At 46.0% G+C, this 67,848-nt stretch overlaps 7 protein-coding genes across 24 annotated transcripts in view; 2 read left to right on the top strand and 5 right to left on the bottom strand.

Annotated features, from left to right (window-relative positions):
- cast (calpastatin) overlaps positions 1–12,100 on the top strand; it is a 37,986-nt gene extending 25,886 nt beyond the window's left edge. For 13 of the 15 annotated variants that reach the window (XM_056436889.1, XM_056436888.1, XM_056436890.1 and 10 more), the window contains 22 exons: positions 12–104; positions 199–303; positions 1,033–1,134; positions 1,214–1,318; positions 1,395–1,511; positions 1,987–2,079; positions 2,174–2,278; positions 2,998–3,099; positions 3,179–3,283; positions 3,360–3,476; positions 3,967–4,059; positions 4,154–4,255; positions 4,970–5,071; positions 5,151–5,255; positions 5,332–5,448; positions 6,838–6,930; positions 7,025–7,129; positions 7,849–7,950; positions 8,030–8,133; positions 8,210–8,326; positions 8,416–8,514; positions 8,773–8,858. In XM_056436889.1, coding sequence (XP_056292864.1) covers positions 12–104; positions 199–303; positions 1,033–1,134; positions 1,214–1,318; positions 1,395–1,511; positions 1,987–2,079; positions 2,174–2,278; positions 2,998–3,099; positions 3,179–3,283; positions 3,360–3,476; positions 3,967–4,059; positions 4,154–4,255; positions 4,970–5,071; positions 5,151–5,255; positions 5,332–5,448; positions 6,838–6,930; positions 7,025–7,129; positions 7,849–7,950; positions 8,030–8,133; positions 8,210–8,326; positions 8,416–8,467 — 2,136 coding nt within the window. In that variant the 3' untranslated portion in view covers positions 8,468–8,514; positions 8,773–8,858. Of the gene's footprint in view, positions 1–11; positions 105–198; positions 304–1,032; positions 1,135–1,213; positions 1,319–1,394; positions 1,512–1,986; positions 2,080–2,173; positions 2,279–2,997; positions 3,100–3,178; positions 3,284–3,359; positions 3,477–3,966; positions 4,060–4,153; positions 4,256–4,969; positions 5,072–5,150; positions 5,256–5,331; positions 5,449–6,837; positions 6,931–7,024; positions 7,130–7,848; positions 7,951–8,029; positions 8,134–8,209; positions 8,327–8,415; positions 8,515–8,772; positions 8,881–8,990; positions 9,099–9,194; positions 9,288–9,540; positions 9,586–9,661; positions 9,782–10,394; positions 10,476–10,748; positions 10,773–10,894; positions 11,006–11,088 lie in introns of those variants that run through there. The other 2 variants (XM_056436898.1, XM_056436897.1) reach the window with 2 other exon arrangements.
- A 143-nt stretch (positions 12,101–12,243) lies between these two features.
- On the bottom strand, positions 12,244–15,700 carry cd8a (CD8a molecule). The gene is made up of 6 exons (XM_056437362.1): positions 15,416–15,700; positions 15,002–15,322; positions 14,213–14,317; positions 13,626–13,733; positions 13,425–13,464; positions 12,244–12,955 (listed from the first exon to the last, which is right to left on the bottom strand). The coding sequence occupies exons 1-6, from the start codon at positions 15,459–15,461 to the stop codon at positions 12,907–12,909; spliced, it is 669 nt and encodes a 222-aa protein (XP_056293337.1). The 5' UTR covers positions 15,462–15,700; the 3' UTR covers positions 12,244–12,906.
- Positions 15,701–20,633: 4,933 nt separating this feature from the next.
- zmat1 (zinc finger matrin-type 1) lies at positions 20,634–27,223 on the bottom strand. The gene is made up of 7 exons (XM_056438500.1): positions 27,078–27,223; positions 25,004–25,110; positions 24,842–24,925; positions 23,699–23,834; positions 23,357–23,605; positions 22,974–23,064; positions 20,634–22,006 (listed from the first exon to the last, which is right to left on the bottom strand). Exons 1-7 carry the CDS (start codon positions 27,214–27,216, stop codon positions 21,040–21,042), a joined length of 1,773 nt encoding a protein of 590 aa, XP_056294475.1. The 5' UTR covers positions 27,217–27,223; the 3' UTR covers positions 20,634–21,039.
- A 562-nt stretch (positions 27,224–27,785) lies between these two features.
- On the bottom strand, positions 27,786–28,388 carry gnrh2 (gonadotropin-releasing hormone 2). The gene is made up of 3 exons (XM_056437625.1): positions 28,254–28,388; positions 28,094–28,177; positions 27,786–27,824 (listed from the first exon to the last, which is right to left on the bottom strand). Exons 1-3 carry the CDS (start codon positions 28,386–28,388, stop codon positions 27,786–27,788), a joined length of 258 nt encoding a protein of 85 aa, XP_056293600.1.
- Positions 28,389–32,321: 3,933 nt separating this feature from the next.
- On the bottom strand, positions 32,322–55,256 carry ptpra (protein tyrosine phosphatase receptor type A). Of its 4 annotated transcripts, none has more exons than XM_056437269.1 (23): positions 54,821–55,256; positions 49,173–49,219; positions 48,872–48,953; positions 48,381–48,776; positions 45,400–45,499; positions 45,185–45,258; positions 44,678–44,814; positions 43,480–43,570; positions 43,316–43,392; positions 43,194–43,230; positions 42,957–43,054; positions 42,463–42,582; positions 41,752–41,918; positions 41,530–41,665; positions 40,436–40,585; positions 40,272–40,365; positions 40,048–40,124; positions 39,810–39,944; positions 39,289–39,414; positions 39,049–39,200; positions 35,338–35,473; positions 35,185–35,255; positions 32,322–34,576 (listed from the first exon to the last, which is right to left on the bottom strand). In XM_056437269.1, the coding sequence occupies exons 2-23, from the start codon at positions 49,191–49,193 to the stop codon at positions 34,528–34,530; spliced, it is 2,526 nt and encodes an 841-aa protein (XP_056293244.1). In that variant the 5' UTR covers positions 49,194–49,219; positions 54,821–55,256; the 3' UTR covers positions 32,322–34,527. The 4 variants fall into 4 exon arrangements, with proteins under 4 accessions (XP_056293244.1, XP_056293246.1, XP_056293248.1 ...); XM_056437271.1 differs by having other exon boundaries at positions 40,272–40,362; XM_056437273.1 differs by having other exon boundaries at positions 32,322–35,255.
- Positions 55,257–56,066: 810 nt separating this feature from the next.
- Positions 56,067–62,776, bottom strand: idh3b (isocitrate dehydrogenase (NAD(+)) 3 non-catalytic subunit beta). Its single transcript, XM_056438107.1, has 11 exons — positions 62,678–62,776; positions 61,703–61,876; positions 61,333–61,453; positions 61,172–61,232; positions 60,942–61,074; positions 60,352–60,485; positions 60,152–60,254; positions 59,921–60,067; positions 59,400–59,494; positions 56,814–56,874; positions 56,067–56,575 (listed from the first exon to the last, which is right to left on the bottom strand). Exons 1-11 carry the CDS (start codon positions 62,717–62,719, stop codon positions 56,498–56,500), a joined length of 1,149 nt encoding a protein of 382 aa, XP_056294082.1. The 5' UTR covers positions 62,720–62,776; the 3' UTR covers positions 56,067–56,497.
- Positions 62,777–65,230: 2,454 nt separating this feature from the next.
- Positions 65,231–67,848, top strand: part of wdr1 (WD repeat domain 1) — a 9,377-nt gene continuing 6,759 nt past the window's right edge. The window contains exons 1-2 of the mRNA XM_056438286.1: positions 65,231–65,344; positions 67,659–67,780. Coding sequence (XP_056294261.1) covers positions 65,329–65,344; positions 67,659–67,780 — 138 coding nt within the window. The 5' untranslated portion in view covers positions 65,231–65,328. The remainder of the gene's footprint in view (positions 65,345–67,658; positions 67,781–67,848) is intronic.

Here is a 67,848-nt window from a genome sequence, read left to right as displayed (position 1 = left end):
CCACCTTGCAGCCCACCATGGGTACCGGGGAGGCTCTGGGCCTCTTGTCCAGTGACCTCATGACCCCTTCAGTGGCGCCTGCTGTCCAGGCTCCTCCTGTAAAGGTAAACAGGCTGTAGATCTGTTGCAGGTCACAAACAGACTCCATCCTCTGTGTACCGTCTCTTTAAATGCTGCCTCTCTGTTGGGCGGTTGCAGAAAGCCCCCGTGGCCGTGTGCCCCCCCGCCGGTAAGAAAGCCAAGGTGACCAAAAAGGAAGATGACTTCTCTCTGGAGGCCGGCCTGGACATCCCGACCATCACGGTAGAGCTCTCACCTCCTCTCTGGGTCCAGTGTTACATTTGGAAATCACGGACACTTCCATGACTTCAGATCTCGGCACGTTCAGATTTCTTCAGAGGGAATCCGGCTGCGGACAGAAACGCTCGCCGTAAAGCAGGAGGCCGATTTGTAAAAAACCCAAATACGAGTAATTATCATTATTATCAAGAATACAAGATTATTGCCGACTCGCCAAAAGCAAAAACTCTCGTGAGATCTTCTGTTCTGTTGTTGCCCTTCAAAACAAAAGCTTGAATTGAGAGTGGCCGTATCAAGCCCGTTTTAAAAAGATTTAACACTTGACACGCATATCTGCACTAATTTAGTTTTGCACAAATTGCACATTTATTGTTTTTAAAATGTATGTAAAACTTTTTATTGCTAAATATTTGAATTTGATTTCTTTAGTCGCACTTTTTGTTATTATCTTGAAAAGATATCCAGCTTAATTGCAGCCACAATATTTTATTTATTGTGTGCTTTTTATGCACGTATATAACTTTATTTGCATCGTTCTACAAAGTGATTGCACATTTTGATTTTACTTGAAAGTGAATGCAATTTTCTTTATTCTGTTATTTGAAAAAGCCCAGATGGGAGGCGTCACAGCAAGTTATTTCAATAAAAAGTCAGAATATACCTTTTTTGGGGGGCGGTGGGGCCTGAAGCCGTTAACGTGCCGCGTCGTGCCCTTTCTGTTGTCTGCTGCAGAAAGTGGAGCCCGCTCTATCCTCGTGTCTCGCCTCTCCGGTCCAAACGGGGAAAGCCGCCGCGGGAAAGGACGCCGCTGACGGCCGGCGGGAGCCGGAGAAGGTGAGCTGCAGGAGAACGTCTCCACGTGTTTACAGAGCCACCGAGAAACAGTCCCAACATGTCGCGCTCCGTCTCCCAGGGCGACGCCATGTCTCTGGACGCTCTCAGCGCGCTCTGTGACACGCTGCCGGAGGACACGCCCAGACCAGAACTCCCCGAGCTCAGACCCGAGGACGTGGTGTCGGTAGGTCCTCCTCCTCGCCGCCTCCCGTGGCTCTGGGTGGATGTAATGTATCCACCTCCTTCTCATCCATCCGCAGGAGGACAAACACACGAAGGAGAAAGGAGTGTTGGTGGGAGAGAGGGAGGACTCCATCGCTCCAGAATACAGGTCCAAAGAGGAGGAACTCAAGAAGCTGCCTGCTCAAAAACCCGAGGTGAGGCTGGGACATTCACTGCAATGTAAATACAGTAAAACAATATTTATTTATTTATATATATATACGAGAGGCCCATCTCCAGTGTTCTAATGGTATATTGTGTTATCGCCTTAGAAGACTAGCGGAGGGGTAGAAAACCCTTTAAACCCTTTTTATGTGAGCGCAGCTGAAAACAGTTATTTTGGTGAGAGAAGCTATAAAACTGGCCTTTGAGCCACAAGAAGAACAAAATTAATATTTACAATAAAAATCATTATTTATAACCTCTTGTCTTGACTAGATTTTATATTCATTTTGAAATTAATTTGATACATAAAAGTGTGAGTTTACATGGAAAACACCAAACTTTTGAACGTAAGTATATATATAATATATATATATATAATACATGCATATTTATATATAATATATTTATATGTGTATATATATAATACATTTATATATATTGACCCTCTCTGTGTCCACCTTGCAGCCCACCATGGGTACCGGGGAGGCTCTGGGCCTCTTGTCCAGTGACCTCATGACCCCTTCAGTGGCGCCTGCTGTCCAGGCTCCTCCTGTAAAGGTAAACAGGCTGTAGATCTGTTGCAGGTCACAAACAGACTCCATCCTCTGTGTACCGTCTCTTTAAATGCTGCCTCTCTGTTGGGCGGTTGCAGAAAGCCCCCGTGGCCGTGTGCCCCCCCGCCGGTAAGAAAGCCAAGGTGACCAAAAAGGAAGATGACTTCTCTCTGGAGGCCGGCCTGGACTTCCCGACCGTCACGGTAGAGCTCTCACCTCCTCTCTGGGTCCAGTGTTACATTTGGAAATCACGGACACTCCCATGACTTCAGATCTCGGCACGTTCAGATTTCGTCAGAGGGAATCCGGCTGCGGACAGAAACGCTCGCCGTAAAGCGGGAGGCCGATTTGTAAAAAACCCAAATACGAGTAATTATCATTATTATCATGAATACAAGATTATTGCCGACTCGCCAAAAGCAAAAACTCTCGTGAGATCTTCTGTTCTGTTGTTGCCCTTCAAAACAAAAGCTTGAATTGAGAGTGGCCGTATCAAGCCCGTTTTTAAAAGATTTAACACTTGGCACGCATATCTGCACTAATTTAGTTTTGCACAAATTGCACATTTATTGTTTTTAAAATGTATGTAAAACTCTTTATTGCTAAATATTTGATTTCTTTAGTTGCACTTTTTGTTATCTTGAAAAGATATCCAGCTTAATTGCAGCCACAATATTTTATTTATTGTGTGCTTTTATGCACGTATATAACTTTATTTGCATCGTTCTACAAAGTGATTGCACATTTTGATTTTACTTGAAAGTGAATGCAATTTTCTTTATTCTGTTATTTGAAAAAGCCCAGATGGGAGGCGTCACAGCAAGTTATTTCAATAAAAAGTCAGAATATACCTTTTTTGGGGGGCGGTGGGGCCTGAAGCCGTTAACGTGCCGCGTCGTGCCCTTTCTGTTGTCTGCTGCAGAAAGTGGAGCCCGCTCTATCCTCGTGTCTCGCCTCTCCGGTCCAAACGGGGAAAGCCGCCGCGGGAAAGGACGCCGCTGACGGCCGGCGGGAGCCGGAGCAGGTGAGCTGCAGGAGAACGTCTCCACGTGTTTACAGAGCCACCGAGAAACGGTCCCAACATGTCGCGCTCCGTCTCCCAGGGCGACGCCATGTCTCTGGACGCTCTCAGCGCGCTCTGTGACACGCTGCCGGAGGACACGCCCAGACCAGAACTCCCCGAGCTCAGACCCGAGGACGTGGTGTCGGTAGGTCCTCCTCCTCGCCGCCTCCCGTGGCTCTGGGTGGATGTAATGTATCCACCTCCTTCTCATCCATCCGCAGGAGGACAAACACACGAAGGAGAAAGGAGTGTTGGTGGGAGAGAGGGAGGACTCCATCGCTCCAGAATACAGGTCCAAAGAGGAGGAACTCAAGAAGCTGCCTGCTCCAGAACCCGAGGTGAGGCCGGGACATTCACTGCAATGTAAATACAGTAAAACAATATTTATTTATATATATATATATACGAGAGGCCCATCTCCAGTGTTCTAATGGTATATTGTGTTATCGCCTTAGAAGACTAGCGGAGGGGTAGAAAACCCTTTAAACCCTTTTTATGTGAGCGCAGCTGAAAACAGTTATTTTGGTGAGAGAAGCTATAAAACTGGCCTTTGAGCCACAAGAAGAACAAAATTAATATTTACAATAAAAATCATTATGTATAACCTCTTGTCTTGACTAGATTTTATATTCATTTTGAAATTAATTTGATACATAAAAGTGTGAGTTTACATGGAAAACGCCAAACTTTTGAACGTAAGTATATAATATATATATATAATACATGCATATTAATATATAATATATTTATATGTGTATATATATATAATATATTTATATATATATAATACATTTATATATATTGACCCTCTCTGTGTCCACCTTGCAGCCCACCATGGGTACCGGGGAGGCTCTGGGCCTCTTGTCCAGTGACCTCATGACCCCTTCAGTGGCGCCTGCTGTCCAGGCTCCTCCTGTAAAGGTAAACAGGCTGTAGATCTGTTGCAGGTCACAAACAGACTCCATCCTCTGTGTACCGTCTCTTTAAATGCTGCCTCTCTGTTGGGCGGTTGCAGAAAGCCCCCGTGGCCGTGTGCCCCCGCCGTAAGAAAGCCAAGGTGACCAAAAAGGAAGATGACTTCTCTCTGGAGGCCGGCCTGGACTTCCCGACCGTCACGGTAGAGCTCTCACCTCCTCTCTGGGTCCAGTGTTACATTTGGAAATCACGGACACTCCCATGACTTCAGATCTCGGCACGTTCAGATTTCGTCAGAGGGAATCCGCTGCGGACAGAAACGCCGTAAAGCGGGAGGCCGATTTGTAAAAAACCCAAATACGAGTAATTATCATTATTATCAAGAATACAAGATTATTGCCGACTCGCCAAAAGCAAAAACTCTCGTGAGATCTTCTGTTCTGTTGTTGCCCTTCAAAACAAAAGCTTGAATTGAGAGTGGCCGTATCAAGCCCGTTTTAAAAAGATTTAACACTTGGCACGCATATCTGCACGAATTTAGTTTTGCACAAATTGCACATTTATTGTTTTTAAAATGTATGTAAAACTCTTTATTGCTAAATATTTGATTTCTTTAGTTGCACTTTTTGTTATCTTGAAAAGATATCCAGCTTAATTGCAGCCACAATATTTTATTTATTGTGTGCTTTTATGCACGTATATAACTTTATTTGCATCGTTCTACAAAGTGATTGCACATTTTGATTTTACTTGAAAGTGAATGCAATTTTCTTTATTCTGTTATTTGAAAAAGCCCAGATGGGAGGCGTCACAGCAAGTTATTTCAATAAAAAGTCAGAATATACCTTTTTTGGGGGGCGGTGGGGCCTGAAGCCGTTAACGTGCCGCGTCGTGCCCTTTCTGTTGTCTGCTGCAGAAAGTGGAGCCCGCTCTATCCTCGTGTCTCGCCTCTCCGGTCCAAACGGGGAAAGCCGCCACGGGAAAGGACGCCGCTGACGGCCGCCGGGAGCCGGAGCAGGTGAGCTGCAGGAGAACGTCTCCACGTGTTTACAGAGCCACCGAGAAACGGTCCCAACATGTCGCGCTCCGTCTCCCAGGGCGACGCCATGTCTCTGGACGCTCTCAGCGCGCTCTGTGACACGCTGCCGGAGGACACGCCCAGACCAGAACTCCCCGAGCTCAGACCCGAGGACGTGGTGTCGGTAGGTCCTCCTCCTCGCCGCCTCCCGTGGCTCTGGGTGGATGTAATGTATCCACCTCCTTCTCATCCATCCACAGGAGGACAAACACACGAAGGAGAAAGGAGTGTTGGTGGGAGAGAGGGAGGACTCCATCCCTCCAGAATACAGGTCCAAAGAGGAGGAACTCAAGAAGCTGCCTGCTCAAAAACCCGAGGTGAGGCCGGGACATTCACTGCAATGTAAATACAGTAAAACAATATTTATTTATTTATATATATATACGAGAGGCCCATCTCCAGTGTTCTAATGGTATATTGTGTTATCGCCTTAGAAGACTAGCGGAGGGGTAGAAAACCCTTTAAACCCTTTTTATGTGAGCGCAGCTGAAAACAGTTATTTTGGTGAGAGAAGCTATAAAACTGGCCTTTGAGCCACAAGAAGAACAAAATTAATATTTACAATAAAAATTAGGGCTGTCAATCGATTTAAAAAAATTAACTAATTAATCGCACATTTTGAAATTGCGATTAATTAATCGCGATTAATCGCGCTTAAGTGTTTTCCTTCTTTTTAAAGACAAAACTTCACACAGAGCTGTGTTTTCAAAGAGGCTCCTACATATACAGTGCCAGCGAGGTATTTAATATCGTGGATGATAAATTGTTTCTTCAGTGAAACATCAGATTAGTAAAAAATATATATATATTGAGACCCCATTGGTCCTGTCATCTTTAACACTGAACACAGCAGAACCAGTGGCCTTGGTAACTGACTGACATTCACATATGTCACGTTAACCCTCTGGAGGCTGGGGGCATTTTATACATTTTACAAAATAAATTAAATTCACCGTTTAAAGTCTTTTGCATGTGACACACCCCCACGTGTTATACATCAAACATTCCAGAACAATCTCAGCTCTGAAATAAGGCTCATTGTCCTCATGCCGTGTTCTCTGGTTCTCTGACTGACAGGCTGCTAAATGAGCCTAACCTGTGAGGTGGGAGGTCCTTTGTGATTTACTGAGTGTTCATTGGTTGTTTTACGAACGGATTGACAAATCATGGTGAAGGTTTCGTGTGACGAGTTCTTTCCGCGCCGCGTCACCCGACACGTCGCCCCTCCGTTCCTCTGTGTATCAGAGGGGGAGACGGGAGGAAGGAGGAGCAGGAGGAAACCCGACTGATTCATCCACGAGTTAAACTGATTTATGCTCCTTATTTTCGCGGAGAAATAATTGTTTTAAAAACGGAAAGTGTCAAACCGTACTGCCGCGGTTAAAAAAAAAAAAAATTTGCGTTAATTGCGTTAAAATATTTTAGTGCGTTAGGCCAAATTAATCGCATAGATTAACGCGTTAACGCTGACAGCCCTAATAAAAATCATTATGTATAACCTCTTGTCTTGACTAGATTTTATATTCATTTTGAAATTAATTTGATACATAAAAGTGTGAGTTTACATGGAAAACACCAAACTTTTGAACGTAAGTGTATATATAATATATATAATACATGCATATTAATATATTTATATGTGTATATATATATATAATACATTTATATATATATATATATTGACCCTCTCTGTGTCCACCTTGCAGCCCACCATGGGTACCGGGGAGGCTCTGGGCCTCTTGTCCAGTGACCTCATGACCCCTTCAGTGGCGCCTGCTGTCCAGGCTCCTCCTGTAAAGGTAAACAGGCTGTAGATCTGTTGCAGGTCACAAACAGACTCCATCCTCTGTGTACCGTCTCTTTAAATGCTGCCTCTCTGTTGGGCGGTTGCAGAAAGCCCCCGTGGCCGTGTGCCCCCCCGCCGGTAAGAAAGCCAAGGTGACCAAAAAGGAAGATGACTTCTCTCTGGAGGCCGGCCTGGACTTCCCGACCGTCACGGTAGAGCTCTCACCTCCTCTCTGGGTCCAGTGTTACATTTGGAAATCACGGATACTCCCATGACTTCAGATCTCGGCACGTTCAGATTTCGTCAGAGGGAATCCGGCTGCGGACAGAAACGCTCGCCGTAAAGCGGGAGGCCGATTTGTAAAAAACCCAAATACGAGTAATTATCATTATTATCAAGAATACAAGATTATTGCCGACTCGCCAAAAGCAAAAACTCTCGTGAGATCTTCTGTTCTGTTGTTGCCCTTCAAAACAAAAGCTTGAATTGAGAGTGGCCGTATCAAGCCCGTTTAAAAAAGATTTAACACTTGGCACGCATATCTGCACGAATTTAGTTTTGCACAAATTGCACATTTATTGTTTTTAAAATGTATGTAAAACTCTTTATTGCTAAATATTTGATTTCTTTAGTTGCACTTTTTGTTATCTTGAAAAGATATCCAGCTTAATTGCAGCCACAATATTTTATTTATTGTGTGCTTTTATGCACGTATATAACTTTATTTGCATCGTTCTACAAAGTGATTGCACATTTTGATTTTACTTGAAAGTGAATGCAATTTTCTTTATTCTGTTATTTGTAAAAGCCCAGATGGGAGGCGTCACAGCAAGTTATTTCAATAAAAAGTCAGAATATACCTTTTTTGGGGGGCGGTGGGGACTGAAGCCGTTAACGTGCCGCGTCGTGCCCTTTCTGTTGTCTGCTGCAGAAAGTGGAGCCCGCTCTATCCTCGTGTCTCGCCTCTCCGGTCCAAACGGGGAAAGCCGCCGCGGGAAAGGACGCCGCTGACGGCCGGCGGGAGCCGGAGCAGGTGAGCTGCAGGAGAACGTCTCCACGTGTTTACAGAGCCACCGAGAAACGGTCCCAACATGTCGCGCTCCGTCTCCCAGGGCGACGCCATGTCTCTGGACGCCTCAGCGCGCTCTGTGACACGCTGCCGGAGGACACGCCCAGACCAGAACTCCCCGAGCTCAGACCCGAGGACGTGGTGTCGGTAGGTCCTCCTCCTCGCCGCCTCCCGTGGCTCTGGGTGGATGTAATGTATCCACCTCCTTCTCATCCATCCGCAGGAGGACAAACATACGAAGGAGAAAGGAGTGTTGGTGGGAGAGAGGGAGGACTCCATCGCTCCAGAATACAGGTCCAAAGAGGAGGAACTCAAGAAGCTGCCTGCTCCAGAACCCGAGGTGAGGCCGGGACCAGGGAGGTGACGTGTTCTGGGTTTCCTCCAGATGATGCTCAGGTGTGACTCCTCCTCCTCCTCCTCCTCCTGCAGCCCACCATGTGTCCCGGTGAAGCTCTGGACATCTTGTCCGGAGGCTTCGTGACGTCTTCCTCGGCTCCGGCCGCCTCCCCCTCCGCTCCTCCTGCTCAGGTAGGACCTGCTCCTCCTGGGAGACGTGGCCGGGGGGGGAGGGGCTTTGTTGAGGACGCTCAGTCTGACGAGGACATTGGTCCATGAAGCTGCAGCTAGCCGCCGGTTAGCTTAGCATCAAGGATGGGGAACGGCTAAATAACAAAGTGAAGCAGATAGATTAAAAACTTTTGAAAAAGTCCTGCAGTGATTTGACACACTCTGTTCTCTCCCTCCCTCCCCCCCCCCTCCCTCCCTCCCATCCTCTCTCCCCCTCAGCCTTCTACAAACTTCGTTCTGAACGCCTTGGCTCCGGACTTTGTTTGTTCCTCCAAAGCGTCGACGGTGAAGTCCTCCGTTAACGTTCCCTCACAATGTTCCCCGGAGGTAAACGCTGGAGAGCAGCTGGAGCTTCTTCTTCTCTTCTTCTCTTCTTTTAAAGACTCTCTCTCTTTAAAAACCCTGAACGTCACATCGGTGTCCGTCTGTGCGCTCAGCTTTCAGCCAGCGGCGCCCTGGACGCTCTGGACCTCCTGTCGGACACCTTGAACGACATCAGCCCCGCCCCCCAGCCCGCCCCGCCCGCCGCCAAGGACATGGTCAAGGTGAGCCCGGAGATCGTCGCCGGAGAACGTCGCCGGAGAACCTCGTGAAATGTGAAAAGATGCTTCAACTGGACCCGCTCGGTCTTGTTTCCGCAGGAGAAGAAGGCCGTAGAGGAGCGGCTCATTAAAATGGGCGAGAGAGACGACTCGCTGCCGGCCGAGTATCGACCCACCGAGGAGGACCTGAAGGTAACACGGAACCGCCCGGAACCGCCCGGCGGTTCTGCAGACAGGTTCTGCGTAAAGATTCGCGATGCTTGTGGATTTTGAGCTCCGCGCTCATTTGCATAAGCAGCTGCTCTATAGAATAGAATGATTCCTGGATCTTAGTTTTAATGTTGATGGAACAGAAAAACAAAATGAAACGAGAGGACGGAGTTCCACACGCGATGAAGGCGTCTTTAACCGGCGTGTCTCGTGTTCGTCGACTTCTTTTGAACAGAAAATGGCCGAAGCGAAGGCCGAAGCAGCCGCGGCGCCCAAGGAGGTAAACGTGCGCTCGCACCACGTGACGGGCGGAGCAGCGGGAGGCGGGACTCACGCGCCGCTTTCTTTTTACGTAGAAGTCGATGGACGATAAAACCGCCCTCGACCTGCTGTCCAGTGACTTCGGTGCTGCACCCGCCGCTGCACCTGCCGCCACGAAGCTGCAGCCTCCCGTGCTGGACTCCGAGCCCCTGAAGGTAGCACACCTCCGACCCTCTGACCTCATCTTTTAAAGCGCACGGTGACCTTTAAAAAAAAGAAGGGTCACCTACAGGGTTCGTACGGTCGTGGAAAAGTCATGGGATTTTAAAATGGTCATGGAAGAAAAAAAACTTTCATCATAAAGGTTTGGGAAAAGTCCTGGAAATTTGTTCTAATCACATGTTTCTTTACGGCGAGTTTGAAATAATGTTTTTTTTTTAAAGAAAGACGCGCAACATTTTCTAAATTTTTCATGTTTATACCGAGAATTCAGTTTGGTCATGGACATTTGGTTTAAAGTCCTGGAAATCCACTGGTCAAAATGTGTAAGAAGCCTGCACCTAAATAATTAATTAATTATTATTATTTAGACTTTTATAGCACTTTTCTAGAACACAAAGAAATTCCATCTCTACGATTGGGAGCTTTACAACAACAATGTCGTTAGTCGTGTGTTTAATTTTTCTTAATAATCCACAATTTAAATGATCAATTGACGCTGAACGGTTTCAGATGAGTGTCTTAGCTCGGTACCTGAACGCATCGTGAGCTGGTGCCTCTCTTGATACGTTTGTTTGACGTGTTCCTGTGTTCATTGCTCCCTCCTAGCCCATGGCGGGCGCCGTTCTGGAGACGCTGTCCGGCACTTTGCTCCCGGACCACATGGAGCTCAAGACCGACAAACCAAAGGTAAACAACGGGAGATCTCCGAGAGGTCGGGTCGAGGTTATTCCTTTAGACGTAAAGGTAACGAGCGATGGAGGGGCTCAGAGCGCACCCCAAGTAGACTCCAGCGAGAGTCCTTGGCAGCGGCCTCGATTCCTTTCCTTTGTCATCTCCTTCCCTCGTCATTCTTTGAGCTGTTGTAGTTGGTGTTCGGTGGCGCCCCCTACAGGTGGTTTAGTGTCACTTACAGCGACGGGGAGTTGTTGAGCTCTAACCAAGGTGTCCACTTTGTTTCAGGCCAAGAGCAAGTCCAAGTCTAAAGTGAGCCCACGAGTCATCGTAATACCTCTGCATGTTCATCCCCCCCCCTGAAATAAATTACATTAAATCTGGAGTATTATTCCATGCAGAGGACGCTTTTCTAACCTTAACGTGTTTTTCAGAAACCACAGGCGGAGGAGCCGCCCGCCACCGAGCAGTTCCCCGCCGCCCCACGGAGCGCCGACGTCGTGCCAAAGTCGACAAAGAAGGGGGGGCGGAGCTAGACCCTCTGGGTGAGGGGCCTTCTCATCACTTTTTTTTGTTTTGTTTTTAAAGATGGCGCCCCGCTGACCCTCCGATGTGTCTCGTGTTGCAGGTCGTCCTGGGAGCGGCTTCCTGGATCGTCACTCTATTTTTCTAAATCATCAAGAATGTATAGTTGATCAACAAAAAAGACAAGACCTAGATATATATAGACACATAACGCTTGCTCACACACACACACACACACACACACACACGGTGCCTTTTCTGCTCGGTTTCACATGTAGTTTACGGATGAAAAGGTTTCGGTTGACGTCTTTGGAGAATTTTTATTTTTTTTAAAGACTTTTAAAACGAGGTGGAGAATGAAAGTGTGAGTGAAGAGGGGGTCGGAGGGCGGGGCTGTGAAGAAAGAGCAGTTTAGGTGAACGCGGTTGTGTGGTAACCGTGGTAACCGCCAGCTTTCAGCACAAAGTGAGCGTGCAGCAGCGGGATGTTCGTGCAATCTCGACGAAAGCCAAGTTTTCTCTCCCGATGCGGTCGACGCCGGCGCGCCGCTCAGTTCGAGCATCTTGTGGACGACGTGTAGTTTGCATAATTAAATGCGCGTTGGATTTTGCAGCAGGTGTTCTGCTTTCATAAAATTCTGCGTCTTGAGATTCTTTTTGGCGAACGTCTTTCTCTTCCAGTCACGATCCGTTGGCGCCCGAAAAGAACTCACTTTGTTTGTATGCTGGATAAAAAAAGAAAGAAAAGATGTTGTTTTGCTCTACATGAGACGACACTGTCATTTTACAGATGGCTTTCTGCAAAAGTCAAAAAAAATCTATATATACTGTCGCCAAGTTTTTTTTTTGTGGGTGTGAGTCAAAAGATCTGAGAAGTATTTTAAATGTGGGAATGCTGATTTAAATAAAGAACTGAACATTTGAACGGTGTGTGGTTGCGCTACGACGTCGTGGCCGGTTTCTACAATCGGTGCCGGTGTTATTCACAAAAGCTGCCTTAATTTGTGCAACAAAAAAAAGATGGATGAATGCAGTGAATTAATAAACGTTGTTTTTCAAGAGGTGTGAGGGAAGTGTGTAAATTGTGTGAGTTTATTAAATTGAACGGGAACATAATCTCTGTCTTTTTTCTCTTTTTTCTTCTCTCTGCGGCTTCCTTTTGACTCGGGCTGAAGCTTTACATCAAATATATGAATTATATTTCTGTGGAGCCTCCGAGTATGTCTGGTGCGCTAAAAATAAATATAAACACACGTATACCATTTGTTAAATATATTTATTTTAAGTTCTAAAACCCTCCTATAGTGAGACCATTTATAAATACGGTACATCCCATTATAATAATATGATTACATATTTGTTCCTCGATATCTCAAATATAGAAAAATATAACTTGGAACAATTAAAAAAAGTTTAATTAAAACTAACATTTCAAGCATTATCAGAGCAATTTCTTCTTTTTTTAACTTAATTTTTTTAGAATGCAAAAGTAAAATTCAATTCAAGTAAAACTAAAAGATGTAATTATGAGAAAAAAACTGAATTAGCTTTGGCCTAATACAACAACGGCACAATTAATTATATAACAATTTGAACATCAATTTCAAAATAAATGTTAATCATAAAGAATATTCAAAGGACTTGAGTGATTTCTATTCCAATAAACATGTATTACAATTCAATAAATAGACATGTGAATTCATAAGAGTTTAATCTAATGTCTAATCTGGATGTTAAAGATCTTAAGGATTTACATCCTTTCAGCACTTTATAAAGTTGTTATAGTTCCTGTTACAATCAGAACGTTTTATGAATTTACCATGAATGTAATTAAACTGTAAATAGGATGAAAATAATCTGCAACTTCCACACAACGGTCACATTATTGCTGTAAAACATTAAATTAAATGACATAATTTAGATTAAACGTGACTGTCGGTCATCATTTGTTTCCCCGCCGTCGGCCGCGGTCTATAAGAGACGAACAGGGTATTAAAATACACAATGTGAAATTATCGCTTAAATATGTGACTGATGTCGTCACAAAGGGAGGAAGAGGAGGTTATTACGTCTTCTGTAATATTTATTATTTGACATCTTTTATGACACGTGTGTGTTTTGGTGAATAAATCAATATTTTTCCACTAATATTCCTGTCGGTGTGGAAAACGCTTTGAAACAGCATTTAGAGTTTAAACTTTTTATTCTACCAACAAATTTTTTTTTTTACATTTATGTGAAGTCAGTTATAGAATTTTGAGTCATTTCCGTAAAAAAATAATATTTTTTAACTTTTAAAAGCAATATTACTAAACACCGAATAAAATAAATATGGGAAAAACGGAATAATAAATGACCATTTTATAACACTTTTAATTGTGGTGTCTGAGCTGGGTGGACGTCTTACGGTTAAAATATAAGATAAAAACACAGAACTTACTTTCTTTTGTAATGGTGCGGGCATCTCCGGGTTCGGATGTCTACAAGAAATCCAAAATGTTAGAAATATTGAAAAAATCATGACAGCAAACATCACTCAAGTTTTAAATGAAGAAGAAAAAACATGAACTAAATATTTCCATCTTTCCGAAAGACATTTACCAACTCCATTTTTTAAATATTTGATATTAAATGGACTCACGGTTGCAGTACAGGGTGCTGACGATGAGGAGGAGAAGAAGAAGGCCACAGCCGGCGGCCAGTGCTCCCAGTACGATTGGGGAGCAAACCATCCGAGGACCGGTTCCCCCTGCAGAGAACGGAGCTCGTTCACTAGCTAACGGTGTCACACGATATGCAGACGATGTGACGGTGATCGTTCACTAGCTAACGGTGTCACGCGATATGCAGACGATGTGACGGTGATCGTTCACTAGCTAACGGTGTCACACGATATGCAGACGATGTGACGGTGATCGTTCACTAGCTAACGGTATCACGCGATATGCAGACGATGTGACGGTGATCGTTCACTAGCTAACGGTATCACGCGATATGCAGACGATGTGACGGCGATCGTTCACTAGCTAACGGTATCACGCGATATGCAGACGATGTGACGGTGATCGTTCACTAGCTAACGGTATCACGCGATATGCAGACGATGTGACGGTGATCGTTCACTAGCTAACGGTATCACGCGATATGCAGACGATGTGACGGCGATCGTTCACTAGCTAACGGTATCACGCGATATGCAGACGATGTGACGGTGATCGAGAGCTTTACCTCGCTCGATGTTCTCCTCGTTGGTGCAAACGCACGGCGCCACCGTGCTGCAGCGGGTTGGAGCGGCGGGGTTCTGCGGCGCCTCGACTGCGACTTCAACCGGTCCTGATGAAAGAGGAAAGAGAGTAGGTTTATACCGGAAAGCATCCGATGAAAAACTGAATAAATACTCCCGGTGGAAGGTTTTTAGAACGCCTCCATTTCTCCAGTTTTTATTGAAATGTACAGTTTAATTTCTCAATGTGCTCTGAAATTAAAGTATAGAGAAAATAAACAATTGGAGATAAAAATAGATAAAAATACTAATAATAAGCTTATTTATATAGCACCTTTAAAAAACAAAGTTTACAAAGTGCTCTACAGAGAATTAAGGCAAAACAAATAAATTGGTACATCACTAAAAAGCTGTTCTATAAAATGGGTTTTAAGAAGTGATTTAAACGAAGTTACTGATTCTACGAGCCTTATCCCCCTAAATTAATCATGGAATGGTTTTGTTTAACAAAATGTAAACTAAATGTTTGACATATAACAGCCGAATACTCGCACAGCATTCTTTCTACAATGGAAATCAAATATTGTTCAGAAAGTTGTGACCCCTCACTCGTTCCCTGAAAAAGGCCTTTAGAACTCTGAAATGTACATTATTTTTTAACTTTTTGGTTTAACCTCCTTTTGTATCTTTTCAGGTTATCCACTGGACTCGAGCTGCTCACATTTCAATAAAAACGAGAACAATCTGTAAAATGTTCCAACCCTTTGACCGGTCGTGTCTGAAACAGAACTCGCCTCCGACCAGTCGGACCACTTTGCCGAACTCCAACTTGTTGCCGACCAGCGCCGCGCAGCCGTAGACGCCGCTGTCCCGAGTCCTGTTGAAGGACCTCAGCCTCAAGTTCCCGTCTCTCCTCAAGTCGCTGAACGTGGACTTGAAGGCGTCGCTGGACAACTTCAGAAAGCCGTCTTTGCTGAAAGACGCGATGAATTCCATGCCGGTGTCGAGGAGTCGGAACTGGACCACGAGGCTGGACCCCGGTACGGGCGCGCAGGTCAAGTCCACCGGCTCGCCGTCCTTCACCCTCTTCACCTCGCCGGCTCCTGGAGGCACGTCTACGAGATGTGAGACGAGGGGAAGGACCCAGGAGCAGAAGTCTGAGAAACAGAAGAGACTTTAATGCTGCTTCACGGGAGAGACTGACTTACTTTGACAAAACACCAGAGTCACCAGGATCCACTGTGGGACCTTCATTTTCTTTTATAGTCGCAAGACGTCAACCAGGTCTTTGTGGGGTCTGCAAGAGGTCCTTCAGAGAGACCGTCAAACAGCTGTGAACCAGGTCTCTGTGGGGTCTGCGGGAGCCTTCAGGTCCTTCAGTGAGACCGTCAAACAGCTGTGAACCAGGTCTCTGTGGGGTCTGCCGGAGCCTTCAGGTCCTTCAGAGAGACCGTCAAACAGCTGTGAACCAGGTCTCTGTGGGGTCTGCGGGAGCCTTCAGGTCCTTCAGAGAGACGCTCAGACCTCTGCCACCTTCCTCTCCGCCGTGTCGAGTGGCTTCACTGCAGCGCTGCAGAGACCTCCTGCAGCTCGGCGGGGGTCTGCCAGATGTTTGAAGTCGAGCCCACCGAGAGCTGCACGGCTTCATGCACGAGCATGTGGCGTCTACTTCCTCCTGACTTCACAAAAAACTATTTCTCTTGACCAACATTCTATATTCTATAACCTTTTTATGAATACTTCACTTTTTTAGCCTACTTTTTTACTTGTCCATGGCATTATATGACATTATGAGAGAATGCAGCTGTAACACATGAGGCATATACTTCTATACAACCAGAGGAGTCACCCCCTGGTGGTCAGGAGAGAGAATGCAGCTTTAACACGAGGCATAGACTTCTATACAACCAGAGGAGTCACCCCCTGGTGGTCAGGAGAGAGAATGCAGCTTTAACACATGAAGCGTAGACTTCTATACAACCAGAGGAGTCACCCCCTGGTGGTCAGGAGAGAGAATGCAGCTTTAACACATGAGGCGTAGACTTCTATACAACCAGAGGAGTCACCCCCTGGTGGTCAGGAGAGAGAATGCAGCTTTAACACATGAAGCGTAGACTTCTATACAACCAGAGGAGTCGCCCACTGGTGGTCAGGAGAGAGAATGCAGCTTTAACACATGAAGCGTAGACTTCTATACAACCAGAGGAGTCACCCCCTGGTGGTCAGGAGAGAGAATGCAGCTTTAACACATGAAGCGTAGACTTCTATACAACCAGAGGAGTCGCCCCCTGGTGGTCAGAAGAGAAATGCAGCTTTAAAACATGAAGCGTAGACTTCTATACAACCAGCGGAGTCGTCCCCTGGTGGACAGGAGAGAGAATGCAGCTTTAACACATGAAGCGTAGACTTCTATACAACCAGAGGAGTCGCCCCCTGGTGGTCAGGAGAGAGAATGCAGCTTTAACACATGAAGCGTAGACTTCTATACAACCAGAGGAGTCGCTCCCTGGTGGACGGGAGAGAGAATGCAGCTTTAACACATGAGGAAGTGAAACTCCTTTCTGATGAACTGAGAGTGCTGCTGCTCGTCCTACTTCCTGTTCATGATGGAAAGTAAAAGCACCGATTCAGTGACGGGCAACCAGACCTGACATTCAGCTCTTCAGTGGCCGACTCAGCCGTTCCATGGTGGGCGGAGACAAACAGTCAGTAGAGCATGTTCTGATCCTCGACTATTTATCGATCACATTACAGCTGCAGGTTGTTCATTGACCTTTTCTTTACGGGGGGATTCTGTTGATGCCTCGTGTTGGATGGGGGGACCCGGGCTAAACCAGTAGGCCACAACTGGTTCAGCATGGGCTTCCCTATCTCAGTCATACAGGGCGCCTCCACCCTGAAACTCACATCTGCTTGTGTGCGTGTGTGTCAGGTTTATTTTATTTCAAGCAATACAATTTAAAAAAATTAACAAATATAATAGAGATAAATGAACATCACTGTGCCAGAAGAGGTCAAAGGTCAAATGGGCATATTTGAAGCCTCGACCTATATAATATTAAAATATTTTACATGCAGAAAATAGACGACAAATGAATAAAAAGAAAAGAAAGAGGGGGGAGGGGGGCTCACACCGATGGCTCCTCGTGCAGGTCTCCACACATCCTGCACACTCAGAGAACGTGCAGCTCTCTGTCGGCTCTCGGGGCTCGCGGCTCGACTCGCGGTCGTTTTGCGGTCGTTTTGTTTCTGAGGCGAGCAGAAGAGCCGAGAACACCGAGCACGCGGCTCCGCCTCCGGCGCACAGGAAAAGGGTCGCGCGCACACTCCCTCAGACCACCACCACACAGCCGTGTATGTGTGTGAAACCACCACCATCGTGTGTGTGTGTGTGTGTGTGAAACCACCACCAGCTCCAATCATGTCTTGACAACCCTCCATCGCACGGGTGTGTGTATGCACGCGCATTCATGCGTGTGTGTATGTGTGCGTGTGTGAAACCACCATTGTGTGTGTGTGTGTGGGTGTGTGTGTGAAACCACCACCAGCTCCAGTCATGTCCTGACAACCCTCCATCACACAGGTGTGTGTATGTGTGCGTGTGTTTGGGCGTGTGTGTGTGCATGTGTCCATGTGTTTGGGTGTGTGTGTGTGTGAAACCACCACAAGCTCCAGTCATGTTTTCACAACCCTCCATCACACAGGTGTGTATATGTGTGTGTATCATGTCAGATGCAACACAAAACTGGTTCTTGGCCTGTAATTTAATGTGATCACAAGCCGCTGGAGGACATTCCAGTCTAAATATCAAAGGAAGAAACCAAACCCGTCACTCACACACGATAACAATGGATGAATGACACCCAGTGACACCCACTTCCAAACCTCTTTCTCTTCTCCTCCACGCAGACGTTGTGTAAACAAACGACACACATTGTGAAACTGAAGGTTACTAGTTATCTGTGCACGACTCCACGGGGTCACGCGACAACTCTACGGGGTCACGTTAGAACTCTACAGGGTCACGTAATAATTTGACGGGTCACGTAATAATTCTACGGGTCACGTAATAACTCTACGGGTCACGTAATAACTCTATGGGTCACGTAATAAGTACGGGGTCACGTAATAATTCTACGGGTCACGTAATAACTCTACGGGTCACGTAATAACTCTACGGGTCACGTAATAACTCTACGGGGTCACGTAATAATTCTACGGGTCACGTAATAACTCTACGGGTCACGTAATAACTCTACGGGGTCACGTAATAATTCTACGGGTCACGTAATAACTCTACGGGGTCACGCAATAACTCTACGGGTCACGTAATAACTCTACGGGGTCACATGATGCCTCTATGGGGTCACGGGTCGTTAACGGCCGGGGGCTGGAACACGTCGACGCCAAAACGCACAAACCACCAAGAGGTGTGTGTGTGTGTGTGTGTGTCATCACAAAAAGGATGACCTTTGTTTACGTCTCGAGTCTTTCCAGATCAACTAAATGAAGAGGAGTAAAAGGACAAAGAACACACACTTGACATTATGGTTTAGAAACACTAACTCTAAACAACAATTGCGCAAGAATGGAAAAGAAACCCAAAGATGAAGAAACCTGTTCCACATCTTTCAAAAGCAGTTTGGCCTTCATGCAACTTTTAAGAGACGCCTTCATTGGAAGAGACGTTTACTTTTCTCATTGAGGTGTGTAGGAACACACACAAACACACACGCACACACACACACACACACATACACACACCTGTTGCAATCACAATGATTGTTTTTCATAGTTCTGATTGCTGAATACCTTCTTCTAGAAATCTAGTTTTTATCAAAGCATAATTCACAACGCTGCCTGAGGTACTGAAGAAGAAAATAAACAAAACATCCTTGTAAGACAAAAGGAACTCTACTTTCCTCTCTTCAGTCTTTGAGGACCTTCTGAACATGTATTTTTAAAGAGATGTCCTCATTTGAACTCTTTCTGGTCTGTTTGGACGTGCAGTGACGTCCCTACACCACTAGAGGGCGCCGTCTCGGCTCCCTCCGGTCCACTCAGTGGTTCTGATGGATCCTGTAGAACAGTGGTCACCAACCTTTTTGAGCCCAAGATCCCTGACCTCCGCCTTCATGACCGGCAAGTTCTACCTTTGAGGCGTTGAGAGAAAACGACTGTCCAGACTGGACTTACAACTTTTTATTTGGCCTAATTGTCATTTTGGTCCAGCGTTCAAATTGATGTGACCAGGAACACAGAATTTAAGTGTAATATAACAAGTAAGATATTTGTTAACCGCACACAATATGAACAAGAAAAAACACATTTGCAATGAGCAGCTGGATGAACTACCAATATAAATGTTGTATTTATTTACATTACAGCACAACACTGACAACATGATCAGTCAGTGCAACTCATGTAAGTTCAGCTCTCATCATAATGCCATCAAGCCATGTCAGTGTTATGGGAGTGACTGAACTCTGTCTGTGAGCTTGTAGTTAGTTCATAAGCACAGACAGTCTGAGGCCGTCTGTCAGCTGTCTGTCAGTAATCCAGCTCCTGGTCTTTGATTTGGTGATTTTCTCAACTCCACTGACGAGTTTTTCGGGGCAAAATTGGTATTCATGAAAGTTTTCTCATCTGGGATTGGTTCTGAACTCACACCGTTGGTGATTACGTTCACATCAGCTCTACAGACATCCTCAGATTTAAATAATTTTCAGAATAATAAATATGAGAATCACCATTTGTGACTCCTGCATCTGTCCCTTTTCAAATAATAGAATAAATGCAATTGCAATCACTTTCAAGTAAACCAGATTGCTCTATCAGACAAGAAAAAAAAGCTCAATGTTGAGCTTTTGTTTTGAAGGACAACAGCAGAAAAGCCCAACTCACGGAGGTAAGACCTGGCAAGTCGCCAAGAATCTCGGCTGTCGCGCATGCGCAGGCGTAACCTGTTAATGCCGTAACGTAAACATGTACACGAAGGTACAGGCATTTCAACATGTATTTATTGATGACTTAGTTTTATGTCGGTGTACTTTGAGCTTGTGTAATATGTGAAGTTATCAATAAAGGTCTTTCTGCATTTCCCCTGCGCCTCACCTGTAGTGGTACGTTCCTCTTTCGGGGCGCACAGCTGACAACACGGCTGTGTAAGCGAACCCGTTTACAGGCGTTCATGAATCAGGCGGAGATGCTATCTGACCTCAATCTTCCAGTCAGAAAGAAAACATTTCAGAAGACACCTCAGAAAATGTTCGAAAACAAGGAACAATGTGTTTCTGAATTTATTTTCATTTTATTTTGGAGATCGACAGGGAACGTCTCCGAGATCGACCGGTCGATCGCGATCGACGGGTTGGCGACCACTGCTGTAGAAGCACACAGCTTCAGAGGAAATGAAGCCACACTTAATTAAAGTTTCTTTGCGCTTTTATTTGCTTTACCGAAGCTCACCAGCGCCCCCCACAGACTGCTACGAGCAGCGCAGATGCAGACACATGCATGAATAACTCAAAGTGGACTTAATGATCATTTACAATGACACGCAAACAAAATGAAAGATATCTTAAATATTATAACCAACACTGAATAAAGTGATACTGAATGAAGTGAAAAGTGTCTTAGTGAAAAATAAAGCTATTATAGCTGTGGACATGTGTGAGAACCAATCAGCACACGGCTAGCCAGCGAGCTCACCTGTGAGCACGTCGGAGAGTAAAAAGGTGCTTCGTTAACGGCTATTAACAAATATTCTAAAATACTTTATGATGTCGTGACGGCCATGCTCACAATGTAACGTCAATGTCGGCGTTTGGGTTCAGCAGCCCAGAATGGAGTCGTCCCACAGCTTCTCGTCCTCCGTCCGAGTGTCTGCTCTCTCTTTTGTCTTCTTCTTCTCTTTCCTGTCTTTGGGTCTGGCCCCCCCCTGCCCCCCCTCCCCATGTTCAACATCCATTTCGGCCTCAATATGCTCTTCAGTCTCTTTCCTACTGTCCAGCGTGTCCTCCGCCTCTAATCTGTCCATCCCTCGCTCCTCCTCCTCCTCCTCCTCCTCCTCCCCTCCTCCTTCCACCTCACAGTCCTCCTCCCGATATTTATTCTCCCGTCTCCTCTGCCTTCCGGGGTTCTTCTGCCTTTTTCTCCCGCCCTCCTTCTCGGACCCTCCGGATTCCTCTCGTCTCCTCTCCTCCGAGTCGTCGTCGTCTCTTTCCCTCCTCCGTCTCTTCCTCCTCTTCTCCTCCTCCTCCTCCTCCTCCCTCGGCTTCCTGTCTGCCTCCCTCCTGGACCTCCGGATCCTCCTCTTCCCTCGGCGCCTGTAGTCGCTGCCGTCGCTGTCGCTGCTGCTGAAGGAGGAGGAGGAGGAGGGAGACGATGAAGAAGTACTCGACCGCTTTCTGCGCCTCTTTCTATCTGTGAACGGGGGAGGGCCTCCGCCGGGGGGGAGAGGAGGAGGAGGAGGGCAGCTGTAATCCAAGGGGTGTGAAGGCCACGGCGGGCCCAGATGAGGAGGACGCCACCCCGCAGCCGCCGGGTAGTAACAGCCGGGGGGGCGCGAGTGATGAGGAGGGTGAGCGGTGGGCGGGAGGTCGGGTTCAACGACATCCCCCCCGTCGAACGCCTCCTCTTCCTCCTCGTCTCCCTCGCCCTCTCGTTGAGGGAGTGCTTGCCCGGCCTTGGGCGTGATGCCGCGGGCCTTCTGGACCTGGATGTAGTCCGCCAGCTCGTCCGCAAACGTGTTGTAGTCCTTCTGTTGAGATTTGCACAAGTCCACCACCTTCTTCTCCCTGGAGGACACGGGGAAACAGGAAGAGTTCAGTCAGGTGTGGAAGACACATAAAGACACATAAAGACATATAAAGATACATAAAGACACATAAAGATACAAAGATACATAAAGATAAATAAAGATACATAAAGACACATAAAGATACAAAGATACATAAAGATAAATAAAGATACATAAAGATAAATAAAGACATATAAAGATACATAAAGATACATAAAGACACATAAAGATACAAAGATACATAAAGATAAATAAAGATAAAGACACATAAAGATACAAAGATACATAAAGATAAATAAAGATACATAAAGATAAATAAAGACACATAAAGACATATAAAGATAAAGACACATAAAGATACATAAAGATAAATAAAGATACATAAAGATACATAAAGACACATAAAGATAAAGACACATAAAGATACATAAAGATACATAAAGATACATAAAGATACATAAAGATACATAAAGACACATAAAGACACATAAAGATAAATAAAGACACATAAAGATACATAAAGATAAATAAAGACACATAAAGATACATAAAGACACATAAAGATACATAAAGATAAATAAAGACACATAAAGATACATAAAGACACATAAAGATACATAAAGACACATAAAGATACATAAAGATAAATAAAGATACATAAAGATAAATAAAGACACATAAAGATACATAAAGACACATAAAGATACATAAAGACACATAAAGATACAAAGATACATAAAGATAAATAAAGATACATAAAGATAAATAAAGACACATAAAGATACATAAAGATACATAAAGACACATAAAGATACATAAAGACACATAATGATATTGGAGGTCAGGCGATGATATTAATCTGAAGTTTAACCCAAAACCATTTTGTTAGCTTTAAAGTTCAAAGTTTCTCGTGACGTGAAGCCTGAGTTCTGCCTCGTGGTGCGTTTGGAGCGTGTGGACTTTACCGGTTCTGGTGTTTGTTTCCTTGCATGTGGGACTGGTACATCTCCACAGAGCTGAACTGCAGGCTGCACATCTGGCACATCAGGGAGTTGGCTGCAGACAAGAGGCGTAAAGGATGAAACAAGAACATCATCATGAGGAGGAGAGCGTCCAGAGCCTCAGACTAACTGGGAGGAGGTGTTCAAACACATGCCTGCTTCACGGCCCACGCTTTACAAGAGAAGCGGTTGTTGTATGTTCTGGAAGGTTCTTGATTGTTCGTGTGACGGTATCAATGCTGTTGAACCCTTCTGCTGAGTGTGTGTGTGTCTACTTCTTTCAGGACAGTGTTCCTGAGACACGTGTTCCTTCCCTCTGCAGATACTCGCCGTGGAGCCGGCCGTACCTTGTCGGGCGTCGTCTCCGAGCTCCTTGAGCAGGTCCCGTCTGGCCTGGTTCCGCTGGTGCTTGCGCCCGTTGTAGTGCTGCGACGCCATCAGGGGGTTGTTGAAGGAGGCGGCGCACAGGGCGCAGCGCTTCTTCGGGTCCTCGGGGTCCGCCTCCGCCGCGGTGCCCGTCGGGTCCTGAGGATGTTCCCCGTCGCCCCGCGGGGCCGCTTTCAGGTCGCCGCCGTCGGGGCGCGGTGAACGAGCCTCTGCGTACGAGACGAGCGGAAAAAAACGTGAGCGGACATTTTGAATATCGTGCGGCCACATCCCAGAATGCCTTGTTGTCAGTCACAACTCGCCTGGCGGCGCGAGGCCTCGCCTGCGGAGATGCTTCGCGTGGACTTTGCCGCCGTAGTGGAACTTTGCCACCACGTGGGAGCTGAACACCATGTTGCACAGCTCGCAGAAATGATCCGCGTCGGTCGCCATGGCGCGCTGCGGCGAGCGGGGACGAGACAGGTCAAAGGTCAGAGAGCGCTTCTCACTTTTTTGCAGTTTTTATTTCAATTTAAGCAGCTCAAGTCAAAAAGAGGTTAGAATAAAAAGTTTAGGTGACAAAAAACTGAGTTGTATAAAAAGCAGGGTTCATACACATGTTGCCCAATGGATTCCAGGACCTTTCCAGGACTTTTCCAATGACTTCAAACCAAATTCCCATGACCAAACATGTGGTGAAATCTTGTTGTATACATGACAGTGGATTATCCCTGAGCTGCTGTTGCTATGGCCAACGAACTCTTCAGTCACTCGCAGCGCGGAAAGAAAAGAAAAGATAAGTGTCTTTCTTTTAAAAACATATTCATTTTTTTCAAACTCAGCCAAAATGAACATGTGAATATCACAAATTTCCAAAACTTTTGTGATTTTTAATTTTTTTCAAGGACTTTTCCAGGCCTGGAAAAAACCGTATTAAAACTCCATGGCTTTTTCAGGTTTTCCATGACCGTAAGAACCCTGAAAAAGGCTTTTTTCAGGGAACAAGTGAAGAGTTCACGACGTGCAGCTGTTCTAGAAGTTAATAAAGACGCGAAATTAAGTCCACAGGTGTCTCAACTTCAGTCGGTTATTTACAAACCCAAACCTGTCTGTATAAAAGTTGTTACTCCACCCTCTGAAGTATCATTTTGACGGTGTTGTACTGCAGGAAGTCATATATTGCTCTTATAATGGCAAGAAAAAGGCAAATAAAAGGAAGACAGACCATAATAACCCTTAAAAGCATCTTTCCTTTTGAGACTTTGAGACTTTTGACCGTGGTGTGGATGTTTTATGATCTTAGTAAACAGAAAACAATGTAAAAAATGCCTTTGATGATCCCTGAGACCTCATCAGCTAGACTGCTTCCTTTTAAATAGCATAAATATCACTATTATTGCAGCGTTGCTACGCTCATCGTTCAATATTACAGATTAAAAAACACAAATCCCGGAGCGGGAGCCGACCTGGGGTCCCGCGGCCCCTCGGTCCCCGTCCTCAGCTCTCATGGCCTGCAGGTACGCCTTCAGTTTGTGAGCGTGCTTCTTCCCCTGCAGAGGAAACGGGAGACATTTTCATTCAGGATCTGACCCCCCGAGGTTAATGACGACATGACGGCACACACACACCTCGTAGTGCGACAGCCTCTGGGACTCGAACAGCAGCACGGCCTCACACACGTGGCAGTAGTCGTCGGTGAGGAGGCCCTGGAGGAGCCGCTCCGGCCTCCGGGCCCCTGTGTGGCAGAGTGACACCGTTACAGCCTCAGAGAATAGAGATGATTATCAAAGGCTTTTAAATCCTCACATCACGACTTTATTCATCGTTGTAAACTCACATTAGATGATATATAGACTACCGAGAAGCTGACTGGTGCTCCTGTGTCTCCTCATTGGCGGATTTTGATCAATATATGCAGACAAATTGGCTTTTTTTGACGAATTCGAAGCTGGAAAATGAAACCGTGATTTGTATAATGTTATAACTTACTGAGAAATGGAAAAATGCATCTTAAGGGAATTCATACATTTAACTGCATCCCACTTATTCAAGATGCACCGACTCTTAAACCCACTTAAAGCAATGTATTATCTATTGTGCCCTATTATATATATATAATTTATAATATATATATATATAATTTAACAGAAAACCACAACACCAACTTGATGACGGTGCGATAGAGCAGAACCTCGACACATATTTGTCACATATATTAATGCCGTGTGAGAAAATCATGGTTTCATGCTTGACTGAATTAATTTGACGTGATCAATGTCTGATGTATTTTAATTTGTATTTTTCCCTTGAAGGCAGGAAGCGTAAACAACACGTGTATCACACCCAGATCATTGTCATTGTATTAATACCTAAAGCTCAACTGTTGTTATGGGTGTGGCTATTTTACTAAAAAACTGTGAAGAAGCAGTTGGTGAGTTTCATTTTTTAGAGATTATATTAAAATGACATCAATAAATCTGAATGTATACGAGCTGTTGCTGTGAAACTAATAACAAACACATTAATGCATTTTCATAATTTAACAGACATGTTTTCTTGTATGATGAGACACTATTGCAATCATATATGACTGATTATTTTTTTATGCTTATGTTGATGACTAAATATTCAACAAAAAACAAGCTGATTTTAAATCGTTATTAAAACATTTTTGTTGTCTCAACTGCAAAGATGTGCTTGCTTGTTATGAATATTAATATTTCTGATCAATTAAAATAAATATTTGACCTACTTATCAGAAAAAAATACTTCTATATGAATCAATACATGACCGTGGCCACTGTCGCCCTATCAAATGAAAAATATGGAATTGGAATAAAGATTATGTAATATTTTTTAAATACTGACGGCCTATATAATATTAACTCTCCAATGTGAATACAAAAGGACAATAATGTACTAAAATACAGCATTTCCCTCTAAGTCTATGTAAATATCTACAGCTGGAATAAACTAAGGACTGTAAAACAATTAATGCACACTTTGATATTCCAACATATATCTGTACATTTTAAAAACTGTACTTACCAAAAGATAATCACAGTAGCAGTTATCAAGAGAACAGGGAGTGTAGATACTGTATTTTATAATATGTGTATAATGTTTTAAATATATAAGTTATGCCTTTCATTCCCTCATCTTGAGAGGGACACGATATTCAATGAGATTGATTATGAGGTCCATCACACTCACCACCATCTTGAGAATACTGACGTTGTTTTTGTTTTTTAAACACACAATAAACAACAACATTATAGACTTAAAACTGTTCCACGAGCTCGTGCATCTGCAGTACATTGCGCTGGAGCAGCGCTACGAAGTTTCCATTTATTTGCTATTTTGAGACCCACTAACTAAATGGTAGAAAGTTATGCAGCACTAACGAGCAGTTGGCCGACCACTTCCTCGGAACGACGAGCAACTTCCTAACGTTGTATCGGTGTCACTATTGGGGTGTTTTCTTTGGCGACACGATTAGCGGGCGGTATAACATATTGTGCCTGACTTTTAAAAATTTTTAAACGGCTGATGTTAGCGCATTTAGCCGATGAGCTACGTTAGCTTCACTGGCTAACCAGTTAGCTTCACTGGCTAGCCAGTTAGCTTTGGAAAGCTAACGTGGGCCCCGGCGGTTTAGGACACGATACGACTGAATGTCGACGTTTGCGGACCAGAACTCACCTTCAACCTGGGTGCTATCTATTTGAATGTTTATTACTTTGTCAGCATCTGTGACAGAAGCCGCGTTAGGGGTACTGGTCGTGTTATTTTGAGTGTCTGACTCCGCAAGCAGCGGAGTACAGGCACTTATGTCGGCCATGTGAGTGTCACCGAGTGCGGCCGAGTCTCTTCGGGCTTTGCCGACAGTTCTTCTTCCTCTTCTTTGAGGTGTATTGACGGTTTGACAAACAACTAATTGGCGCATTACCGCCACCATCTGGTAGGCATGGGAAATCAGGACGTCCAGTGTTATTACAAAATATATAGATTTATGGAACGTAATTAAATATTTTTTTAAAGCACAATATTTACAAAAAATGTAATATGATAATAAGAAAACTGCACAATATATACAACAAATAGACCATAATAATAATATTAAATGAAAGTTTTTTTTAATTATTATTTTTTGGCTTTGGGGAAACCATTGTCTTACAGGAAAAAATGCTTTCATGTCAAGGCTCAAATCTACACACAGAAAAATTTCATATCAAAATAGATACTTTATTTTAAGACATTACAATTTCAACATTTGTTTGACAAAGGGTGAAATCCATTTAATGCTGGAAAACAACCGCATACTGACACATTGAACACCAAGACCAGATCACAGAATCAACATGAAGTTAGTTTTCATTGGGTAGAAAAGCAATGTGGAGTTGAAAGCCATCACTTTCTCTTCTGGAGCTCTCTGGCTAAGGCATCCAACTGTGAAGAGTAATACAGTAAAACATGAGAGCCAGACAATGTAATGTGTAGTTAGAGAAGTAAGAGAAAGATTCTCTGTTGAGAAGATGAACCGATTAGATTACACTGTTCCACATTTATATGCCAATGTGGTGCGATCCTGTCCATATTAACACCGCTCATGTCTTATTCAAACAAATTATATTGACATGGATTTATATGAGCTAAATAAGACGTACATTAGTGAGTACCATAAGTGGTGTTAACGCAGCACTGAATGGTTCACTTACAATGATGTTTTTCAGAATATTCCTCCTCTGGGGTCTCAAGTAGCTGCATTCTCCGGCCTCGCACAGCTTGATCTCCTCTGAAATCTGAGAAAACGTGGCGAGTGAGGTCGTGGATGTGAGGGAAGAGAAAACCACAACGCACACGAACACTCACCCCGACCTCCGACGGGCCGAAGGAGTCCAGCTCCCTCTTGCCTCCGGGGTACCAGCCGTGGGACCAGTGCTGGCCGTCGGTCAGCTGGGCGCCCACACAGAGAAGCAGCCCGAGCAGCAGCAGCAGCCGAGGAACACGCATGGTCCTACAACCTGCAGACGGACGCGTGAACTCGGACTCAGACGCTGTGAACTCTGACCTTCTGTCCGATGCTTAATTTAGATTTTCCTGCAACAATAACTCGGACTGAGTTGAGACGTCTGGTTCTGCTATTTTGCTGCATTATAATATCAGGACACACTTATATTAATCTTAATTATTCTGCTATTTTGCATTTTTGCTTAATTATTCCCTTGTATTTGTTGTGATAATTAGAGAAAACATATTCAGGATTATCAGGTCAAATATTAATATGAACATATACCATCTTAAATCTGAATTCTTCCTCAGAGACAAGTTTCCCGTTGTAACAATGACCTTCTCTGAGGAGATAAGATAATCCTTTATTAGTCCCACAGGGGGGACATGTCAGGATCACAGCAGTGACATTAGAGCATTAATAAAAATAAAAATAAAACAAAATAACAATACTAAATACTAAAATACTAAATATACAGAAAATAAAATGCATACACAAGGCAGTGACTAAAGTGAATTTCCAGCTGGCGACTACATTCTCCACATATGAACATATGAATGTGTATTAGTCCAGTCGCTGAGTGCCCTTACCTTTGTGACTGAGTCTCTACAGGTGTCCCTAGACGTCCCTCTGGATGCTCACGAGTGGAACGCTGCAGAGATTATCTTCACCCTCGTCCCCTCCGGAATATATGTACTCCTCCCGATGCATGTTTTTTTTTTCTTCTTCTTTTCTTTCTCCATTACCATCCCCTAATTGCCCCGCCCCTCCCTGACCTCGCCTGGTCCTCCTGACCCCACATTGATGAGCGGCCCCTCGGGGACCAGGAGGTCCAGGAGACACGGCCCGGTCCAATTATCATCTGCAAACAGCAGCGCCGCCCCTCGGGATGCTCCCGCGCATCACCTGCATCCAAACGCCGTCATCCAATCACAGGTCTACGTCGTTAAACGAGAAGATTAATGACAAACTGTATGCTTCATGCATACTTTATTCATTTTTAATACAGTGAAGACGTAAGAAAACATCTAAAAATATACATGCATGTATGTTATAGATCAATGGTTCTCAACCTTTTTTTAGTTATGACCCGTGTAAAGCATTTTGGGGTTGAACAAAGATTTAAGACGCAGCATTTAGCATTTAATATATAATTTATACAATTCACTTGCATTTTATGGAATAATATTTAAATAACTATTTTCAAAGGCTTTTTTCACGGATGCTCATTTAAATATATTTAAAACAAATATCACGTGCGCAGCATTTTGCATATAATATATAAATTTCAGTTTAATGAACTTACACTTGTATTTTATTGCTAAAGGGCCTTCACGTATCCCATGGGGTCCGCGTACCCCCTAAAGGGTCTTCAACTACCCCCTCAAAGGCCTTCACGTACCCCCTAGAGGGCCTTCAACTACACCCTAGAGGGCCTTCAACTACCCCCTAGAGGGCCTTCAACTACCCCCTAGAGGGCCTTCACGTACCCCCAGGGGTCCACGTACCCCCTAGAGGGCCTTCAACTACCCCCTAGAGGGCCTTCACGTACCCCCAGGGGTCCACGTACCCCCTAGAGGGCCTTCAACTACCCCCTAGAGGGCCTTCACGTACCCTCAGGGGTCCACGTACCCCCTAGAGGGCCTTCACGTACCCCCTAGAGGGCCTTCACGTACCCCCAGGGGTCCACGAACCCTCATTTGAGCTCCACCGTCACCGAGCCGGAGGCCGTGAGACAGAACTCATGAACACAACAAGCGTTCGAGAGCATCTGGGTTCGATAGTTTCTGGCGTCTATCGTCTGAGACAATCATCCGAGTATTTATCCGCACGTCCTCGTCACAACGTTCCAATCTCCTGGATCACACATCCTCCCGCTGACCTCGGGCGACCCGGCGGCGCAAACACAGGCGCCTCTCGGAGGGAGGGGGACAAACAGAGGATCCCCCTCAAGGTCTCCGGCCACCGGCCTCCAGCAGGAAAGGAGAGGCGTGATGAGGGTGGTGATGCTTCACGGCAAATTAAACAGCACGACATGAGCTATAACAATTAGTAAGCAGTTTTCAAATGCTCCAAACACAACTCACACGATATTAAATTGAGAAAACAGGAATATAAAAGTGGTTCCCATCGTGCCCAAATTCCCATTTTAGAGATCTCGCCTGAACCGTCTTTACTAACGAGGCTCTAGATTTGTCCCGCTTCACTTTTTTAAAGTCAAATTTAGCAGAGATATTGTTCAGATATTGTTCTATGATGCTGAGGATATTTATACATTTCAGCTGCATCATTCCAACGATACAGTGGGTACGGAGAGTATTCAGACACCTTTACAAGGTTCACTGTTTCATTGCAGCCATTTGGTAAAATAAAAAAAAAATCATTTCATTTCTCATTAATCAGGAATACTTATGACCATGTGATATTTCAGTTTTTCTTTTTTAATAAATGTCCACAAAATACATTTCAATTTTTTTCTGTCCAGATGGGGTGCCGAGTGAACATTAAAGAGAAATACACTGAACTTTTTTGATTTTAGCAAATGGCTGCAATAAAATAAGGAGTCAAACATTTAAAGGGGTCTGAATACTCTCCGTACCCGCTGTATAATCAGAATAATAAAAACCTTTTATACAAGGCGAACCTGAAACTTTTGAATTCATGCTGTGTGCCATCTTCATTTAATCTTAACAGGTAACACATAGAATGATATTTAGATATTGGAAGTACTCTCACAGGTGTTTCCTTTGAATTATAACCAAAAACTATTCAACCCCAGCTGGGTTCCTAAAGGTTATTTATTAATGCAAATAGTAGTAGTAGTAGCTTTATTGTCAATTTCTTCACATGTTAAGACATACAAAGGAATCAATAGGACATTTCCCTCTCCCACGGTGAAACATAAAATGCACAGGCACAACAGATGAGACAAGACATTTCCTAATACGAAGTAAACATAAAGATTCACGTACAGTTGTTATAAATACGATATAAATACTATATATATATAAATACTATAAATACGGAATACAATTTTAAACAAGTGAATACAAGTGATTAAAGTGCAGAGTTTTGAGTGATTCTTTAGGGGGGCGTGGGGATTTTCAGCTTCCTGTCAGACTGGAGGATTTGGCTGGGAGGAGTGAGGGGAGAGAATGTAGCTTCCTGACAGCTTGGTGTATGAAGCTTTACTGAGTCTGGTGGTCCTACACCTTCTTCCAGAGGGTAGGAGGCTGAACACACTGTGTGCAGGGGGGCTGGTGTCATTAACAATGGAGGTCGCTCTCCGGGTGAGGCGGGTGGTGTAAATGTCTTGATCTGACCAGCTGTGTTCACTATGTGTTGCAGTGCTTTCTTGCTGTGTTCAGTGCAGCTTCTGCCCCACACAGTGAGCTGGACAGGATGCTTTCAATGGTGCCCCGGTAGAATGTGTTCAGGATGGGTACGGGAGCTTTCGCTCTCTTGAGCTTGCGGAGGAAGTAGAGGCGCCGCTGGGCTTTCTTCGTCGGTGATGCAGAGTTGGTTGCCCAGCAGAGGTCCTCACTGATGTGCACCCCCAGGAATTTGGTGCTGCTCACTCGCTCCACAGCAGCACCATCGATGGTCAGCGGTGGGTGTACAGTGTGGCTTTTCCTGAAGTCATCCACAATCTCCTTTGTTTTGATGACATTCAGCAAGAGGTTGTCGTCTCAAAAGGTTGACCTCCTTCCTGTAGTGGGTCTCATCGTTCTTGGTGATGAGACCCACCAGAGTTGTGTCGTCCGCAAACTTCACCATGTTAGCATAGCACATTCATATCGTATCTGGTGGGTGAAGGGTTAAACACTGATTGAGGACCACCTGATCAATAAGAGGTACAAGATTGATCGGTAATTATTCGGCTCCGCCGGCTCATCCGTCTCCATCCGTCTGACGCTTAAAAAGACACGAGCAGCTCAGACGTGATAAAATCTCAAGCACTTTATTAGGTTTGAACAGTATCTTGCTTAAAAAGGCCATTTGGCATTATATAATTATATATAATTTATCATATATATAATTATATATACATATATTCAAATGTTGAATAACAAAAACACAAGAAAAAGAAGAAAAAACATTGGCAAATTAAAAAAACTGGATTTTGCTTGAAGACAATTAGAACAAATTTTTTTAAATGGCCAAAAGAAAAAAAAACATCTCCAAAAATTTAACAAAAATGGTCCCGATACAGTTCAATATACATCTTTTTTAAAGAAATAAAAAAAGAAGTGGGGGGGCAGAAGAAAATATAACAAGCAACGCAGCAGAGAGGAATGAAATATAAATAACCTTACATTATGTACAAAAGGGAGTGGAAGTGAAACAGGAAGAGGAAGTGACGAGAGTTAAATTCTCCGTTCACGTCGCTCCACTTGGGGGGAAAAAGCTCCAGGAAAAAGAAAAAAAAAACGGCTTTTTTTGGGGGAGACTTGGTGACGAAGACGCAGAAAAGATTAAGATTTACTGCGTGGGAAATACAATTTTTTAAAAAGGAGGTCCGATTTCTTTTGTCGGGGAACATTTCGGTACCACGACTGATTACTGGTCGTGGGTACCACGCGTCGGTGAGACGGGAGGAAGTGAAGCCGCGAAATCACCATGGAAACGATGCAAAAAGTGACCCCGATGCTAAACACCCTTATATATATGTGACGAGAGGGAATGAGAGAGAGAGAGAGAGAGAGAGAGAGAGAGAGAGGAGGCCGACCCACTCGGCTGGTTCTGGCCGTATTGATTCAGGAGCCTTTGGGATGGAAACGTTTGCGCCGCGTCTTGTACGTTTATTTTCATATAAACCCGACAGCGAGGCACTTCTTAAAAGTTCAGATTAACAGCCGCGGGTCACCCGGGTCGGCACCAACGTCACGTCACACACACACACACACACACACGCACACGCACACAATAAACCCAATAGTCAAACAATCAGCATCCCCTTCTCTTGAGTAAAGACCCACTCAGTGAAGTAAATGAAGAACAGAAGTGGCACTGACAGTGCGGGCACTTGGAACGAAAGAAGACCTCAAAACAACAACAACAACAACAGCAGCAGCGCTTCAGTGACACAGCTGCTACTTTTGGGCTGCAGCTCAAATACATTTCTCCGGACCCCCGTCTCCTATTTGGTTCTGTATTATTTGATTTTTTTAAGGCCGTTGCTTTTGGTGCAAATAGTGCGGGAGTCTTTAAAAACAATCCCGGGAGAATCGGGCGCGTGCTTTTGATGATGTCGTCAATAAATTAGGACCCGACGTGCGTTAAAACCCACGAGGTCCAGAGCGCCGGGGGAAACAGAGCAGCAGGATGTAGTCGGGTGAAAATCGACATAAAAAAAAAATAAAAAAATAGAGAAATGGCTTGAAAACACTCAAAAGAAATATCATTTTGATTTAATAATCATGGCATTAAAATCTAGAGCGTGCGATCTGAAGACGCCTCTGGCTGAGTGACATCGTGACCCAAAGCCCTGCTGCTCGTCACTCATTGGTCGAGAGCGTAACCTCAAGTGTGACCTCATCCGAAGATTAAAAAAAACACTGTAATTCAAGTCTTAACGTCCTCTCCGGACGGCCATTTAAAAAAAAAAAACTAAACAATCTTCCGCATTTCAGTAACAATGTGCACGATGTGCGAGCGACAGCGCTCAAATCGGAGAGACATTCTTCATCGTGGAGGAAAGAGAAGAAGAGGAGGGGACGATGCGTCGCTCGGCGGCAGGGCGCCGATATTAAAACAACGAGAAATAATAAACGTGTCGCTTCAGGCAGAAAAGCTCAAAGCGATCGACGAGGAATACTGACGTGTGTCTGTAAACAGGAAGTACGCCGCGTGTGCAACACGTGTTCCTATGAGGCCGCGGTCATGAGGGTGTGTGTGTGTGTGTGTGTGTGTGTGGCAGTAACAGAACAGAACTCAACAGAAACCTTTGACCAGTTTTCCATTAAAAAGAAAAACACAAAAAAACACGTGTATTTATTTCCTATTATAGTCGGATCCTTAAACACGGGGCATTGTGGCATCCTGCAGACAGTGAACACACACACACACACACACACACACACACGCGGTGAGGAAGAGATGCTTGGCTCCTAGTGTGTGTGTGTTTTGGCATCCTTGAGATCACAGATACTCTGACCTCCAATCGTGAGTGACATCTGAACCCCTGAAACTTAAAAAAAGGAGAGAAACTGTAAGTGGAGGTGAAGCGGCATGAAGACACATGGCTCTCCGTGTGTGTGTGTGTGTGTGCATTTGACTGTGTGTGTGTGTGAGTGAGTGTTCGTGCAAATATGTGTGTGAGTGTATGTGAGCTAATGTGTGAGAGTGGTTGCCTGTGTGTGTGCGTGCGAGTGTGTGTTCACGGTTCTGCAACCTTCACTCTGCATCTGTTCTTTATATTAGCCTCTAAAGTGTAAGATTCATATTTAAATATATATATATATATACACATATAAATATATATATATATAATATTGGTATATATACATATATACCAATATTTTACAGGTCCCGAAAAATGCAGCCAAACTGAAAACTGTCTAAAACCAAAGTAATAAAATGCAACACAGTAAGTATACACACACACACATAAATACATATATATATATATATATATAAACACACATATGGGGACGCCGGGCTGTATTAACAATATTACAACATATTGGAGAAGGCGTCTCAGTGTCTCCTCCGTCCTCCGGGCCGAGGCCTCCGCTCAGTTCGTGTGTGTGTGTGTGTGTGTGTGTGTGCAGACATCCATCCATGGCCGCTCCCTACTTGAAGTTGGCGTAGTCGGAGAAGGCGTCGATGTACTCCTGGACCACCTTGTAGCAGAACTCGTACTGCTCCTGAAACACAGCGCCGCAGTCTGAGCATCAGGAGAACCGTTGGTGTGATTGATGTCCCCTCAGGGGTCAAAGGTCGCCTCACCAACGTCTGCACCATGTGCGGCCTCTGCAGCCGGAGGCTCTTCACGGTCTGGAACACGTCCAGGATGCCCTCGGCCTTCACGCGCTCCAAGACCGTACTCAGGGCGCAGAAAGACCCCGTCCGGCCAGCACCAGCACTGTGCGCACACACACACACACACACACACAAACTTTAATATAGCAGCACACCGATACAACAAGACTGTGTGTGTGTGTGTGTACCTGCAGTGCACGGTGATGGGGTGGTTCCCTGTGTGTGTGTGTGTGTACCTGCAGTGCACGGTGATGGGGTGGTTCCCTGTGTGTGTGTGTGTGTACCTGCAGTGCACGGTGATGGGGTGGTTCCCTGTGTGTGTGTGTGTGTACCTGCAGTGCACGGTGATGGGGTGGTTCCCTGTGTGTGTGTGTGTGTACCTGCAGTGCACGGTGATGGGGTGGTTCCCTGTGTGTGTGTGTGTGTACCTGCAGTGCACGGTGATGGGGTGGTTCCCTGTGTGTGTGTGTGTACCTGCAGTGCACAGTGATGGGGTGGTTCCCTGTGTGTGTGTGTGTGTACCTGCAGTGCACGGTGATGGGGTGGTTCCCTGTGTGTGTGTGTGTGTGTACCTGCAGTGCACAGTGATGGGGTGGTTCCCTGTTTGTGTGTGTGTGTACCTGCAGTGCACGGTGATGGGGTGGTTCCCTGTGTGTGTGTGTGTGTACCTGCAGTGCACGGTGATGGGGTGGTTCCCTGTGTGTGTGTGTGTGTGTACCTGCAGTGCACGGTGATGGGGTGGTTCCCTGTGTGTGTGTGTGTGTACCTGCAGTGCACGGTGATGGGGTGGTTCCCTGTGTGTGTGTGTGTGTACCTGCAGTGCACGGTGATGGGGTGGTTCCCTGTGTGTGTGTGTGTGTGTGTACCTGCAGTGCACGGTGATGGGGTGGTTCCCTGTGTGTGTGTGTGTGTGTGTACCTGCAGTGCACGGTGATGGGGTGGTTCCCTGTGTGTGTGTGTGTACCTGCAGTGCACGGTGATGGGGTGGTTCCCTGTGTGTGTGTGTGTGTGTACCTGCAGTGCACGGTGATGGGGTGGTTCCCTGTGTGTGTGTGTGTACCTGCAGTGCACGGTGATGGGGTGGTTCCCTGTGTGTGTGTGTGTGTGTGTACCTGCAGTGCACGGTGATGGGGTGGTTCCCTGTGTGTGTGTGTGTGTGTGTGTGTACCTGCAGTGCACGGTGATGGGGTGGTTCCCTGTGTGTGTGTGTGTACCTGCAGTGCACGGTGATGGGGTGGTTCCCTGTGTGTGTGTGTGTGTACCTGCAGTGCACGGTGATGGGGTGGTTCCCTGTGTGTGTGTGTGTGTGTACCTGCAGTGCACGGTGATGGGGTGGTTCCCTGTGTGTGTGTGTGTACCTGCAGTGCACGGTGAGGTGGTTCCCTGTGTGTGTGTGTGTGTGTACCTGCAGTGCACGGTGATGGGGTGGTTCCCTGTGTGTGTGTGTGTGTGTACCTGCAGTGCACGGTGATGGGGTGGTTCCCTGTGTGTGTGTGTGTGTACCTGCAGTGCACGGTGATGGGGTGGTTCCCTGTGTGTGTGTGTGTGTACCTGCAGTGCACGGTGATGGGGTGGTTCCCTGTGTGTGTGTGTGTGTACCTGCAGTGCACGGTGATGGGGTGGTTCCCTGTGTGTGTGTGTGTACCTGCAGTGCACGGTGATGGGGTGGTTCCCTGTGTGTGTGTGTGTGTGTACCTGCAGTGCACGGTGATGGGGTGGTTCCCTGTGTGTGTGTGTGTGTGTACCTGCAGTGCAGTGATGGGTGGTTCCCTGTGTGTGTGTGTGTGTGTACCTGCAGTGCACGGTGATGGGGTGGTTCCCTGTGTGTGTGTGTGTGTACCTGCAGTGCACGGTGATGGGGTGGTTCCCTGTGTGTGTGTGTGTGTACCTGCAGTGCACGGTGATGGGGTGGTTCCCTGTGTGTGTGTGTGTGTACCTGCAGTGCACGGTGATGGGGTGGTTCCCTGTGTGTGTGTGTGTGTACCTGCAGTGCACGGTGATGGGGTGGTTCCCTGTGTGTGTGTGTGTGTGTACCTGCAGTGCACGGTGATGGGGTGGTTCCCTGTGTGTGTGTGTGTGTGTACCTGCAGTGCACGGTGATGGGGTGGTTCCCTGTGTGTGTGTGTGTGTGTGTGTACCTGCAGTGCACGGTGATGGGGTGGTTCCCTGTGTGTGTGTGTGTGTACCTGCAGTGCACGGTGATGGGGTGGTTCCCTGTGTGTGTGTGTGTACCTGCAGTGCACGGTGATGGGGTGGTTCCCTGTGTGTGTGTGTGTGTACCTGCAGTGCACGGTGATGGGGTGGTTCCCTGTGTGTGTGTGTGTGTACCTGCAGTGCACGGTGATGGGGTGGTTCCCTGTGTGTGTGTGTGTGTACCTGCAGTGCAGTGATGGGGTGGTTCCCTGTGTGTGTGTGTGTGTGTACCTGCAGTGCAGTGATGGGGTGGTTCCCTGTGTGTGTGTGTGTGTGTACCTGCAGTGCACGGTGATGGGGTGGTTCCCTGTGTGTGTGTGTGTGTACCTGCAGTGCACGGTGATGGGGTGGTTCCCTGTGTGTGTGTGTGTGTGTACCTGCAGTGCACGGTGATGGGGTGGTTCCCTGTGTGTGTGTGTGTGTGTACCTGCAGTGCAGTGATGGGGTGGTTCCCTGTGTGTGTGTGTGTGTGTACCTGCAGTGCAGTGATGGGGTGGTTCCCTGTGTGTGTGTGTGTGTGTACCTGCAGTGCACGGTGATGGGTGGTTCCCTGTGTGTGTGTGTGTGTGTACCTGCAGTGCACGGTGATGGGGTGGTTCCCTGTGTGTGTGTGTGTGTGTACCTGCAGTGCACGGTGATGGGGTGGTTCCCTGTGTGTGTGTGTGTGTGTACCTGCAGTGCACGGTGATGGGGTGGTTCCCTGTGTGTGTGTGTGTGTACCTGCAGTGCACGTGATGGGGTGGTTCCCTGTGTGTGTGTGTGTGTACCTGCAGTGCACGGTGATGGGGTGGTTCCCTGTGTGTGTGTGTGTGTGTACCTGCAGTGCACGGTGATGGGGTGGTTCCCTGTGTGTGTGTGTGTGTACCTGCAGTGCACGGTGATGGGGTGGTTCCCTGTGTGTGTGTGTGTGTGTACCTGCAGTGCACGGTGATGGGGTGGTTCCCTGTGTGTGTGTGTGTGTGTACCTGCAGTGATGGGATGGGTGGTTCCTGTGTGTGTGTGTGTGTGTACCTGCAGTGCACGGTGATGTGTGTGTGTGTGTGTGTACCTGCAGTGCACGGTGATGGGGTGGTTCCCTGTGTGTGTGTGTGTGTGTACCTGCAGTGCACGTGATGGGGTGGTTCCCTGTGTGTGTGTGTGTGTACCTGCAGTGCACGGTGATGGGGTGGTTCCCTGTGTGTGTGTGTGTGTACCTGCAGTGCACGGTGATGGGGTGGTTCCCTGTGTGTGTGTGTGTGTACCTGCAGTGCACGGTGATGGGGTGGTTCCCTGTGTGTGTGTGTGTGTACCTGCAGTGCACGGTGATGGGGTGGTTCCCTGTGTGTGTGTGTGTGTGTACCTGCAGTGCACGGTGATGGGGTGGTTCCCTGTGTGTGTGTGTGTGTACCTGCAGTGCACGGTGATGGGGTGGTTCCCTGTGTGTGTGTGTGTGTACCTGCAGTGCACGGTGATGGGGTGGTTCCCTGTGTGTGTGTGTGTGTGTACCTGCAGTGCACGGTGATGGGGTGGTTCCCTGACTGCTGCTGCTGCTTCTGCACGGCGGCGATGAGGCTGATCATCCCGCGGCCGTCGGCCGGGATGCCGACCTCGGGCCAGCCGTGGAAGTGGAACTGACGCACGGCGCGGGCCTTGTTCTCCTGGACACACACACACACACACCTTTATCAGGTAGGATCACAAAGCATCAGCCACCCTGTTGTTGTTGTTGTTGTTGTGTTGACTCACCCGGTTGTTGGTGACCAGGAGGTCACGCACCGTGTAGCTCTCGCTCTCCTCCTCCCGCTTGATGTCCACGGAGACGTCGCCGTAGAGCGCCACGCCGTCACCGGGCCAGTACTGAGCACACTTCTCCTGCACACACACAGGAAACACACACACACAGGAAACACACACACACACACATGTTTATGAAAAAGAGAGAAACTCATCCCAGGAGCATCTTTATTTACATGAGCAGGAAAACGTGACACGGAATCCTAAATGAATTCCCGGCGTGATTTTAGTTTATTAATATTTATATTTATTTATATTACAGAAATGCTGGAGGACCAGTAAAGATTATTTTGCTCAGATTATTAACGTGTTACACGGAAATATATCATCTAATATCAATATTCTATTTTAGCTAGTTATTCATCTGATAGCTAATACTAGTGTTTGTATCTGCACACACACACACACATCGACACACACACACACACACATTCACTGAGACACACACATCAAGACCAAACACGCACACACACCTGGCCTCTCTCCTCCAGCTCCGTCAGCATGACGATGGAGCAGCTCCTCCACTCCCAGATCATCCTCCAGAAGTCCTCGATGGTGTGCTGCAGCGGGCCCTGGCTCGCCATGTAGGAGTCCTTCTGCCGGTAGCCCTGAGGACAGGAAGTGATGTCATAAGGGGGGGGGGGGGGAGACGTTAAGAGCCCGGCGTTAATGAGACGCCCCCCCCCCCCCCCCCCCGGGAGCTTCACTCACGTCGATGAAGGAGGCGTTGACGTAGTCGGTGTTCTCCTCTCCTAGTTTGACTGGAATGATGACTCTGTTGAACTCATCTGGGAGAGGAAGGAGAACGAGTTGGTGTACACACACACACACAGTGCAACACACACACACACACACACTCACTAACTCTCACACACACACACACCTTCTCACTCTCTCTCACACACACAAACACACACCCCCTCACACACTCTCACATGGAATGATCTGCAGCACTCGGTTCTTCTTCATGTTGGCCGGCAGGTTGCCCGTTCTCATCTTGTCATTCTGGATCTTGATGGACGTCAGCTTCTAGAAAGAAGGACAACACAACATAAGACTTGACATGAAAACACACACACACACACACACACACACACACCTTGAACTCGGCCTCCAGCCCACTGCAGCCGGCTCCAGGTGAGGGGGCGTAGAGCTTGGCCAGGTGCGACTCCAGAGAGGTGACCTCCAGCTCCGTGTCCCCGTACAGGTAATGCTCCAGCAGCGCCTGGAAGATGAACACGTACTGCATCTGTGGAGAGAGAGAGAGAGAGAGCAGGGAGTGAGAGAGAGAGGGAGCAGGGAGTGAGAGAGAGGGAGAGAGATGGAGCAGGGAGTGAGAGTGTGAGTGAGAGAGAGAGAGCAGGAAGTGTGAGAGAGAGAGAGCAGGAAGTGTGAGAGAGAGAGAGAGGGAGGGAGAGGGAGCAGGGAGTGAGAGAGAGAGAGAGCAGGGAGAGAGAGAGAGGGAGAGAGAGAGCAGGAAGTGTGAGAGAGGGAGGGAGAGAGAGAGAGAGGGGAGAAGGAGGAGAGAGAGCAAGAGAGAGGGAGAGAGAGCAGGGGGTAAGAGAGAGAGAGGGAGGGAGAGAGAGAGAAGGAAGTGTGAGAGAGAGAGGGAGGGAGAGAGAGAGAGATAGAGCGAGAGAGGGAGGGGAGAAGGAGGAGAGAGCAAGAGAGAGAGGGAGGGAGAGAGAGAGCAGGAAGTGGGAGAGAGAGGGAGCAGGGAGTGAGAGAGGGAGAGAGAGAGCAGGAAGTGTGAGAGAGAGAGAGAGGGAGGGAGAGAGAGAGAGGGGAGAAGGAGGAGAGAGAGCAGGGGGTAAGCGAGAGAGAGAGGGAGGGAGAGAGAGAGGGGAGAAGGAGGAGAGAGAGCAAGAGAGGGAGGGAGAGAGAGAGCAGGAAGTGTGAGAGAGAGAGAGGGAGGGAGAGAGAGAGAGAGATAGAGCGAGAGAGGGAGGGGAGAAGGAGGAGAGAGCAAGAGAGAGAGAGAGAGAGGGAGGGAGAGAGAGAGCAGGAAGTGTGAGAGAGAGAGGGAGGGAGAGAGAGGGAGGGGAGAAGGAGGAGAGAGCAAGAGAGAGAGAGAGAGAGAGAGGGAGGGAGAGAGAGAGCAGGAAGTGTGAGAGAGAGAGAGGGAGGGAGAGAGAGGGAGGGGAGAAGGAGGAGAGAGCAAGAGAGAGAGAGAGCGAGTCCCTCTGGACTCACGTCGGTCTGGACCATCTGGCAGCGCTGCGCTCGGATCCTCGTGACGAAGCCGAACACGTCGACCTTCCTCTCCGAGTTCATCATGTCCAACATGGCGTCGATCACGATGAAGGTGCCCGTCCTGCCCACGCCGGCGCTGACGGACGAAACACACGGAACACGTGACGCCCGACGGCCGCGAGGACGCACGCGGCGACGGGCGGCCGCCTTCGGCCCGCTCACCTGCAGTGGACCACGATGGCCCCGGCGTACTGGGGGTTGTAGTTCTTGACCTTCTTGAGGAACTTGAGCATGCCGATGGGCGTGAACGGCACGCCGAAGTCCGGCCAGCTGGTGAAGTGGAACTGGGTGACGAGCCGCTGAGGCTTCTTCCCCGACACGTCGCCCACCTGAGGAGGAGGAGGAGGAGGAGGAGGAGCCAGGTCACAGACCAGTGGATTTCCAGGACTTTTCCATGACCAAACTGAAATCTCGGTATAAACATGAACAATTTAGAAATGTTTGTGTTTTGAGAGCGTATGCCGGCTTATATTTTATGGATTTCCAGGACTTTTCCAGGACTTTTCCAGGACATTAAACCAAATGTCCATGACAACACTGAAATCTCGGTTTCTACATGAAAAAGTGAGAACATTTAGTTTTTAAACTGTGAATTCAAAGCATACAGCATACATTAAATTAAACAAATGACCAGCGAACTTTCCAGTTATGGTGCGTTCACTTGCAACGCGAAGAAAAAATAAAAAAAACGCCGCCAGTAAGAGAGCGTATTCCGGCTTATATTTTGAGAGTTTTTCTTTCAAAAACATATTTATTAATTCAAACTCGGCGTAAATGAACATGTGAATATAACAACTTTCCGAGACCTTTTCAAAACTTGTGATTTAAGCTGCTTGTGTACTTTGAGAAGTACACACTAACACACTGCGTCACCTGTTGGATGCAGAACTTGCGGATGGTGTAGTCCACCAGCACCATCGTGTCCTCCACCGACACGCGGATGTTCCCGTAGGTCCAGCAGCCCTGGTCCGGCCAGTACTGCGCACACTTACACTGAAACGCAGTATGTAAATATATATATATATATATAAATATATCATAAAGGCACGGAGAGGAACAGGATTGCACAATCAGCTCCACTGTAGGTAGTGGGGGGGACACGGCAGTTCTTCACAGTGATGTGGTGTGTGTGTGTGTGTGGGGGGGGGGGGGGGGGGGCACCTCTGAGATGGTCCTTTGAGTTCGGAGTCAAATGAGGAAGCAGAAGAAGAAAAAGAAAGAATAGGAAGGAAGAAGAAAGGGAAGTAGAAGAAGATGAAAAAGAAGAAGTTAAAAGAAGAAAGAAGAAGAAGAAGAAGAAAGAAGAAGAAAAATAAGGAAGAGGATAAAAGAAGAAAGAATCATCCTCATCATCATCCTCCCTCTACCTCTTTTCTCTCCTTCAGATTGGTCACCATGACGATGGTGGCCGTGTTCTGCTCCCAGATCATCCGCCAGAAGTCGTTCACCGTTTCCTCCTTCGGCCCTGAGAGACAGAAGGTCAAAAGGTCAGAGAGTCAGAAGGTCAGAGAAAGAGAGACAGAGAAAGTCAGAGAGTCAGAGAGTCAGCGAGTCGGGCAGTGTGTTGGTTGAATGAGCCGCAGCCCGGATCCTATGATGCTCACCTTGAGCTGCAATGAACTTGTTCTTCTCCTGGTAACCCTGAGGAGGAGGAGGAGGAGGAGGAGAGACGTTAAGCATCTCTAAAAGTCTCTCCGGGTCAGAAAGCTGCTCTTATAATACTCACATTAATGAAGGAGGCGTTGATGAAGTCAGAGTCTGGGACTCCCTCCAGAGACGAGAGATGCACCCTGGAGTGATCGTCTGAGGAGAGAGAGAGAGAGAGAGAGTCATGATGAAGGTCGATGTTTACTACGACTACGATGAAGATGTTTCTCTGCCGCCGCTCACATGGCAGGATGTTGACGTATCGATTCTTTTCTTTATTCTCTTCCTTGGAAGCGGCGTCGCACGAAGCCTGGATGGGGCAGACCGGCAGCGACTGAAAACAAAGAAAGAAAATACATTTAAACGTTTAAAATGTGACATTATTGTGACTAAATGTAACATATGACTATTATTGTGATTATAAATGTACCATGTGACTGTTATTGTGATTATAAATGAACCATGTGACTATTATTGTGATTATAAATGAACCATGTGACTATTATTGTGATTATAAATGTAACATGACTGTTATTGTGATTATAAATGAACCATGTGACTATTATTGTGATTATAAATGTAACATATGACTGTTATTGTGATTATAAATGTACCATGTGACTATTATTGTGATTATAAATGTAACATGACTGTTATTGTGATTATAAATGAACCATGTGACTATTATTGTGATTATAAATGTAACATATGACTGTTATTGTGATTATAAATGTACCATGTGACTATTATTGTGATTATAAATGTAACATATGACTGTTATTGTGATTATAAATGAACCATGTGACTATTATTGTGATTATAAATGTAACATATGACTGTTATTGTGATTATAAATGTACCATGTGACTATTATTGTGATTATAAATGTAACATATGACTATTATTGTGATTATAAATGTACCATGTGACTATTATTGTGATTATAAATGTACCATGTGACTATTATTGTGATTATAAATGTAACATATGACTATTATTGTGATTATAAATGTAACATGACTGTTATTGTGATTATAAATGAACCATGTGACTATTATTGTGATTATAAATGTAACATATGACTGTTATTGTGATTATAAATGTACCATGTGACTATTATTGTGATTATAAATGTAACATGACTGTTATTGTGATTATAAATGAACCATGTGACTATTATTGTGATTATAAATGTAACATATGACTGTTATTGTGATTATAAATGTACCATGTGACTATTATTGTGATTATAAATGTAACATATGACTATTATTGTGATTATAAATGTACCATGTGACTATTATTGTGATTATAAATGTACCATGTGACTATTATTGTGATTATAAATGTAACATATGACTATTATTGTGACTAAATGTAACATATGACTATTATTGTGATTATAAATGTGTGTGTGTGTGCGTGTGTGTGTCTGTCATACATTAAACTCCTCCCTGAAGAGCTTGTTGTCATCCGCCATGCGCCGGTTCATTTCCTCCTCCAGCTTGTCGACGGGAAGGGGCGGGTACTTCCTGTTTGTGCTGGGCGAGCGGGCCAATAGCGGCACGCTCTGGAGTTCTGCGCCGGACGAGCAGGAAGGGAGGAGGAAGGAGGTGAGGAGAGAAAAGAGAGGAGGGGCGAGAGAGAGAAACAGAGCGGTCTTGCATCAAGTAACGCGGACTTCATCGTGTCATGTCTACAGGCGGCCAGCAGGGGGCGGTGTGACGCAACACTGTTATCGGGGCTCGCTGCAGCCCTGTTGGTTAGGTAATCACTGGGAACAAAAGCCTCCTGCCAACAACCAGTTACATGTTATCTGAGAGGGAAGCAGGATCAATCAAGTCCTATCAATAAATAGTGCAAACGCACGTATGTCAATACACACGCACACACACACACACGCACACACACACAAACAAACACACTGATGCGTGTGTGGGTGCTTCACCTGTATCGTCAGATCTACCATTGATCAGTCTGAAGGAGTTGGAGTGGCTTCCCGCCTGCTTGTACTTCTTGAACCTGTCAATCAATACAGATCAAAGTGCACATGAAAAATACACAAATAAACACACACACACAGCTCCATTAAGTCATTGCCATGGCAACAGGAAGCGCCTTTAGGCCTTCGCCACAGGGGGTCCAGTGCACACTTCAACCAACCTGAGCATGTAGAGGATGATGATGATGAAGATGATGACTAGCAGCGAGGACAAGGCCACCATGACCGCGATGATGGGCATGTCATCCGACTGGGTGTTGTCTACATCAAAGAGAAGAGGACAAACGGGAGAATAAATAGTTTGTAATTGATAAAACTAATTAAAGAAAATAGTTGAGGTGAGTCAGTGTTTTGATTCCCTCACTGACTCATTTCCCTCGTTACACCATTCATAAGCACGGGGTGTTCGGCTTACCGATGGGAACGACTTTATCAACAAGTTATGAAACATGACACACATTCTTACCATCATTAAAAGTGCACGTGACCTACATATTCAAACACAGAGTCACGGAGGAAGAAAGAGTCCGGAATTCAACCGTCGACGGAGAAACTAATCCTTATAACATCGTTAATTATATGAACAAAGAAGGAAAAGATGACACACAAGCCTCAATTAACTGGATGCTAGAATTCCAAAAGATGATTTCCTGGTGTGACTATTAGTTTCTTGATGTTGTAATTAACTAACACTGCAACTAATACTTCATATCAGATTACTAGATATCTGACATGAAGAAATGCTGTAAAACCACTAAAGATCAGGTCATTTTACTCAACATTTTTGATTTATATAAATAAATATATTTATACATAAATATATTTATATATAAATATGAAAAAATCTATTTCTTTGTAAATATTTATATATATAAAATAAATATATGTATATATAAATATATACATATATTTATTTATATTTAAAAATACAAACATATATATGTATATATATATATCAATATATTTATTTATATATATTTATTTATATATATATGATGGTATGCAATACTGAAACATTTAGGACTTTTGCTATAAATTCTATATGACTTATTGAGAGTGTAAATATTAGACGTAAACCCTACATTTTATTCCTTATAAATACAGGTACATATATATAATATAACTTGACCTCTCCAGGCCTGTGCAGGAGCGGCGGGCTGCTGGGAATCGCCCGGGGAGCAACGTGGTGTTCAGTGTCTCGCTCAAGGACGTTTCGACATGCAGACGGACAGAGCCAGGAATTGAACCGCCAACCGACCGCGTGGAAAACGAGCCCCCGAGCCAGAACGCGCGAGATAATACGGACAAAACAAACACGAGAGCCGCAAAAGGCTTCACGCTACAAATGAGGTGCGGAGCGGGTTCATCGACTACGGCTGACCAATGGGCACGCGATGAGTCACGGGCCCATGGTCTCCATGGCGACCTCTCACAAAACACACGAGATCCGCCTCAACAATAACAAACTGCTGCTGCGCTCACCAGAAGAAGAGACGCTTCTAGAAAGCTGCTCAATCAGCGGTTTGACGGAGCGACTCGAAGGTCAAGGAAGACCCTGAACGCATCGTTTTGGGGAAACTCGAGTCAGCGGGTCTGTCGTTCAATGAGAGGACCGGCGGTTCAATCCCCGCCCTAGTCGATGTGTCCTTGAGCAAGGCGCTTGCCTCTGGACGACTCCCTGTAGCCGTGTCCACGGTGTGTGAACGCAACGTGTAAAGAAGCTTTGAGGACCTGAAAAACGCTTTTGGAATTAAATTTATTATTAGTATTCAGGCACACATCAAGACACACACACACAAACATTTCGAGACACACACACACATACATCGAGACACACACACCCACATCGAGAGAGACACGCATACATCGAGAAACACAGACACACACCCACCCACCCACATTGAGAGACACACACACACCAAGAGACACACACATCAAGACACACACACATACATCAAGACACACACACCCACATTGAGAGACACACACATCGAGACACACACATCAAGACACACACACATCGAGAGACACACACATCAATCGAGACACACACACCCACATCGAGAGACACACACATCAAGAGACACACACATACATCGAGACACACACACATACATCGAGAGAGACACACATACATCGAGAAACAGACACACACCCACCCACCCACATTGAGAGACACACACACCAAGAGACACACACATCAAGACACACACCCACATCGAGAGACACACACACACACATACATCAAGACACACACACCAAGAGACACACACATCAAGACACACACCCACATCGAGAGACACACACGTCGAGAGACACACACACACACACACACACACACATAAAGAGAGACACACACACACACAAACGATACAATGTTTTGGTGTGTTTACGTTTCTAAGTCCACTTTCTAAGAACGTCCAGCAGAACCTCCCCTCTCCCCTCCCCTCCCTCCTCCCCTCTCCCCCTCTCCCCCTCCTGCTGGTATTCTCTTGATAATAAAGTTTTGTCGGCCTCCTTGCGTCGTGATTTGTGCGTTTCTCTATAATCAGGCAAAATGAATAATTGATGTCAAAGAAGAGGCGTGGGTCTGGTTTCACTTCCAAGGAAACGACCGGGACGGTCAGCACACGGGCGGAGAGACGAGGAAGCTCAAGAACACTCGAAATAAAGATAAGAAACATTTAAATGCTTTAAAAATAAACCCAAAAGCAGCGTTTCATGAAGGGTGAAGTCGAGCTGCTCCTCTGATCCTTCGGGGTTTAAAATGTCCGACTCTAAAATATTAAAAAAGGTCGACTATTGACCAGAAAGCTCTTTCCAGCCATGAAATCTGCCCGGCGACCCGCCACGTTTATCCGTTCTGGTGAAGCGTTGTCGTCGCCTCCACCTGGCCTTCACCTCTCGCGTACTCGGCTCCTGTTCACACGTTGCATTAAAATGCGTCTGTGACGACCCGATGACAAGCGGAGGCACCTGAACGCACCACGCAGGCATCTTTATGTATTCAGTGGAATCATTGGAAACACACCAGAGCAAAGGGGAACGCTGACCCTAGGAAATGTAATGTTGCCCCTGATATCACGAGGAGGGGGAGGGGCAACAGATGCCCCCATAACTGCCTAAATAAATCCACACTCACCGTGGGGGGTGGTGTCCGAGGTGATCCCCATCCCTGGCTCCATGGTGGCCTCCGAACCCTCATCGCCGTAATCCGGCGTCGGGGGGGCGTCTGTGGCGAAGGTCTCGTTGCCGGAGCCCTCGGGGGCGGGAGGAGGAGGAGTGGGGGGCTCAGTGGGAGGCGGAGCCTGAGGGGCGTCACTGGAAGCCGGAGGCGAGGGAGCGGGGACCGGTAACAAGCGCCCGGCGCCATCGGGACCAGTCGGCCGTACGTCCTCCTCACCGACTGGGCTTGTTGTTGCGTTTGTTGTTGTTGTCAGTGAGATGATTGTGGGGGCGAGTGTTGTGGGCGGGCCTGTGAAGTCGAGGGTGGGTGCGCCGGGGGGTTCTGTCGGTTTGTCCGTGACACCCGGAGGACCTGGAGGGAAGAAGGGAAGCTCAGTGTGATGCAACGTTTTGACCTGAAGGAGGAAGTGACAGGAAGTGGATCCATAACAGGAAGTGGATTCGTACTCGTGGTGGGGACGTGGTCCTGGGCGGAGGCCCCGAGGGCCAGACCGAGCAGCAGGAGCAGGGGACACGCACCCATTCTGCCCTACAGGGAGGACGACAACAACAACAACAACACCATTAGTGAAAACAACAACAAAACTCATTGAAATCAAAGATACTGAACACATTTTTTAATATAATTCAGATTTTTGGAATTATTTTTTTCTCTAATGCACATGCTCATTTTTGGAAAGGTAATATCCGTACAAATTGAAAATGGAAGTTGTTTTTCAGCCCGTGTGGGATGAAGAACGACGCTCACCTGAAGAAACGAAGTTGGCATCAATCACTCATTCGCCCGGCGACGTCCTAGAGCGGAGACACATCGGTGTTTTTATTAAGCTTTTTATAATATAAAATTTCTCTTTTTGCAAAGATCAGTATGCGGATGAATAATTGAGGCGAGGATTGTTCTGACACACACACACACACACACACACATAGACTTGAACTCGCAGACCCGTGAGGACTAAGGTCCCCACCGGGACACGAGTCCCCATGGGTCTGTGTGCAGTCGGGTCGAAGTCCCCACCGGCATATAAATTCAAGAGCACACACACACAGGAATATGTGGTTCAGGGAGACAGCTAAAATCTTGACGATAATTACAATTATTATATCCAGTTGCCCCGGCTGACTCAGTTTTCTGTGTAATCACGAGGGGGCCGATCCGCTATAATCCCTGGACCTAATCCCGGAGTCCTGACCCTGGAATAATCCGGCTCGTCTGCCTCCGTTTACAGAGACGCTCAAAGGCTGCAGCACGAACACATGCTTTACACCGCGGATTATTGCCTCGGGGAGGGGGGGGGGGGGGGGAGGGGGGGGGGTTAGAGGATAAATTGGGCGCTAAAAGCTCCAATAATGCCATCCGCCAATCCTCTGGTGTGTTTTTAATAAACTGAGCTCATTCACCGCGGTGCTTACAGGCGAGCTTCAGCCTGAAATGGGACACGATGAGCAGGTCGTCCAAAAAAAGACAAACATTCATACATTTAGAGGAAATGGACAATGGAGATGTCTAAAGGATCTGAGAGGAATCATCAAAACTCTACAAAGGCCTTTTTAGAGAGAAATAAGAGCAGGAAGCGATTATGTCATAAAACGGGTTTCTAATTTCTTTACACCTTGTTATCGTCTCTAAATAATTATTACTTTCATTATCCATTAATCTGCCGATTATTTTCACAAATGAAATGTTTACTCTATAAAATTCCTTAAAATTGTGATAAATGTCCAGTGCAGGTTTTTTTTTCTAATGTCTTTTAAAGATAGTTTACAAATAATAAATGACTAATAAAACCAAAAAATAAAAGACAATAATACATTTAATTTATAGAGTGATGTACACATGTTAAAATTACCATATTAAATTTAATTTAACTTCCAGAAGTCTCATGCAGCTGCACGGAGCCACCTGTACCAACACACCTGTACCCACACCTGTACCCACACACCCGTACCCACACACATGTACCCACACACCTGTACCCACACACCCGTACCCACACACCCGTACCCACACACCTGTACCCACACACCCGTACCCACACACCCGTACCCACACACCTGTACCCACACACATGTACCCACACACCCGTAGCCACACACATGTACCCACACACCATACCCACACCTGAACCCACACACCCGTACCCACACCTGAACCCACACCCGTACCCACACACCCGTACCCACACCTGAACCCACACACCCGTACCCACACCCGTACCCACACACCTGTACCCACACACCTGTACCAACACACATGTACCCACACACCCGTACTCACACACCCGTACTCACACACCCGTACCCACACACCTGTACACACACACCCGTACCCACACACCCGTACCCACAGTCTGCTGAGTCATACATCAAAGTGCACGCTGCTTCCGGCCTTACTTGAGGTCAAATAGACGTAACTTCCTCTAATAATTATAATAATTTAATAGCATTTTGTTTTTTGTTGTGTGTCATATCTGTATTGCCTTCACTGTAAACACAAAAAATTAATAAATATAATTTGTAATTATAAAAAAACAAAGAAATGAGATATAATTGTTAATGGTTGTTTAAAAAAAATGTAATATAACCATTTAAAAATTCCATGACTTTTCCAGGTTTTCCATGAACCCTGCGATTAAAAAAAATTAAATTGTTGACGATTCAGATTTTCATATCACATTTCAGCAGATGTGTAAAATGTAGATTGCGCAACGTGTTTCTTAGCAACACGCAGAACTGAACTAACAAAAAATGAAAATGGATGAAATTAAATACAGAAACACATTTAGATATAAATGTAAAGAGGTAGAAATGAACACAAAGATTTTGCATTGGAGGACAAAATGAAATCTGATTAAATAAATAATGGAGAACCGTTGATACTTGGTGACCACGCAGGTCTGCACAGCGGTGAAAGAGCCGGGCTGTTCCCGCCACTTCAGTCCCGCGCTGAAAGAAACACTTATAGGGAGGATATAAAAAAAAAGAAAAGGAAGTCCAATTACATCCCCATGACAACCGAAAAGGCCACGACGCGAGATCAATGGCAGGTAGTCACTTAATATGGAGAGTCTGTGGACTTCACCGCGGACACAAATTAATGAAGAGCTCAAGATGAAGATGAAGATGAAGGGGGGGGGGGATTTTCTTGATGGCCGCCTCCTCCGTTTATCCTGTTGTTTCCCACACACACACACCCCCCCGACCCAGCTGGAAAAACCAACAGTTACAAAGCCCCACACGCCTCGCTGACACCACTCAAGAGTTTTTCGGCGTTCACGCGGAGAAATGTTTCCCAGATAACGCTCGTCTGTCCGTCACATTAATACTGTGCCTCTGTCCTGAGAGGGGAGGGAGGGGGGGAGGCAACAGGAACACTGTGAATGCCTCTCTTCACGGGCGCCTGAAGGAGGCCGAACCCAGGACCGGCCGGGGCGCTCGCTCTGAAAACAGACCACAGATTATACGTCCCCGGTGCCACATCCAACAGCCACAAGCCTCCGGACTTCCCTTTTTCTGGAGGGATGCTGCTTCCCCTGCCGGCCGCTGTGGTTTCTGTTCCCCCCTGGTGAGTTGATGGAAGAAGAAGAAGAAGCAGCAAGAAGAAGAAGGAGCAGGAAGAAGAAGAAGAAGCAGGAGGAAGAAGAAGAAGAAGGGGGAGGAAGAAGGAGCAGGAGAAGGAGAAGAAGAAGAAGCAGGAGGAAGAAGAAGAAGGGGGAGGAAGAAGGAGCAGGAGAAGGAGAAGAAGCAGGAGCAAGAAGAAGAAGAAGAAGAAGAAGACCCCGGGTTGAGTCGGTGTCGCTCCGCATCGTGGGGTTTCCCACGGAGCGTGCCAGGGGCCTCTGGAGCGTTCCCACAGCGGACACGAGAGGATGCGGAGGCGCGACTGAAAGCGGGCATCGAACGCCCGGTGGAGACTCAGAGTGCTTCTCCTGTTGCTTTTTAAATGTTCTTTCAGTCGAAGACGTGTGGAGCTGCTGGTGTTCGCACCACTTTTAACATGGAACAGAAAGAGTTTGTCTATTTTTTAGGGAAATGAAAAGGATAAAAAGTCCTAAAGCAATAATAAAGTGAGAAGAAACTCTTTAAAATGTCACTTAAGTCAAAAATGTAAAAGAACTTAAAAACCAAAAGCACTAAATACAGAAACATGTCCGTGTCCTACGATATAAAACCTCCCTGAAAGATGTAAAAAGCATTTTCGCCGAGTTATTATCCTCTTTATATAGACGCCTTTTATCTCATATACACTCTTCAGATATATTTATATTAAGTCTTTGGCTGTAAAATAAGTATTAAAATACACATTTACTTCTGAAATAGAGTACAAGTCTAAAGTGGCATCGAACCGAGACGCTCACAAAAAAAATTCCCTCAAATCTGAACGTAACGTGCTGAATAAATGTCTTGATGAAAACACTTTGCAGCAGGTGAGCCGACCAGGTGGATGAGGGGCAGAGCCTATTTCCATTTCCCTGCCAGTCTTTCCATCTTTGCTTTGGTCCTTTGAGGTTGTGGAACAACGGGGAACCCCAGTTCAAGGTTCTCCAAACATTCCTTTGTTGCTCCACGTCCATCGCGGTGCATTCAAAGACTACCCGGGCTGAGCGAGGAAGGTTCCTGAAGTTTAAAACCAAGTGCAAATCTAAATATTTAGAGCTCCGGCTTGCCGTCCGACCTGACATGGACCGTGTCCGTGACGCCATTGTGGAAAAAGTGACAATACCCCAACGTGACCGAACGTTATTCTGCTCGTGGAACACGTTTCCCTGAACAGTGGAAGCAGGAACACGACGCCACGCTCCTCCAGTGAAGGTACAGAGCCTGATGTAACCCACGCGTTGAGACGCTTTCATCCACAACGCCAATACTTATAGCGCCGCAGATTGTTCCTGTATTGCGCAAGAAGAAGAAGAAAAGGGTGGAGGCCGACTGACGCATCACAAGTCCCCGAAATCAACCTCCATGATGCTCTGAGTGTAGTCTGGGGCATGATTTAAGACCCAAAGTATAAAATGAAGGCCCACAGTTGGAAACCAAAGAAATACACCTCCCTTCGCCCCACCTGAAGACGAGCCGACGTGTCGGCAGCGCCCTGAAACACGTGGAACGGGCCGGTGGGGTCCAGAGATCCCACGAGAGGCGATTTCAAGCTACACTTTATTCTTATTTTTAGAAGAAGAAGAAGAAAAAAGAAGAAGCAGGAAGAAGGAGCAGGAAGAAGAAGAAGAAGAAGAAGCAGGAAGAAGAAGAAGAAGAAGAAGAAGAAGGAGCAGGAAGAAGAAGAAGGAAGAAGAAGGGCCGCCGAGCATCACTCCAAAACCCTTTCAGGATCCCAAGACAGAAATAACTCCCGTTTTCTTTAAATAGGTGAAGAAGATATGAAGAGGAAGCCATTTTTGTTCTACTTTTTTTTTTTTTTTTACACAATACGACTTTCCTGGGGGCTGCAGAGACGACCAGGAGACGGTTGGACGCCACATTGGACGGGTAACGTGTCCGGGGGCCTCATAAAAACAGAGGTGGGGAGTGTGAAAGGACGGGGCCGCAGCCTCTGTAAAGCGGCGTGGAGGCCGCGGTGGATGTGTGACGAGTCGAGCTCCAGACGTAGCAACGGCTTTCATCAGATATGTCAAGCCCCGCCTCCTCTGGGCCCCGGAGGATGCTTCCCCTCGTCAAGCATTCAAACGTGTTGACCTTTGACCTCAGTCCCACTGCCACCCTTTCCCAATGTCCGTGCCGAGCCGCGACAGCAACGAGCCGCCTCCTGCGGAGCGCCGCGGAAACCACAACTATTAACAGTGCGGTGTGAAAGTTTAGTTATGCACATTAGAAGAAAAATAACATGTCGGTTACACCCAACAGCCAGAAAGAGGAGGAGGAAAACTAATCATTACGCCCACAGGAAGAAAAAAGAAAAGGAAACTTTGGGAGAGGTCGTGAAGGGGAATGCACACTTCAGGGACTCCGTGTCAAGAGTGCAGAAGAGAAGCAGAGAGACAAAGCAGTCCGCTGTGGGTTGACAGAGCACAGCCTAATGTTGTTCAGTCGCATCCTCCATTGACTCCTAAAAAGAATATGCTTTAAGCCTCCTTAAAGAACCGGAACGACAAATCCCTCCCTGCCTCGCGAGCTACTTGTGAAACGTCCACGCGCGCGCTGCGCGAGGTCGGACAACGACGTTAAAACACACACAGCTCCTCGCGCGAGGTTTTTAAAGTATACCCAGGTATCGTGAGGAGGAAGAGGAGGCGGAGGAAGAGGAGGAGGAGGGGGGGGCAACGTGCTTGTTTTGTGGGTGACACAATGTAGCCGCGAGAGGAGGAAACACGCCGCGAGACCGCGACATTGTAGCGAGTGGGTATCCGGGCATTGCGCAACAAAAACAAGAACACTCACCACAACTCCTGTAGCGCCCAGAGGAAGCCTGAGGGGGGAGGGGGGGGGGGGAGGAATCAAAGCCAAGTAGGAATTCCTCCTCTCTCTTTTTTTCTTCTCTTCCACGTTTTTTTCTTCTTCCAGCCCCCGTGCCCCTCGCTGTCTCCACGAGCCCAGGAACGGAGCGTCTGAGCGGGGCGGGAGGGGAGGGAGAGGGAGGGGGAACCCGGGTGATAGCGGGAGGAGGGAAGCACGATCCGGGACACACAGCCAACACTTCGCAGTTAAATTAATCTGCGAAATCCAGACGAGGAAGGCACCTCGCACCTCCCACCCCCCCGAAAATAAATCCTCGATTCGCCCGAAACGTATCGACCCTCCGGGGTTCACTTTCCGAGCCTCCCTGGATGTTAAATCCCTCGGTTTGGTCCGCTTGTATCCGGGCGCGTCGGCCGACTATTCTAGTCCGCCATGTTGTGTGTCTGTCTGCATCGGAAGAATGGGAAGCGAGCAGCGAATTCCCAGGCCGGGGCCTCGGCTCTTCTCGGCTCGGGCTCTCCGCAGCCCGCAGCGACCCCTGCTGGTCGAGCGGGAGATGACACCCTGTGAAGGGCTAGACCCGCAGACTGAAGCTGGGGAACTCCAAGGGGTCCACCAAGGGCCTGACTGAAAGATTAATAAATAAATGAATACAAAATAAAGATATATATCAATATATGGTAGATTTAATATATATATAAATCAACCTGCCTGCAGATGACAAGTTCATTTGGACATATTTACATTGGTGTCGATGTGAATCAATTTGAAGAAAAATAAGAAAATAAGTGTGTTAAATGCTTTGAAGGTAGTTTGGTCTATAAATGATGGTTTTAATAGTAAAGTTTTACGACCATGTTAGTCAGCGGTGAATGTTTATATCTTAAGTTTTTTAAATTAAGTTACCCGACTATCTTGGTGTCTAAGCGGGTGGAAGAACCAAACGAGCACCGTGAATTGGGTTTGGGGAACTTAATCTTACATTTATCTGAACAATTTCATTTATTCAGCCGTTATGAAAGTTTATTAGTTAGAATAGAACCGTGTGTCTGGCTTCAGTCTCTTCCTGTTCATGGTTCTGAGGACCCAGCTGGTCTTTATAGATCCTGCAGTCCACCTGGCGCACACGTGTGTGTGTGGAGACGTAAAGGCTCTGCTTCAGAACATCTTTTAACACGCCATCAGTCTTCTATTAACATTCACACAAGGATTTCACACACACAAGATGTCATATATATCATTTATTATTCATATATATTTATCAGGAACAGAGACGCAATGAAGCTACAGCTTTGAAGTTAATAAATAATAAGAAAAGTATACATCCACCATGTTTTTGAGCGCTGGTTTAAAAACAAGAAGAAATTACAAGATGTTGCCAGAGAACAGGCTAAGAATGTGTGACGTGAACCAGTCACGTTCTGTACTGGTTCTGCATGAGAACATGTTCTGTTCTGGTTGTGAGACGTAGCCTCAGATGTGGGGTCAGGTCAGAGGTCGTGGATATTACAGCTGCACATGTCACGTCATTTCAAACTGGAAGATGTTGCCGGAATATACTTTGTGTGTACAATCAGTCAACAGGAAGTACAAACATGGAAAAAAAAGTGTGTTTGTGTGTGCGTGCGTCTGAGCGGCCGACAGATTTGTAAATATAATTTAGACGGCCAGGTTGGCGATGACGGCGCGGGTGAACTCGTCACAGGAGGCGTAGCCGCCCATGTCTCCGGTGCGCACCTGTTGAAAACAAGAGCACAGTTTGGTACTATGTGCACAGCTGTGGCAACACGCGTGTGTGTGTGTGTGTGTGTGTATACACACACACACACACAGCGTGTTAGAGAGCCTCTAAACATATATACACTCAGAGGACACAAACAGTGTGACTTTAAGACATCGTTTTCTAAGAAATGTTCTTTAATTTCAATCTCTTTTTGTTTGTGTCGTCATGGGGGCGACGCAGCGGGACACTGACCTTGCCCTGCTTGATGACCTTCTTGACCGCATCCGACACCATTTGGGAGTGATACTCCAGGCTGCAACACAACACAGGGCTCATGCACATGTGGACCGATGGGTTTACAGGACGGTAAAACAAATTTACATGACCAAAATGTTTTGAAATCTCAGTGCAGATATGAAAAAGTGAGAATTTTGTATTTAAACTAAAAATTAGAATTTCAAGGCATACAGTATATAACTTTAAATGACACAAATGAATGAGAGACAATAGTTTAGATTAAAAGAATAAACATGTACCGTATTTTTTGCACTATAGGGCGCACTTAAAAGCCTTTAATTTTCTCAAAAAACAACAATGCGCCTTATAATCCGAAGCGCCGTATATATGGATTAATTCTGGTTTTGTTTACTGACCTCCAAGCGATTTTGTGTGGTACAAGGCGCTCACGGCGCTAAGTCAAAATGTTTTAGTACGACTTTGGTAAACTACAAAGCCGCACCGCTTGCAGCATTACGGCTACCGTAGCCAGGAGCGTCGCGGAGTAATACATACTGTGCTTCACCATAATATTACAGTGTGTGTATAAGGATCCCAAAATGGCACCTGTCAAAAGACACGCTTACGACGCGGACTTCAAACTCAAGGCTATCAGTCACGCAGTAGAACATGGGAATAGAGCAGCTGCGAGAGAATTCAACATCAATGAATCAATGGTACGGAAGTGGAGGAAGCAAGAAGATGACCTGCGCCAAGTAAAGAAGACCACACAGAGTTTCCGCGGGAACAAAGCGAGATGGCCACAGTTAGAGGACAAAATTGAACAGTGGGTTATTGAACAGAGAGCAGCAGGTAGAAGAGTCTCTACAGTCTCTATTCGACTGAAGGCAACAGCGTTAGCACGGGACATGAATATCAATGACTTTCGAGGCAGTCCTGCTTGGTGCTTTCGTTTTATGAAAAGACGTAATCTCTCTATCCGCACACGAACTACCGTCTCGCAGCAACTGCCAAAAGATTACGAAGAAAAGTTGGTCATTTTCCGCGCATACTGCAAAAACAAGATCACTGATAAGAAGATCCAGCCAGAGCACATCACCAACATGGACGAGTTTCCCCTCACCTTTGATATCCCCGTGAACCGCACTGTGGAGAAAACAGGGACCAGAACGGTGTCTATACGCACCACAGGGAACGAGAAGTCATCCTTCACTGTAGTTCTCAGTTGCCAGGCTGATGGCCAGAAACTTCCACCCATGGTCATTTTCAAGAGAAAGACTTTGCCAAAAGAAACGTTTCCAGCCGGCGTCATCATCAAAGCTAACCCAAAGGGCTGGATGGACGAGGAAAAGATGATTGAGTGGCTGAGAGAAATTTACGTCAGGAGACCGGCTGGCTTTTTTCACAAATCTCTGTCCCTATTGATCTGCGACTCCATGCGCCCATCTCACCGATGCTGTCAAAAACCAAGTGAAGCAAACTAATTCGGAGCTTGCCATCATTCCAGGTGGATTAACTAAAGAACTCCAGCCGCTAGATATTGGTGTCAACAGGGCGTTCAAAGTTAAACTGCGAGCTGCGTGGGAGCAGTGGATGACAGAAGGCGAACACACATTCACCAAGACAGGGAGACAGCGCCGGGCGACTTACGCCACTATATGCCAATGGATCGTGGATGCCTGGGCTAAGGTATCAGTCTCAACTGTGGTCCGAGCTTTCACAAAGGCCGGAATCATCACTGAACTGCCAGCTAACAGCAACGACACTGACTCGGATAATGACGAGGGGAATTCGGGCATGTTGGATGCCGTAATCGCCCAACTGTTAAACTCGGACACTGAAGATGAAGAATTTGAAGGATTTGTGGACGAGGAATAAACTGAAAAAGTGAGTGTATTGTGTTGTATTTTACGTGTTACAACTGAATAAGGTTGGTAGTTATTGTGAATACGCTCATTAACGTTTGAATAATGTTGAGAATTATTGTGAACGCGTTGAATAAAGTTTGATCGACTGACTTATCTGACTTTTTTTTCCCGCTTAATGCGCCTTATAGTCCGGTGCGCTTTATATATGAAAAAAGATCGAAAATAGACCATTCATTGACAGTGCGCCTTATAATCTAGTGCGCCCTATAGTGCAAAAAATACGGTATGTCTTTTCAGTTAAGGTGCGTTCACTTGTGCGAGTATGAAAGAGCGTATACCGGCTTTATATTTAGAGCGTCTTTCCTTTAAAAGCATATTAATTATTTAAAACTCAGCGTATGTATATACACATATGAATATATTCATATATATGTACACACACATGTATATATATATATGAATATATACACATATATATGAATATATACATACACACGTATATAGATATAAAAACACATTTCCAGGACATTTCCAAAACTTTGGGGATTTTTTTTTCTCAAATTCCAGGACTTTTCCAGGTTTTCCATGACCTTATGAACCCTGAATACAGTGACACACGTCAACATTCAGACAAAACGTTCACTGAAGGCCGTTCTCTCCACCATTGGACGAGGAGGCGCGGTGAGAAACGGGGTGAACTTCTCCCGATCCAAAAACCAAGAGGACGACTCACTTGAGGTGCCGCAGCATGTTGGCGCCGCTGAGCAGCATGGCCGTGGGGTTGGCGATGTTCCGGCCTACGGCTTGAGCAAAGGGGTGGCGCGCCCCCTGGAAAGGGAAGAAAACACAAAGAGAGAGACCAGGAATGAAACACGACACTAGCGGAAAACAGTCCTCGCTCTTTTCTGAAAACTCCAGAGGAATCGGAGGAAAACCAAGACGTCCTAAATGACTGCTGTAGTTGCTGACCGGCCCTTACTTCTCCCTCTCTTCCATTTTTACACACAACATCCAGTAATCCCCCTTTTTTTATTTTATTTATGTTTGTGCATAGTGTTTATTCATTCACCCATGTCATCTTTAGCCATTTCCTCATGTGTTTGTCATACTGTATTGTATCTGTGCTGCCGCCTCTTGGCCAGCTCATCATTGTAAAAGGAGAATTGCTTCTCAATTGATTTTACCTGGTTAAATAAAAAGGTCATAAATACCCCGAGAACAACAAAAACGACCAGCCGGTCGGTGGAAACTCACGGTCTCGAACACGGCGTAATCGGCGCTGTAGCTTTCCCCGGGAACGACTCCGGCTCCTCCCACCAGGCCGGCCGCCAGGTTATCGATGATGTTCCCGTACAGGTTGGGCATCACCAGCACGTCGAACTGGTACGGGTTCTGGACCAGCTGCGGGGAGAGCGGCGCGCACGGTGAGAAGGAAACGCGGCGCTTCCATCGTTAAATCGATGGAGCGACCGACCTGCGAGGTACCTGCATGCAGCAGTTATCGATGATTATGTTCTCGTATTTGATTTTGGGGTACAGTTGCGCCACCTCGGCACAGCTCTGCAGGAACAAGCCGTCGGCCAATTTCCTGCAACGAGACAGGAGATGTCACTGCAATGCAAATGGCCGCCACACCCGTTAGGAATATAAGATAGGAACATGAGTATTACTCCCTGTAGCCTCACATGATGTTGGCCTTGTGCACGGCGGTGACCTTGCTCCGCCCCTTCTTGGTGGCGTAGTCGAAGGCGAACTTGGCGATGCGCCGTGACTTCACCCTGGTGATGATCTTCAAACACTCGATCACACCCGGCACGCTCTGCACGGAGGAAGAGGGTCGCTCACATTAAACAGCCGTGTGAACATAGCTGTGACCGACAACGATTAAAACACACGTCTCAATCTACGGCGGCACACGGCTCAGTTTTCATGAATGGAGCTCTCGACGCCTCAAAGGCTCATATTTGAACCGGAAACCGTCTTTTTAGAGCTTGAAGTCGACCCGTGAGGACGAGCTGAATGAACTGCGTCTACAGGACGGCGAAAGAAAGAACACAAGTAGTTCAAAAGAAAACCTAAATTAAAGACACACACACACATTGGACTCGTTCACCCTCTCTATTCATCTTTGTTTTGATGCCCTGTTTCATGAGAGCCAAATCTCTGCTAGCTGAAGGGAACGGTCCCTCTTCAAAGGAACAACTCGTCCCTCTTCATGTGGGTTTTAAAGCCTGCTGCTCGTCCTCCGGCGACGGCGAGCAGCAGCAGCGTTTACCTCGTGTTCCAGGGCGCTGTACTCGCCCTCGGTCTGCTCGCGGATGATGACCAGGTCCAGATTGTTGTGGCGAGTGCTGTAGCCCGGCAGGCTGTTCACATGGACCACATTAGCAAACAGGTCCAGTTTACGCCTGGGGAATGGGTAGGGAAACGGTCATTATTATTATTATTACTACCAGAAAACAAACACTAAACACATGAAAATGCTCAACTGTTTCCTGCTTTTACCTCAGTCTCATCTCATAGGAGGCCAGCTCTCCTTTGAATTCCATGGGTGTGTGAATCTTTCCTGGATAACAAACATGAACGTACATGTAAGGTTAATCGCCGTCTTCTAAATAACTTATGTTGTTATTAAATGGAGGGTAAACAATAACAAGTAAAGCCACCTTTCATGGCCACTTTGTTGGCCTTCATTGAGGTCAACACCTCTTCCAGCTTCTCCTCACTGGCCATGTGCTGCACCTCACTCAGGTGAAACTCCTCAAATTCCACCGGGACGTCTGCTGCCTGGAGACAAGACAACAACAACAAAAACAGCCATCAGAATAAAACATTCTTAAAAGATAATGCCATCAGCATAAATAGATGCGGAATAATTTTAGAAAGACTGGGTCATAAACTAAATAAATAAAAGATGGTGAAGAGAAAAAAAAAAGACGATTTCAGAATCAGCTTTATTGATCTTCTCTCGTTTATTCCCTCTACACGTTGCCACGGTTCCCCATTGGAGCAGCGACGATGGCCATCGGGACGTACCCTGAACACGTCCTTGACGGCGGTCATCAGCTCGGGTCCCACGCCGTCCCCCGGCACCATCGTGACCTTGAAGATGGCATCGGCGCGCGCCGGTGGGGCTTCCGAGCCACGGAGGCCAGCGGATACGCTCAGAGGTCGAGAGGTCAGCTGCTGCCACCGGCGGCCACTCAGGCCCTGGGAGGGGGGGGGGGGGATAGAGTTACAACAAGTACAGAATGTTTCTGAAAGTCGAGGAACTTGTTCTCTACTCTTCTTGTCTTGTTATGTCCATTGCCTTTATGGCACAGTCTCTTTATTTCTGTATGTTTATTTGTATTGTTGTCCTGCCCCTTGCACTTTTTAAACTCTTGTTTTGAAAAACTGCTATATAAATATAGTTATTATTATTTTTTTAGATGATGTTTGCATCAATGTGAGACATGAGCTGGGTTAGCCCGTTTAAAGGGAGGCAGAGATGAGTGTGGCTCTGTTGACATGTTTCAAAGGATTATCGGCCTGCGACAAGCATTACATTCAATAAACAGTTCACTTCAGTTTAACTCCAGTCTCCTGCTTGTCTTCTGGACTCTCAGAAATTAAAGAAGTGCATTCTAGATTACTGATGACAGGCGGATCTAGTCCAGGGTTATCCGGGTGTTACCTAGGTTAGCTCCGTTAGCTTCTTTAGCTCAAATAACCCAGAACACAACGCGGACACCGAATTATTTCAGCAGCATCCATGACGACCGAGATTTTGTTACTCGTCGACTAGCTGACAAAAACTAGATGGACCCACAAAAAGCACAGTTTAAAAATCAGATTCCGGCTGCTCAAATCTCGCGGTTCCTAACAACATACGAATGACACGAAGCGGTCCGACTTTTCCTGTCACAGTTTAGAGTTTAAAGAGTAAACTGCCACTCGAGTTTAACTAATACAACTTCCCGTCCTACCCTCGTGTTAAAATAAGCCCGTAAACATCGTCTCCGCACTCACCTTGAGCAATGTTACCAAGCTTCCTCTCAGAGTGGCCGCCATCGTTTCAGGCGTGCAGCTTCTTCTTCTACTTCTTGGTTGAGCAATAGCAGCGCGTTCGCTCCGGAGCCACAGCGCCCCCACGTGGCCAGGAAAGGGTACTGTCCCGCTACAGAACACTTCTGCTGAGACGTATGTCAACATAAAGACGTCGTGTCACATTACCCGTATGAGACATGGAGTCTATTATTTAGTAACACAGAGGAAACAGCTGTGAGACAAGAGAGGAGCTTCGACATGTTTCATTGCATACAATGAGCATTTCCTACAGTGTTCTGTAGGAATGGCGCGGCTGTTGCGTCCTCAGCCCCCTACTGTACTCCCTGTACACACATGACTGTGTGGCCAGGTTCAGCTCCAACACCATCATCAAGTTTGCGGATGACACAGTGGTGGTGGGCCTGATCTCCGACAACGACGAGAAGGCCTACCTGGAGGAAGTTGCTGATCTGTCACTCTGGTGCCAGGACAACAGCCTCATCATGAATGTCACCAAAACTAAGGAGCTGATTGTGGACTTTAGGAGGGTACAACAACAGAGGACGTACTCACCACTGGGGATTAACGGGACTACTGTGGAGAGGGTGAGCGGGTATAAATACCTGGGAGTCCACATCACCGAGGATCTGACATGGTCAACAAACACAGACACTCTGGTGAGAAAGGCAAGGCAGCGCCTCTACCACCTCAGGCAGCTGAGGAAATTTAAAGTTTCCCAGAGGATCCTTCAGTCCTTCTACTCTGGAGCTGTAGAGGACGTCCTGACAGGAAGCATCACAGCCTGGTTTGGCAACTGCTCCGCTCAGGACAGGAAGGCTCTGCAGAGAGTAGTGCGTTCGGCTGAACGCACTATTGGAACTACACTCCCCACCCTGCAGGACTTGTACACCAGGAGGTGCAGAACCAGAGCCGGCAGGATCATGAAGGATCCTCACCACCCCAACAACAGACTGTTTCAGCTGCTGCGGTCAGGCAGGCGCCTCCGTAGTCACGCTGCAAGAACAGAGAGACTGAGACGGAGTTTCTTTCCTCAGGCCATCAGGACTGTGAACTCCGACCTCACCAGGACCCCCACATAGACCCACACAACTGCCCCTCTTAGGCACACACACACACACACACACACACACACACACACACACACACTTACTGTAAATATTGTGTTGTTTTTTATTGTAAATAGTGTGTACTTGTTGCCCTTGCACATTCCTGCTGAGCATTGCCACTTTCATTTCACTGCACACCCTGTGTGTGTATGTGACAAATAAAACATCTTGAATCTTGAATCTTGAACTGCCTTTCTTTCTTCCTTCCTTCCTTTCTTTCTTTCTTTCTTTCTCAAACTTGTCTTAAAAAAAATACGCACACGATTCACAATGTAGGACCTTCCTGTCCTGTGCCAGTGCAATTGACAATAAATAAATAAATAAATATTACACATGTGAGGTAGAAATTACTAGGCCTACTAATAACATACACGCGTACACACACACACACACACAATCTATATTATGATAGATCTGCACATTTAATCTGAAGATGGGATGGCATAGAAAGAAAATAGGCGACAGAAATATATGGTAAAAAATAAGGTGATGCATTTTGAGAGGTGTACAAAATAAAAACAGGGGAACTAATACATCTATTGTTCACTTAATGTTGCCTGCCATCGGACCCCTGGAACCTGCTTACAGGTATGTATTGTGTCAGAGCTGTTGTTGAGCTGAGCTCATGGGGGCATGTGTCCATTTTTAACAGCTGATGCTGCTCATTTCCCCACTCTAAATGCTGATAATATCGTCTTTAAAGTGTTGTATTGTTGTAACACTATTGGCTGCTGCCACTCATGGCCCCACCCTCTGAAATGGGTCCATCCTAAATAGGTCAAGGGGGGGGGGGGGGGGGGTTCCCGTCCCATTCCAGGTGAGTGATGCTCTCTGCTGACACGCAGGGTGACATCAGCTTGTAAATGCACCGCTGTGAGTGGGCTGACACAAATACTCTTCATTTACCTTGTTAGGTAATTTCATTTGGATATTCATGCTCGCAAATGTTTTTTGGGGAAAAGTGGGCCACATTTATTGTGTAAAATTCGCCCTGCGCTAGACCTCTCAGGTAAAGCCCTCCTTATTTGTTTATCTATCTATCTATCTGTCTGTCTGTCTATTTTTGTACGTGTATGAATATTCAGATATATTTATTAATTTCTCAAAACAATTACTTTGTCTCGTTTGGTTTTTAACTCCCTCTCACAGGAGTACAAAAGAAACCAGAATCAGATAACGTTGTCTTCTTTTCGTAAATAATCACTCGGACTTAACTAATTCTCAAAATAGTTCACGACTCATCAATATAATAGATGAATTGTCGCAGCCCCCTTAACTGGGCGGTAATTGCCTTGCAACCTGAAAGACCGCACTGAGGGCCACAGACGCCCTGTGACTTCGCGCGCGGCTCGTGGCTGAGTTTACTATATATGGGCAAAGCCAGGCAGAAGATCCCTGCGCCCGCTTCCGTGTTTGTGTGATCAGGGAGTGCGCAGCCGGGGGAAAGCTTCGCCGTTTCATTCATTTGTTGGCAGTGACGTGAAGCAAAAGTGACCAGCAAGGAAGATGTCTCACGAACTGAGTAAGTCTCGTTTATTTTTTTATGGCGACGGCGGAGAGGAGCATAAAAAAAAAAAAGCTCCGGAACTCTTAAAACATGTAAACGGACATTCTTCCGCAGATAGAGCCCAGTCGGCCAGGTAGCTAGCCCGCGGAGAGCTAGCCTCGCCCCGTAGCCGTTGACACGTAAAACAAGACGGAATACGATTTATTATTTGTTTTAATCCACATTTACATTTTCATCCGTGTCCGACAACGAGGGTTGCACAAAAGTTACATATCCACGGCGGAGGGGTCGGTTGGAGGAGGCGTGAGCCGGCCGAGCTAACGTCAGTCAGGAAGTAGTTCTTGGTGTGTTGTGACATGTCCAGACGAGACTGGCGGAGGAGTGCGCGAGGAAGGTGGCGCGAGGGAAGCGGCGCGAGGCGGGCAGTTGGGCTGTCCTCTTACGTTTTTTTTAACAATTTTCTTGATAATAAATCAAATGTTAAAGTCAATGCGGAAACACCTTTTAAAAAATGCAGATTTAAAGGACTGCTCCCAGGCTTTGTGGTGGTGAATATACAGGAATGTGCATCCAAAGACACTAAAATAGAGATGTAAATACATTTATTTATATGTTTTTATAGGCATGTATATGCAACGCCACTAAAATAGTGATATAAATGCATTTATTTATGTTTTTACAGGAATGTACATCCAAAGCCACTAAAATAGAGATATAAATACATTTATTTATATGTTTTTATAGGAATGTATATGCAAATTCACGAAAATAGTGATGTAAATACATTTATTTATAAGTTTTTATAGCAATGTATATGCGTATTCACGAAAATAGTGATATAAATGCATTTATTTATGTTTTTACAGGAATGTACATCCAAAGCCACTAAAATAGAGATGTAAATACATTTATTTATATGTTTTTATAGGAATGTATATGCAAATTCACGAAAATAGTGATGTAAATACATTTATTTATAAGTTTTTATAGGAATGTATATGCAACGCTACTAAAATAATAAGTGATGGTGTAAATAAATGTATTTATATGTTTTTACAGGAATGTATATACAACGCCACAAAAATAATTAGATGATGGATGATTTATGATTTATTACCTTCGCATTGAAAATGCCGGAAGGTTATGTTTTGATCGCCATTTATTTATTTGTATGCGTGTTATTCGCAAATCTCAAAGTATTGAACCGAATCACATGAAATTTGGTGGGATGATTGTTTATTATCCGGGGACCAGTTGATTAGATTTTGGGATCGATCGGGTCAAAGGTCAAAGGTCATGAACAGGTCAAAATCTTTTGCAGAACTCAAAAAGTATTGAACCGAATCGCATGAAATTTGGTGGGATCATTGTTTATAATCCGGGGACCAGTTGATTAGATTTTGGGATCGATCGGGTCAAAGGTCATGAACAGGTCAAAATCTTTCGCAGAACTCAAAAAGTATTGAACCGAATCGCATGACATTTGGTGGGATGATTGTTTATTATCCGGGGACCAGTTGACTAGATTTTGGGATCGATCGGGTCAAAGGTCATGAACAGGTCAAAATGTTCTTGAATCGCCTGAAATTTGGTGGGATGATTGGTTATTATCCGGGGACCATTTGATTAGATTTTGTGATCAATCGGGTCAAAGGTCAAGGTCATGGAAAGGTCAAACTCTTTTTTTTACCATAGCACGATACATTTTTGTCCAATTGGCATGCAACTAATGCCATAATGTTCATAATTCAATGCCCAATCTTGTGATATGCGACGGTATGCGCTCTACCGAGTGCCCATTCTAGTTTATTTATATGTTTTTGGGTTGGAATGGAAGAACCCGGACAATAACGTTACACAACTACAAAATATAACAACACCAACCACCCAGCCTCATAATCTTGGAAACCTCTCTCATGCATTTTGTGATGCGGCATCAATAAGATGAGGCGGAGTATCAGGAAGTACATTTAAAAATCAAATACTTTTTTAACATAAGATGACAAATATGCACTTCAACAATGCCCCCCCCCCCCCTCCGACCCCGCCATTTGTCATTCTCACATCTTTTTATTATCCTTTCGTTGAAAAATCAAAATCGAATGCACACGTCTCCGTGAGCTCAGCATAACGCCTCAGAGTCGTTGAAGAAGAGCTAAATTAAAAACGATGCCGATTACTCTGCACACTCGGATCCTATTTGGAGGCGAGATATGCGGCTCCGTCATCTCCCGTAGCCCTGGATGTTCAATGCAACGTCATCCATTTGTTTAATATAAGCCGAATGCTTTATATAATCTGACTGCTTTCTTCTTTTTCTCATTTTTAGAGCATGTATTCGCCAGCCTCCCACAGATGGAGAGGGGAGTTGCGAAAGTGATTGGCGGCGATCCCAAAGGAAACACCTTCCTCTATACCAACGGGAAGTGTGTCATCATCAGGAACATTGAAGTAATGTTTATCTTTTTTTTGTATTTGTGCCTATCTGAGTCGTCTCGATGGCGTTTTACTCCCAACTA

This window comes from Pseudoliparis swirei, chromosome 18 (assembly GCF_029220125.1).
Source record: "Pseudoliparis swirei isolate HS2019 ecotype Mariana Trench chromosome 18, NWPU_hadal_v1, whole genome shotgun sequence".
NCBI classification, from domain to species: domain Eukaryota; kingdom Metazoa; phylum Chordata; class Actinopteri; order Perciformes; family Liparidae; genus Pseudoliparis; species Pseudoliparis swirei.
Note: the sequence above shows the minus strand (reverse complement) of the source record. Positions and strands in the feature narration are given on the sequence as shown.

Excerpts from the sequence above, each read along its gene's own strand:
- cd8a (XM_056437362.1), bottom strand. The coding sequence starts at position 15,461 with ATGAAGGTCCCACAGTGGATCCTGGTGACTCTGGTGTTTTGTCAAA. Across the intron at positions 14,318-15,001 it reads AGTGGTCCGACTGGTCGGAG|GACCGGTTGAAGTCGCAGTC; the intron begins GCGAGTTCTGTT and ends CTCTTTCATCAG. Across the intron at positions 13,734-14,212 it reads CGAGGAGAACATCGAGCGAG|GGGGAACCGGTCCTCGGATG; the intron begins GTAAAGCTCTCG and ends CGTTCTCTGCAG.
- zmat1 (XM_056438500.1), bottom strand. The coding sequence starts at position 27,216 with ATGGCCGACATAAGTGCCTGTACTCCGCTGCTTGCGGAGTCAGACACT. Across the intron at positions 25,111-27,077 it reads AGATAGCACCCAGGTTGAAG|GGGCCCGGAGGCCGGAGCGG; the intron begins GTGAGTTCTGGT and ends TCTGCCACACAG. Across the intron at positions 23,835-24,841 it reads GAGGGGCCGCGGGACCCCAG|CGCGCCATGGCGACCGACGC; the intron begins GTCGGCTCCCGC and ends CGCTCGCCGCAG.
- gnrh2 (XM_056437625.1), bottom strand. The coding sequence starts at position 28,388 with ATGCGTGTTCCTCGGCTGCTGCTGCTGCTCGGGCTGCTTCTCTGTGTG. Across the intron at positions 28,178-28,253 it reads ACTCCTTCGGCCCGTCGGAG|ATTTCAGAGGAGATCAAGCT; the intron begins GTCGGGGTGAGT and ends ACGTTTTCTCAG. Across the intron at positions 27,825-28,093 it reads ATATTCTGAAAAACATCATT|TTGGATGCCTTAGCCAGAGA; the intron begins GTAAGTGAACCA and ends TACTCTTCACAG.
- ptpra (XM_056437269.1), bottom strand. The coding sequence starts at position 49,193 with ATGCCAACTTCGTTTCTTCAG. Across the intron at positions 43,393-43,479 it reads ATACGTCAACATCCTGCCAT|ACGATCACTCCAGGGTGCAT; the intron begins GTGAGCGGCGGC and ends CTCTCTCCTCAG. Across the intron at positions 39,415-39,809 it reads AGCTGGAGGAGAGAGGCCAG|GAGAAGTGTGCTCAGTACTG; the intron begins GTGTGTGTGCGT and ends GTGTGTGTGCAG.
- idh3b (XM_056438107.1), bottom strand. The coding sequence starts at position 62,719 with ATGGCGGCCACTCTGAGAGGAAGCTTGGTAACATTGCTCAAG. Across the intron at positions 61,454-61,702 it reads CCGTCAAGGACGTGTTCAGG|GCAGCAGACGTCCCGGTGGA; the intron begins GTACGTCCCGAT and ends TCTTGTCTCCAG. Across the intron at positions 61,233-61,332 it reads CAACAAAGTGGCCATGAAAG|GAAAGATTCACACACCCATG; the intron begins GTGGCTTTACTT and ends TTTGTTATCCAG.